This window comes from Culicoides brevitarsis, chromosome 3 (assembly GCF_036172545.1).
Source record: "Culicoides brevitarsis isolate CSIRO-B50_1 chromosome 3, AGI_CSIRO_Cbre_v1, whole genome shotgun sequence".
Lineage (NCBI taxonomy): Eukaryota > Metazoa > Arthropoda > Insecta > Diptera > Ceratopogonidae > Culicoides > Culicoides brevitarsis.
In genome coordinates, this window is record NC_087087.1 from 32,015,652 (window position 1) to 32,083,316 (window position 67,665).

The 67,665-nt window shown below is 30.3% G+C and overlaps 11 protein-coding genes across 16 annotated transcripts; 5 read left to right on the top strand and 6 right to left on the bottom strand.

Moving 5' to 3' along the window:
- Positions 1 to 10,005: 10,005 nt before the first annotated feature.
- LOC134835517 (transcription factor btd) lies at positions 10,006 to 12,137 on the bottom strand. The gene is made up of 5 exons (XM_063850396.1): positions 12,028 to 12,137; positions 11,527 to 11,723; positions 11,096 to 11,436; positions 10,930 to 11,029; positions 10,006 to 10,861 (listed from the first exon to the last, which is right to left on the bottom strand). Exons 1-5 carry the CDS (start codon positions 12,073 to 12,075, stop codon positions 10,006 to 10,008), a joined length of 1,542 nt encoding a protein of 513 aa, XP_063706466.1. The 5' UTR covers positions 12,076 to 12,137.
- Positions 12,138 to 21,536: 9,399 nt separating this feature from the next.
- On the bottom strand, positions 21,537 to 24,398 carry LOC134834412 (fez family zinc finger protein erm-like). 3 transcript variants are annotated; one of them, XM_063849060.1, is made up of 4 exons: positions 24,243 to 24,398; positions 23,621 to 24,161; positions 22,572 to 23,560; positions 21,537 to 22,360 (listed from the first exon to the last, which is right to left on the bottom strand). In XM_063849060.1, exons 1-4 carry the CDS (start codon positions 24,279 to 24,281, stop codon positions 22,025 to 22,027), a joined length of 1,905 nt encoding a protein of 634 aa, XP_063705130.1. In that variant the 5' UTR covers positions 24,282 to 24,398; the 3' UTR covers positions 21,537 to 22,024. The 3 variants fall into 3 exon arrangements, with proteins under 3 accessions (XP_063705130.1, XP_063705129.1, XP_063705131.1); XM_063849059.1 differs by having other exon boundaries at positions 23,621 to 24,398; XM_063849061.1 differs by having other exon boundaries at positions 22,213 to 22,360; positions 22,577 to 23,560; positions 23,621 to 24,398.
- A 1,161-nt stretch (positions 24,399 to 25,559) lies between these two features.
- On the bottom strand, positions 25,560 to 27,689 carry LOC134833342 (endoplasmic reticulum resident protein 44). 2 transcript variants are annotated; one of them, XM_063847637.1, is made up of 6 exons: positions 27,549 to 27,689; positions 27,277 to 27,358; positions 26,732 to 27,220; positions 26,644 to 26,655; positions 26,311 to 26,577; positions 25,560 to 26,256 (listed from the first exon to the last, which is right to left on the bottom strand). In XM_063847637.1, the coding sequence occupies exons 1-6, from the start codon at positions 27,594 to 27,596 to the stop codon at positions 25,904 to 25,906; spliced, it is 1,251 nt and encodes a 416-aa protein (XP_063703707.1). In that variant the 5' UTR covers positions 27,597 to 27,689; the 3' UTR covers positions 25,560 to 25,903. The 2 variants fall into 2 exon arrangements, with proteins under 2 accessions (XP_063703707.1, XP_063703708.1); XM_063847638.1 differs by lacking the exon at positions 26,644 to 26,655.
- Positions 27,690 to 29,238: 1,549 nt separating this feature from the next.
- Positions 29,239 to 32,927, top strand: LOC134834095 (ATP-binding cassette sub-family D member 3). The gene is made up of 8 exons (XM_063848638.1): positions 29,239 to 29,632; positions 30,467 to 30,770; positions 30,831 to 30,928; positions 30,992 to 31,285; positions 31,348 to 31,517; positions 31,578 to 31,675; positions 31,734 to 32,472; positions 32,529 to 32,927. The coding sequence occupies exons 1-8, from the start codon at positions 29,520 to 29,522 to the stop codon at positions 32,687 to 32,689; spliced, it is 1,977 nt and encodes a 658-aa protein (XP_063704708.1). The 5' UTR covers positions 29,239 to 29,519; the 3' UTR covers positions 32,690 to 32,927.
- Positions 32,928 to 34,449: 1,522 nt separating this feature from the next.
- Positions 34,450 to 38,826, bottom strand: LOC134835050 (midnolin homolog). The gene is given in 4 exon segments (XM_063849902.1): positions 34,450 to 35,381; positions 36,581 to 37,153; positions 37,156 to 38,182; positions 38,436 to 38,826. Coding segments are annotated over 4 exon segments (2,343 nt in total). The 5' UTR covers positions 38,651 to 38,826; the 3' UTR covers positions 34,450 to 34,853.
- A 101-nt stretch (positions 38,827 to 38,927) lies between these two features.
- On the top strand, positions 38,928 to 41,992 carry LOC134834594 (integrator complex subunit 11). Its single transcript, XM_063849324.1, has 4 exons — positions 38,928 to 39,110; positions 39,171 to 40,310; positions 41,019 to 41,377; positions 41,430 to 41,992. Exons 1-4 carry the CDS (start codon positions 39,072 to 39,074, stop codon positions 41,683 to 41,685), a joined length of 1,794 nt encoding a protein of 597 aa, XP_063705394.1. The 5' UTR covers positions 38,928 to 39,071; the 3' UTR covers positions 41,686 to 41,992.
- Positions 41,993 to 44,074: 2,082 nt separating this feature from the next.
- LOC134834518 (forkhead box protein K2) lies at positions 44,075 to 49,838 on the bottom strand. 3 transcript variants are annotated; one of them, XM_063849233.1, is made up of 7 exons: positions 47,839 to 49,838; positions 47,576 to 47,775; positions 46,209 to 46,306; positions 45,931 to 46,148; positions 45,543 to 45,688; positions 45,282 to 45,377; positions 44,075 to 44,227 (listed from the first exon to the last, which is right to left on the bottom strand). In XM_063849233.1, exons 1-7 carry the CDS (start codon positions 48,540 to 48,542, stop codon positions 44,076 to 44,078), a joined length of 1,614 nt encoding a protein of 537 aa, XP_063705303.1. In that variant the 5' UTR covers positions 48,543 to 49,838; the 3' UTR covers position 44,075. The 3 variants fall into 3 exon arrangements, with proteins under 3 accessions (XP_063705303.1, XP_063705302.1, XP_063705301.1); XM_063849232.1 differs by having other exon boundaries at positions 45,504 to 45,688; XM_063849231.1 differs by having other exon boundaries at positions 45,504 to 45,688; positions 45,931 to 46,306.
- A 1,900-nt stretch (positions 49,839 to 51,738) lies between these two features.
- LOC134835897 (uncharacterized) lies at positions 51,739 to 53,873 on the top strand. The gene is made up of 2 exons (XM_063850898.1): positions 51,739 to 51,952; positions 52,025 to 53,873. Exons 1-2 carry the CDS (start codon positions 51,881 to 51,883, stop codon positions 53,624 to 53,626), a joined length of 1,674 nt encoding a protein of 557 aa, XP_063706968.1. The 5' UTR covers positions 51,739 to 51,880; the 3' UTR covers positions 53,627 to 53,873.
- LOC134835899 (small ribosomal subunit protein uS19) lies at positions 53,685 to 55,110 on the bottom strand. The gene is made up of 5 exons (XM_063850900.1): positions 55,054 to 55,110; positions 54,757 to 54,794; positions 54,596 to 54,687; positions 54,131 to 54,353; positions 53,685 to 53,897 (listed from the first exon to the last, which is right to left on the bottom strand). Exons 2-5 carry the CDS (start codon positions 54,763 to 54,765, stop codon positions 53,772 to 53,774), a joined length of 450 nt encoding a protein of 149 aa, XP_063706970.1. The 5' UTR covers positions 54,766 to 54,794; positions 55,054 to 55,110; the 3' UTR covers positions 53,685 to 53,771.
- A 3,800-nt stretch (positions 55,111 to 58,910) lies between these two features.
- Positions 58,911 to 60,144, top strand: LOC134833607 (uncharacterized). Its single transcript, XM_063847980.1, has 2 exons — positions 58,911 to 59,038; positions 59,097 to 60,144. The coding sequence occupies exons 1-2, from the start codon at positions 59,026 to 59,028 to the stop codon at positions 59,864 to 59,866; spliced, it is 783 nt and encodes a 260-aa protein (XP_063704050.1). The 5' UTR covers positions 58,911 to 59,025; the 3' UTR covers positions 59,867 to 60,144.
- Positions 60,145 to 61,372: 1,228 nt separating this feature from the next.
- LOC134835895 (uncharacterized) lies at positions 61,373 to 66,383 on the top strand. The gene is made up of 4 exons (XM_063850897.1): positions 61,373 to 61,993; positions 63,474 to 64,757; positions 65,656 to 65,877; positions 65,939 to 66,383. Exons 1-4 carry the CDS (start codon positions 61,955 to 61,957, stop codon positions 66,176 to 66,178), a joined length of 1,785 nt encoding a protein of 594 aa, XP_063706967.1. The 5' UTR covers positions 61,373 to 61,954; the 3' UTR covers positions 66,179 to 66,383.
- The last annotated feature ends 1,282 nt before the right edge of the window (positions 66,384 to 67,665 follow it).

The window sequence follows — 67,665 nt, forward strand, 5'->3', positions numbered from 1 at the left end:
TCTGTAATTTAACACAATTTTTCTGTCTTACTTATCTCGTTGCTTTTCGCATCGTTTTGTGGATTAAATTGAACGTCAATGGCATCAGATTTGCAGCAAATCGCTCGAAAAGTGAGCTTAGGAACGTGAAGTGCAATCCAATTAAGAAGTCAAGTCAGCAACTTTGCCTACTGCAGTAATTTCTGCTGCTAACCGTGTTGATTTGAACCTCTTTTCTAGATCATTGTCACTCACATCGAAGGTGTGTTAGAAATTATTCTATTAAACTTGGGTATGGTTTGTTTGTCTGTCTAATTGCGAAATAATTGTGATTAATAAGAATATAATTATGATGGAACAACTGACTACTGCGCGGTCCGAGTTCATTTTAATAATTTAATAATGTAGTTGTTATACTAATGGTCTCGTTATATGTCAATTGACTCACTTTTTTATGTCATTAGCACATTCCATGGTGACGAAACTCGTTACTAATTAATTAAAGTCATTTTGGTTCCTTTAAAAAAAATTTGTCGTGGGAAAAGTTTCTTTTTGTTTTGATCTTCAATGATGAAGACAACACCGCATAAAGTTTACAAAAATTAATTTACTGACGTTTTGTTGGGGATTTTCTGCGTGGCTTGGAGCGAAAATTAAAGCGCAACCAAAATAAAAATAACCACAAAGACAAAAGAAAATGTTAGAAACGATCAACAAAAATTATTAAATTTTTAATTAAAGTTGTGATTTCCTTTTTCGACTGCGTTTCGCATCAACATCGGTGAAAAATCAAGCAGGTCTCGTCGATCATGTATCCTGTCTCTCGCGCATCTAATGTTGTTTTGCTTTGTCAAGGGCGCCTTTCGGATCGTGAGAAAAAAGTTTTGCTCTTCGTTTGCAATGCGAGCATGAATTATGCATCACCAATCTCCATCCATGCCATTTATGTATATATATGAAACTTTTTTTTTATAATTTTGCACCTTGTAATTATAACGTTCATCCGTTTGTCTTTCTTTCATATTTTATTTTTATTTTATTTATAAATATTGCATTTTTTTTTTCTTATACGTTCTGATCAAGGTTCAAGGGAACAAAATTTATTTTGAGGATAAAATATGGTTCCTTTGTAGATTTCATAGATAAATGTTTCGTTATTAATTTGGTCACACGGTCCTTGTTTATTGATCTTTTTTGTTCTTCTCTTTTATTGGTGATCGAACGGCTTTTAAGAGAAATAATTATTTATTTATTTTTTTAAAGTATAAAAAAAACGGAGAAAGAGAAGAAGATCTTGATTGCTGCTGATCGCCATTAAAAGCTTTTTTTACAACACGAAAAATTAATAAATACGGAACGGAGTCGCTTTTCATTAAACTCTATATGTGTTTTGATTAAATCAATTAAAATATGTGAGCCATTAACGAAATGAGTTTTGTAATGAAATTGTACGACGCATCGTCGTCGTGTTCGTCATCAGAAGCTATTTCTTATTACACACAGGCTTTTTGATGTAATTAATATTGTATAGTTTGTTCAAGTTTAAATGGAAGCGCAATACATGTACATTAATGAAAGCAAAGAGAATTACAAAAAAAAAAAAACACAAAGTTTCATTAAAAGATCTGTATCATCATCGTGCGTCGTGTTCATGCTCGGCATAATGTTGTTCTAGATAAACATTTTATTGACATGACGTGGAAGAATGTAAACTCTTCAACTTCTGTAAACTCATTAATGGTGTTATGAAAGCTAAGCACGCCGCGGCAAAGTCACTCAAGCCACAAGATGTTTCTTCCTTTTTTGTCGTTCGAGCCAATAGCTCTTCTTCCTCGTTATGCCGTTCGAATGATATAAACGCAACGCCTGAATTAAATCATAATGGATATAATGACGATGATGCTTCATAGAAAACCTAACTGCTTGCTATATAATCAACCATCTGGTTCACTTTACTGAAAACATTTCTCTCTATATCGTCATGTTATTATTGTACAGGGAGTTCAATGTGTCTTTCGATCGAGAATTTTTTTGCTCGATTTTTTTTAAGTTGTCAATAATATTAATCCTCTTAACAATATTTTATTATTGAAAACATCTTAATTTCCGATATAAACTTATTTTTGAAACTTTTCTAAATTCTTAATTTCTTTTGAATTTTCTTATTTTACTTATTGACCAGATATCATGAAATTTTAAACTTCTTCTTGCGTTGATGATAATTTGAGAAATTACCATATAGTCTTCGACACATGTATTTTTTTATTCAAGGATGGCTCTTAGATCATCATAATAAGTGTTTCTTTTCTTTGGACTTGAGCTTTTCTTTCTTTATATTTACGCAGGGCGAATTCCCTCGAATGTCTTGAAGTAAAGGCGATAAAAGGCTCACCAAAAACTCACTGCAGCTGACCGGGTTTCGCGTAGGCAGACTATGTTATAAGCTTTTGATTGTTGCCTCCTATTATAAATTATATTGCCCAAATACTTTAAAAATTCAGTAAAAGTGCGTAAAATGCCGTAATAAAGCTTTGTTAAGATTGTTACAACTTTTGATCAACATCTTCCTTTAAGTTTGTGGTTTGTCATCTATCTGATTTGTCCTCGAACTAAAGTTCTGAAAAAAATATAGTATTATAATTATGATACCTGGTTAAATGCTTTCGATGATGCTATTAAATGCTTCGACTGAGCCTTCTTCCTTCATTTCTTACTTTCGATTTTTGAAAATCTATTCTCAATTCATTTAAAGGGACTTTGCTCTCTGTAACGAAAAAATTTCTTTGTTATATGATTTAAAAATTAATAAGTTCAGTTCATTTAGCTTAAGAGTTTTTTCTTATACAAAAAATATCTAAACTTAGGTAACTGAACACCATTGAAAAAATTCTTGAAACCCCCTGTAGAATTTGTATATAAATGAGCAGCACGTTAGTTGTTCTCAATCAATGCTTGACTCTACTGTATAATAATATAATGAACTGAATCCAAATAATGTTATCTGAACAGTAGCACAGAAAAAAAGCAATCGATACTTACCTACTATACTTTAACTTAACAGAACAGTAGTTGGAACGTTCCTCGAACAGTTGTGTTTTTAGCCAAACCATCAATTGAGTTTTTTTTTCAAAATCAATTATAGAGGTTTCTTTTTGCACATTAAATGAAAAAAAAAATGTATATTTAAATAAGATGGCAAATAGGTCGACTTCGGGGTCAATTACATTCGATATTTTAATTGGAATCACTTCTGACACTAAATAACTAACTAACCGTCTCCGTCAAATTTGTTCGTTGTTTTTGTTATTCATGAGTGTTTTGATTCTCCCCAAGGGTCTGCTCAATACCCTCCTCACTTTTATTTATGTGGATTAACATATAACACCAAATGGCATTAAACTGAGTATTTCATTTAGTTAGTATTCCAAAATGCTTTTATTTTATAACTTAACAATTTTTCTTGTTTTTCCATGCTTTTGGGTTTTGTTTGCTGCTGGTTCGATGTAGGGGTCTACATAAACATCTAAATAAAAAAAGAGAGAAGAAAATAAAGTGAATTGGGGTGATGTTTAATATTGTTGTGGCAAATAAAATCTAACCGAAAAAAAAAACATTACGACCGAGTGGAAATACAACGCACAGAGCATAGAGGAAATCTAGCAAGGTAATAAATTTCTCGAGTAGTGGGCGTTTTATTTTGATCTTATAATTCAGACAATATTATTTTTATTTACCATTAATGATAGTCAGTGGATTTATTTCCACTTTTCTTTTTCTGTCTTTCTCAATGGGGAATGGAACACGAGGAAATAGAGGGGAACTCTCATGAATGGACTTTAAAGAAATTTTAGAAAAAAAATTCCTTTCAATTTGCACATTTTTCTACAAGAAATAAATAAATTGAAATTCCTTTTTAACTTTTCTCTATTTTTTTTTTCATTAGCGATTGTAACATGTATAAAAAACAGGAACGCGATCTCGGCAGATAAGCAAATGTTTGGAACGTTGAAGAAAAGAAAAGAAAAAACGGAAATTTTCCTCTCTAAAAACCATACAAAACACAATAAATGGATACATCTATGACTAAATGTAGGCGTGTTTATCCTATAAATCACTTTACTTGAAGTGCACCACTCAAGCAAGCACCGTAGTCCCCGCAACTTGTATCATTTCGCATTCTATCTATAGGAAAATTTCGCACAACAACTGACGAAGTCTGTTTTCCATAAATCTAGCATCGTATGTTTTATTCATGCCTGTGTTTATTATTGTAAGTAGAGTTTATATTTATTTATATGCACAACTGATAGACTCGACATCGACATGTCAAATGCCAAACGCGAGTTGGAGAGAATGGCATTTTTGTTGAATTTGTAGAAAATTCATGTAAATGCAGATTTTTTTTTTGTTTTTTCATTCATCGCAAGTCATGGATGTATAATTGTTTGTCATTCATTAGATTTTTTTTTTCAATGAAAAAATAATTCCCACTGTCTTTGTTTGTTTATCTCTGTCAACAATTCTGCCTTTTTCCAATATCATCATAACAACTAATAAAAAATGTTTGAGTGACAGCTACAAGTCTCATTCGCCCCATTTTGAGTATTAAAAGGCGACAAACTATGAAAAAGAGACAATAAAGCCAAAAATAAATAAACAAATAAAAGAGTTATAGACACACACTAAATTTAAAAGTGTAAAGAGAGTTGACGCCCCCTTTTGAAATTGATTAGCATTCCTTTGATGATTTGTTGTGTTGTTTGAGATATTTGAGAAGAATTTGACTCTTTCCCTTCTCAATATCTCTTCATCTCTCTCGTTTATATCGTCGTCATCATGATGATGATTAAGATTTATCTTTTTCCATCTTCATTAACATAAAATTACATTTCGGCATGTTTGTTCGGGATAGCTTCATCGGAGAGGTTCATTGATGGAGCCGCAATTTTGACCATTAAATTACGTAACAATGAGCAGTAGTCGATTTTTATTTATTCGGGGTTATTAATCATCAGAAACAACATTTTCATTCATTGAAATTATTTCAAAAATTTAGTCATTCAGATTATCACATCGTTATAATGTGTGGATAAATAGAGGAAGCGACACGTGGCAATCGCATGTGTCTTTGAGTCAACATGGAAATACATCAATGGGATTTTCTTCTGTGTTACGGAGTTCATCAATGCCCATAAATTAGTCGTTAGTTATGTGAGGAATTCAAAGTATTGAAATGCTTTTCACCCCTCGCGCGATTTTTTAACGCGTGGTTATTGTGAAAAATTTCTGTATCGCATATTTTTTGAATTGCTTAAATTTTTGGATTTTATTAACATTTTATTTTTTTTTCAGGTTTTTAGCATTTTCGGGCTTCTTGAGATGTATAACTGAAATGAAGAAGGAAGGTAAGTTTTTTTTGTAAATATTTTTTCATATTTATCTAATTTGATTAATTTTAGGGTCCAAACAAACAGAGACTGAGATTTTGAGGTTAAATTTAATGATGCGAAATTACTTGACGTGAAGCAAAGAGTTTACTTTAACGCTCTGAAACTTATCGACAAAGCCAAGAATGATCTGCTCCCGGAATACTTGACAGAAAAATTGACAATGATGGGCGAATCACAACCTTACGACCTTTGAAGAAGAAACGATTTTAGATTGCCAAACTATCTGACGAAAGCAGACCTCAATTTTTACAGAGGATTGAATGAATACAACAAAATGAAGCGAGTAGTAACACCATCGACTGACTCAAAAGAATTTTTAGAGAACTTGAAAATGTATGTGAAATTCATTTTTCGTCGCCCTAAATGACAAAACAAAGATCATAGAACTCCATAACGAAAAAAAATCTGATTGGTCAACATCATCTGTAAATTATCGACCTATATACCCGTAAAATTCTTCGCATCGCACAGATCTTTTCAAATTTAACTTTGAATTAGCAAAGAGTGATTTTCAAATTTTTTAACGTTAACTTTCTAAATTGACATTTTCAAACTCTTTTTCAGATGATTTTTTCTCAATTTCAAGTTTTGTTTAAAAAATTTTTTTTTTTCAAGAAAATCTTATTTTTCAATTAATTAAATTTTTAACTATTTTTCACTGAATTTTTACATTGATAAAATTTTTTTCTTTATTAATAAAATTTTAAAATTTAGTTTTTTTTTTAAATTTAAAAAGAATTTTAATTTTTTTTTTAAATTTAAAAAAAAATTAAAATTTTTTGATTTTTTTTTACATCATCTGTAAATTTATGATATATACCGTAAAATTCATGATTTTTCAAAAAGTTTGAATTTTACTATCATTTCGCATAAGAAACGCTCCCCCTGCAAAACAAAAACTTTTCACACTACACGGATGGATGACTTCATTTGCCTTTGTAATCGCATAAAATCTGTGATCAATGAAGTTTGACGAACCGACGCAACAAAACGTCTCAATATCCAGCTAATTTTAATCAAAACTCACGATAATGATACAGTAACGACTTTCAAATTGAAAAAAAGAAGCGAAAGGATTATGACTTCATTAAAGTTTTCTTTCTTTGAGTTCGTATCTAAATAATTGAGCATTGGCCTTATATGGTTTGAAAAAAGGGGTGTCTTATAACAACTACGAAACAAAGCTCAAATTAGGCACTTATTGATTTGTGTAACGATCCAAACAATAGCGCCGTGATGATTGGTGAGAAAGTGTGTCTTCTACGAAAATATTTGCTTCGAGCATTTTTTTATTTGAGTCGAGTGATTACTACTTTTACGCGTGATAATACAACATTAATTTCAATATATTTCGATATAATTCAATTCAATTAAGTTGCATGAATTTTCAATATTTTGCCTTATTTCATTATTTAACGACCTGAATATTTCCATTCATCATTTATTCAAACATTAACGATGATGATGAGTTTATTATGTTTTCCCATCGCAGGACTAGACTTTTTTTTACAGGTGTGACGTCGTCGTCGCCGCCGCTGTTTAACCGTTAATTAGTTCCAGAAAATATTTTTTAATTTTTGTACAAATATCAGGATCATCGTGGTAGGCAAAGTAATAATTCAAAAATATTATTTATTTTTATGCACTTTTCCCTTTTTTTTAGAAGTTGGCAGGCGGCTTTTTTTATATTTTTTCTAATTCGTAATAAATTAGTATCAATATTGAAAGCTACTCAATATTGAAATTTATTGCTTTTGTTTTATTTTTTTTATTACTTTTTTTTAAAAAATAAAAAAAGAAAGCGCCCTTTAACAAAAAAAAAAGTAATAATCGGTTAATTTATTAAATATTTTTTCTCATGCGCCTTTATTTATTATTATTTAGCATTTCTTTTGCTACATCGGATGCGCTATTGTGCGTTCATCAACAACAAAAATCAACGAGACAACCGTAACGCAAGACAGTGGCGCCATAATTCGGTACACTTAGCCATCAAACCAAACCAGAGAACCATTAAGGTACGTGTCTGATATTGCCGATTCAAATGTGCTTTTGTGTTTTATTGTTCGACAAAAAAAAACACCTTACCTTCATTATAGGCATCGAATGTGTTAGAAGAAGTGATAAACAATAGAATTTCTTCTTTCCTAAACTAGGATGGGCCCGAAACGAGCAGATGTGAGAAGAAGATGAAACGAAAAGACGTAAAAATTGATGATCAGCCTAATCGAACACGACGTCAAGTGCACGGAGAAAAAAAAATAGATCAACATCAAGAAGAGGTAAAAATATTTACCGAAAAATAATTTTTTTGAACATTAACTCGTACTAATCGATACAAAGTCGATAATGACCTGGTTGTTCATCAACGTTGCTCGTCATGCTCTCGGTTGTCGGTACAAGTAAAAGCGTTTTTTTTTCTTCTTTTGCCACTAAATAATGATGATATAATTACAGTTACGATACAAAATTGTCAATTATTGATTTATATTAGTATCGTATCATCAGATTTAAGCATCCGCAGACGGCGACTTGGATGACGCTGCATTTTGTAAGGAGCTGCTTGCTACCTTAAATGAAACGCTGATCAATTTAAATATTTCTCCCCTTTTATACTTTATTTTTTTTTCATCGATTTGCGCCAGAGTTAAGTAGATTGCTGTCAAAAATACATTTAACCGATCAAAGTATTTGAATAGAAAATTACTTCACTTTGTTCGGAGCGGCAGAAAAAGGGACAACGAGGCGCCAGCGACGTCATTTCACTTGAACTGCAGATGATCATATTGATCATTCGGGATTTTCGGGGTATTGATGTTGTCATAAGTGTCGTATTCCGCAGCAGCAGTTGCTTGATCGATGAAGAGTTTTTTGCTTCGTAACTGATCTGTGAGACTTGCGATAACGGATAATTTGGATTCTCGGAGTTTGTGGTAGTAGAAAGAAGTGAAAATGATGATGGAAGTCAGGAAAATTGTTAAGAGGAGTTGGAGGTAAGAAGAAACTTCGAAGAGATCCATGTCGGAGAAATTACTTGGTTGAATTAAAAGGATGCGATGAGAAGCGTTTCAGGAGGAAACGGAAGTTTTTGATAAAAAAAAGTGTTTGAAGTGTTGAAATGACTAAAGTACTTTTTATTCTAATTTTCTATTTAAATTTTTAAAAAATTTTAGATTTTAGAAATTTTTTTAAAATTTTTCGAAACATTATAGTAATTAAAGTTGAAAATTTTTTAATAATTTTTTTTTCGAATCAATTTATAAAAAAAGCTTTTTCATATAAATAATTCAATTCATTCTATTAAATTATTTATTTTACTAAAATTTGCAAAAATTCTCAAAATAAGTAAAATTTTTTATCAAATTTAAGTTTGAATTAGCCATAAGCGATTTTCAAATTTTTAACAGCAATTTTTGAATTGAGATTTTTTTTGAAATTATTTTTTCCAAATTTTAATATTTTGTTCAAAAATAATTTTTTTTTCAAGAAAATCTAATTTTTCAACTTTTTTAATAAAATTATAAAATTATTTTTCAATTTTATGATATAATTTAAAAATATTCATTTTGCTTTTAATTTGTAAAAAAAATCAAAATAAATGAACTGACATTTAATGAATTGACATTTTAAAATTTTTATTCATATTATTTTTTGCAAATTTCGTTTATTTTAAACTAAAAAGTTTAAAAATAATTTGGTTTTTTTTTTCGAATGTCTTCTTATTCAACTAATTTCAATAAAATTTAACTATTTTTCACTGAATTTTAATATTGATTAATTTTTTTTCTTAATGATTAAAATTTTCAAATTAAACATAAAAAAAATAAATTTAAAAAAAAAATTTTTGAAAATTTAAAAAAAAATAAAATTTTATTTTTTTTTAATTTAAAAATTTAAATAAATTTTTTTTTAAAAAATTATTATTTATGACCTCTTAAAAATTTTTTCAAACAAATAAAAAAATAAAAAAAAAATTATACTTTAATAAATCCCTCTAAGTTCACAACAATGAATTTATTTCGCATATAAAAAAATTAAATGAATGTAATAAAATTCCAACGGAAACTGACTCACCTTTTTATCTCAAACCTATAACAAAACGCCTTGAACTGAATCACGTGAATAATCAATTGAAAAATAAAAAAAATTAAATTAATAATCGAAACAACTTACTTGACCATATAGAATAGATTTTAATCTAACTTTATTGAATAATAATAATAATAATTTTTAATAGGATTCAATCTATTAATATAATTTCTTGACATAAAATGTTAAATTTAGACAAATTTTAAGTTTTTTTTGTACTTATTCGTTTACATTTTCTTACAATTTTCACTAAAATTTACAACTACTTTACACATAAATAATACACTTTCATACATTTATTAAAACATTTTACAATTGAAAATTTTTCGTTAAAATATTTTTTTTTCATTTTTATTATTGAGCATATTGAGGTTCAAATTTTTCGATTGCTTTGTGTGTCGTCTGTTTTGTAAGTTATAATGGCACATAATAATCTCTGAGTTTGTTAATTTAAGTTAAATTTGAGTGAAACGTAAAAATTTCCTTCCTACCTTGAGAGATGTAACGGCGCAGCGAAGGAGGTTGGATTCGTGCTATTGAGAGGTCGTGTCGCATTTGGGCTCGCCAACGGACTGAGTTGATTAATTGTGATATTTGTCATGTAATAAGAGTTGTTATTGAGAGTTTGATGATACGGACTTTTAGTTTGGTGATGCGCCGCATGATGATGCTGATAATGGGTTGCCGAGTACGGATTTGCGTCGTTAAAGTAACTGTGATAGCTGTTTTGAGGCGTCGTTGCTGCGGCGGATGTTGTCGTTGTTGCCGAAGCGGGCGAAAGGAAATGACTGTTATGACTTAAGCTGCTGTTTGTCGCATACGTGGATGGACTTAACGATGCCCGGGACTGATTATAGGTGTTGTTGAACGAAGATGTCGACATTGAAGCGGACGAATTGTATGAGGGAAACATATTTTTCGTGTCACTTTCGGTAAGAAGTGGCGAAAAATTGTTATTATTGTTGTGATTAGTTCCCAGATTATTTGAAGGGGAGGATGATGCTGCTTGGAAATTCGACGAATATGCGGCGGATGTGTACGGAGATGTGTAATTTGGTGCCAAAAATTGCTCTTGATTTTTCTTCTCTGCATTTATGTCACAAATTGACCTATCATTATTGTTATTATTCGCAATTGTACAGCTCGACATGTCCTCCTTTTCCTTCTTGATTACGATATCACTGGCACTAACGACCTGCTCGTCTTCTTTGACGTTCTTTTTGCTTTCTTTGGCGCCCGATTTGCTATTATTGCTACGTTTTACTTTGTTCTCGTGCGTTTTTATGTGCTTAGCCAAGTGATCGCTTCGCATAAATTTCTTACTGCACGTTTGACACGTGAATCTAATCATTCAAAAATTTTGAAAAAAATTAAAATCACACAAAAAAATTTAAAAAATTAAATTTTTTACCTTTTTTCTCCGGTATGAGTTCGAAAATGTCTCTGCAACTCATCACTACGAGTGAAGCGTTTTCCACAAAATAACCATTTGCAAGAAAAAGGACGTTCTCCTAAAAAAAAAAATTAAATAAAAAAATTAAATTTTATTTTTTTAAAAAATTCAATTAAAATTTTACCTGTATGCCATCTCAAATGCGCCTTCAAATGAGAAGTTTTGCCGTAAACCTTTTCGCATCCCGGGATATGACACAAATGTTGCCGCTTTCCCTTTTCATCGGGTCCGACAACCGGCGGGAGTCCCGAAAGCTCATTAATGCAATTCGGGCAGGTACAACGAGCACACCGACGTGCAACTTGCGGCGGTAAAGAATACTCCTCGAGCTTCAAGTTGTGATACGTGTCGTTGTGATGCCAACTTTGGTAAAAGGGATTTGCGGTTTCGGTTGGCGTGAACCACGAATTGTGATCGTAATAGCTGTTTCCGTGATATTGCGGGTAGGAAAAGTGCATTGATTGTCTGAAAATTTTTAATTTTTTTTTTGTTTAAAATTTTTCTTAAAAATTTTTAATTTTTTTTTTTTAAGGAAATACGAAATTTTTAACTAACCTTGATGAAATATCCAAAGAATGAGGAAATCCGGGATAACTATAAGTGGATGAAGTTGAGACATCAGGACTTGCATTTCCAGTTGAGGGAATAGATTGTGTTGGTGAGATGCTTGCGGAGCCTGTAGAACATCCGATTGAACCAACAGATGATGGCTGAGGAGGATATTGGTATGGCAGAATATTCAAGGTAGGCATCTGTTTAAATTTTTTCAAATAAAAAAAAAATAATTTTAGATTTTTAATTATGATTTTTCACTTTTTCACTAAAATTTATTTTATTTTTATAAAATAAATATTTTTTTTTGTTTTTTATTTATTTTATTTTAAATAAATATTTTTTTAAATTTTAATTTTAAATAATTTTTTATTTATTTAAATTTTTTTAAAATTTTTATTTAATTTTTTTAAATAAAATTTTTAAAAATTGTTTTTTAATTTTTTTTTTTTTTAATTATTTTAAAATATTTTTTTATTTTTATTTTTCTAAAATTTTATGTACCTTTGAAGTTTGATATTGCGGAAGTTGTAAATATCCAGCAGAACTCATTTATATTTTTTTTTAAATAATTTTTTCAACAGTTTTAATTTTTCATTTAGTTTTTTTTTTTTGTAAATTATATTTTTTTATTTTTTCACAAATTTAATAATTTCACTTTTTTTTCCAAAAAAAATTTAAAAAATATTTTTTTTTTAAGGAATGATATTTGTAACGAAAATCACGTTAATTATAGTTGCGAGACAGAAAAATTGTTGTCGAACGTTTTATTATAAAAACGCATCATTTAATCACAGATATTAACAAAGTAGTAATAATAAGTAAGTAATAAGTCTCGAATAATCTCTATAATTATTATTTTAAAATATATGTTATGTGGTGTAACGACATGTAGACTTTTTTTTCACTACAAAGCAGTATTTATCTATATAGCATTTACGACAGACAAAATCAAACTAAATCGATTTTGATTTTATTTTTGTTAAGACTGTCGTCCTCGTGTGTTATATTGTATATGAACGCACACACATACTCATACACACACGTACACGCAACGCCTCATACACACTGGGGAAAAAGAAAAGTATTTTATAATAGTATGGTGTGTAACATGTATTTAATACTATGGTGATACATATTTATTTTTACCACTACATCAACATCGGGCTAGAAGCGATCCTTTCATTATGCTGTACACTACATATACGGAATTTCGGGCATCTCTGACATGCGTTGTGATTATAGAGAAGAGTAGAAGCGACTTTTAATAGAAATTTCAAAGTAAAGAAGAGATGACGATGATCGGAGTGTGTGTGTGTGTGAGGAATCGGTACTGTGCGCGCAATTGATGTGAAAGTGTGTGCAAGATGGTCCAATGAAAATTAATGCTAGGCGTGGCATAATTATTACTCTCGATAATCTCTTGTAGGTATTTAATTTTCATTTGATTCACACACAAACACAAACACATACAATTGCGCAAAAATATGCAATGTTGATAAACTTATCCAGAACAGAGCTCAGGGTTAATTTACTTAAATCCATAACATTACAATCTCACACATTACCGTTTATTTACTTGCTCAACAACAAAAAATAATAATATAAAAAAAGCATCAGAGACCCTATTATTATAAAGTAGCAAATGAAGATTCGTCAGCAAGAAAAGCGTGCTCTTAGTTTTTTTTGCTCTTTGCTTCTTTCTCTTTTATTTATATCATTATCTCTTGAAAATACTATACTTAAAACCGTTTTTGATGATTATTTTTTTCCTCTTTTATTTTGTACATTATTATTATCATTTTATTTTAACTGAAAGACGATAATGGTTGAACTTACATTTTCTGGTTTACTTATGTTCGCATATGTGGCACGGAGTATGAAAAATTTTACTGTTTAAGGAATGTTTGGAATTTCACGGTATATTTATGTAAAATTTTTGTAATGAAATATTTTCCTTAAGATGATTTTTTGCAGATTTCATCTGAATGAAATTAATTGCATTAAAATTTAAATCTTTGGATTATTCGATATGATTTTCATTAAGATTTTAGTCGATATTTATCGCATTTTGATTTTATCTTGATGTTTTTTTTTCTAATTATGTTTATTAAATTTCTTTATAAAGTGAAAAATTAACTTTTTTCAAAATAAGTAAGATATCTTTTTTATTTTATATAGGTTAGGTAGTTATGAATGGTTCAACCTCGGATTTCAAGATCCTAATGTAAGTATATGTAGGTTAAATTTTCAACTTATATTCATGATATTCAAGATATTTTGAATATAATTGACAATAACGGATTGTTAATTTGTTAAACAATTTTTTTTTTAACAATTTGAGTTTTCTTTTTTACAGAAATCAACTTCTTGAAAAAATCATCATTGATTGTAAAACAATCGATCGAATAACACAGAGGTCCAGTCAAAAAGAAAATTTAAACATAAAAATTAATTAGAGGTAATCCAACTGAACTTTCTGTCAAACTTGGAACTCGTCTCTAACATATAAAGATCGACATATTGGGTAGAGATCATTCAGATCAGATCAGATTTTGCGAATGAGCTTCTCATCCAAAAAGCTCAGCACTTATATGCAACGAACAGATCCATTGTGCAACCCATTTTATCATTTCTGTTAAGAGATTCAGAGGATTTTTAAAGATGTTGTTGATGTCAAGTCTTTCTTGCGATGCTTTGGGCAAGGTATACTTTTAAACATTCACATTTATTGCACTTTTAACATAATTCAAAGCGTTTCTTTTAAATTCTTGAATACTATCACAGTCTGTTTTATATTGCTTTGACATCTCTGTACCAAACTGATTGTTGTTCATTGTATGGTATTTCTTGTCATGGTTTTAAATTTGCATTGTTTCTTAAGTTTTGGCTCGTCAAAAAGTGTGATCTACTGGGACGAGACTTAGTTTCAAAGTCAAAGCTCTTACTTTAGATATTATTTTTCAATACATGGCTTTTTGATTTACATTTTTTGGATTAGTGATAGTGCGTATTTTCCGCATTGGCAGCATTGTGTCAGCAGTGTCACTTCAGAATATGATATGATGTATAGAACCTAGAGTTTTCCCATCAAAGCAAACCAGATGATCCTCTTATTGAAGCTCCTATTTTAATATATTGAATCTTTGCTGTAAATTTTAAATACTTTAAATATTTTTTAGGAAAAAATTAACAAAACTTACCATATTTCAAACTTCCTTGATACTTGTCGCTCTTCAAATAAGAAAAATTCATCATCCTTCACAACTCCTCTACAGGTCAATCCTCCCAAATTAATAAATTGAATAAAAATTACTCGCACGCCGTTCCATTGTCTTCCAAATCGTGCCCAATATCCTTCAAAATAATGAATTCTTCGTCATCGTGCCTTATTGTAAAATCAAATCGAGCTGAAATAGCGTGTAACGTCCATCAAAAGAGAACCTATTAAGGAATTAGTTTCGGATCTTATAAAATTCATTTTTTTTGTGTGTACATATTTATTTAGTCAGTTTCGTCGAAAAAAGGAAAGATGTTTTTACTTATCCGAATTTCATGGTCTTTATCCAATCCTTTTGTGTCAGCATATAAAGGAATTATCTATTACCTAAATATTTCTCGAAACATATTTTTTTCTCTCTGTTTGTTATTATTATAAATATTTCTACACTTTTATTGACACCCATTGATAATGCAAAACAAAAAGGATTATTATGACTTTTCCCAAAAGTTAAAATATTTTATGCATAATTTTTTTTTGTGGTCAAAAAAGGAAAGAACCCCTTCAGAGAACAGCCATAAACTAATAATCTTTCATTATTATTAGTTTGTGGTTTTTTTTCTGTTTTAAAAAAAATAGCTGAAGGTCCTTTTTTCGAACATGGAGGTATTTTTTTTATGAAAATTAAACTTAATTATGATTAAAGAGTTACATGACTTCGGTAGTCTTCTGTCTATCCTTTTTTTATAACGAAGTAATTACCATTGAGATAATAAATCTTTCGAAAGGATCGAAAAATGATTTATATTTTTCGAGTTTTTTACAATCCTGTCGGGGAAAGGCGACATACATGAAATAAAAAACATGTGTCGTCGTGCGATTTCTCGTAATTATGAGCAGAAGCAGTCGCCTTCAGGAATCATATTTCACGTAAAATTCAAATTTTTCGAAAAAAAACTGGCACGCATAACACAAAACAAATATTATCTAGTTAACTGTTGTTTACGCGCAGCAGGAGCTTTTCTATTCAATGCGACGATAGAAGAAAAGTTGGTAATAATCGCACAACAGAGAATATACTGTTTGGTTATCGATGATTTATGGTTCTTTTCTCTCTTTAGTCTCGTACTAAATACTTACTTTGCCTTTTGTATCCGAAGAATTAACTTATGGACTTTTCTGGTCAAAAGTTACCTCGACTGACGAAAACAATTCTTTTTATCTGTGAAAAAAAAAGTTTAAACAAGTAAAAGAGTTTTTTTATAAAATTGAACTTACTCCAAGCCTCCGAGGGAAAATTGATGATCGTTTCCTTTTGTTTCGGTCCAAAATTGTAGCTGTCAGAAAAAATTGAGTAACAAACATTTCAAGGTCTATTTGTTATTAAATTGGTATGTATTAATATAATTGTTATGAAAGATTGATTGACTCGTGGTGACGTAAGAAATGTAATAATAATTCGTTAACTCGGCGTTGAAGTTTAATTATAATTATTATTAATTATAATTGGGATTGGTAAATGTTTGATCAATATTTGTTCGATATTTTTTTTGCAAGACCTTTTTTTCAAGACAAAACGAACGAAGAAGAAGAAAATAACTGCAAGTGCTGACAAACCCCTGCTGTGTACCGACAAAGATCCTCAAGTCAGTGCAACATTCCGCAACACATTGAAGGATCAAAAGAGCGAACCGAATTTCGTCTGTAATTTCTATGGAAGGTTAAAAGTCTCAAATTCGTCCTTTTTCTGTCAATTTTTTTCATCTAGGTACGGGTGAACTTTTTTTCTAAAGACAAAAGACGTAAAAACTGACCTTTTTTCTCGTATTCCATGACCTCATATTACCACGCTCGGATCTCTGTGAAATAAAAAAAGACACTATAAAACATTAAAAAACAAAAAATTAATGATATCAAATTACCTTGGTGCTATTTTATCCTTTCACAAGTCTATAAAAGTTTCGAATATCTTTTTTTTTGCACTTTACCCAAAAATCAGGTAAGTTTTGTTATAAATTTTGTTAGAAACAAGGGACACCTGTTTTAGCGATCGTATCGCCAAGCTCCTTTTTTGTCAGGAGTTACGAGTGTGTGAACATTTTTTTGTCTTATCTTATCGTCCCATGGGTGTTCTTGTTTAAACGGTTTTATTTAAACTTCAGAGACAGAGAAAGTTATTAATGAAGTGTGTTTGAGTCCTCCTCATGATAAGCTACTGTTTGTTGATTTTTTCTTCTTTGATGGAATTTCAATATTTTGTTTTTTTTTAGACGGAAGCAGATTTTTCATTACGAGCTGAAGAATCATTGAAGGATGAAAAGATAGAGTAACAAAAAAATGTTTGTGATTTGATACTTGGCAGTGTTGTTATTCTGTTATTATATTATGTAATGTGTCATTTGAGATTTTTTTTATGGGAATTTCAATGTTTTATTGAACAATCGGAGACATTTTTTTGGACCGGATTTCCTTTTATTTTTTTTTATTTTGTATGAAATTGCAAATTTGTAACTTTTTGTAGGGCGGTTTGGGGGGATTTGTGACTTTGGAATCATAAAAATTGATAAGACAACAAAATTAGAGCCCTCTGACAAATTTTTAACCATTTGGAGCAAGATTTGACAAAAATTGCTTTGACACAGTTTTTGACACAGTTTTTTTGCTCTTGATTTAGTTTTTAAAACCAAAACTATGTCAAAGAAAAAATTTTTTTCAGTTTCAATTTTTTTGCAGTTTTGAGTTATAAAATGATTAAAAATGATAAATTAGAGCCCTCTGACAAATTTTTATCCATTTGGAGCAAGATTTGACAAAATTGCTTTGACACAGTTTTTGACACAGTTTTTTTGCTCTTGATTTAGTTTTTAAAACCAAAACTATGTCAAAGAAAAAATTTTTTTCAGTTTCAATTTTTTTGCAGTTTTGAGTTATAAAATGATTAAAAATGATAAATTAGAGCCCTTTGACAAATTTTTATCCATTTGGAGCAAGATTTGACAAAAATTGCTTTGACACAGTTTTTGACACAGTTTTTTTGCTCTTGATTTAGTTTTTAAAACAAAACTATGTCAAAGAAAAAATTTTTTTCAGTTTCAATTTTTTTGCAGTTTTGAGTTATAAAATGATTAAAAATGATAAATTAGAGCCCTCTGACAAATTTTTATCCATTTGGAGCAAGATTTGACAAAAATTGCTTTGACACAGTTTTTGACACAGTTTTTTTTTTTTGCTCTTGATTTAGTTTTTAAAACCAAAACTATGTCAAAGAAAAAATTTTTTTCAGTTTCAATTTTTTTGCAGTTTTGAGTTATAAAATAATTAAAAATGATAAATTAGAGCCCTCTGACAAATTTTTATCCATTTGGAGCAAGATTTGACAAAAATTGCTTTGACACAGTTTTTGACACAGTTTTTTTGCTCTTGATTTAGTTTTTAAAACCAAAACTATGTCAAAGAAAAAATTTTTTTCAGTTTCAATTTTTTTGCAGTTTTGAGTTATAAAATGATTAAAAATGATAAATTAGAGCCCTCTGACAAATTTTTATCCATTTGGAGCAAGATTTGACAAAAATTGCTTTGACACAGTTTTTGACACAGTTTTTGACACAGTTTTTTTGCTCTTGATTTAGTTTTTAAAACCAAAACTATGTCAAAGAAAAAATTTTTTTCAGTTTTAATTTTTTTGCAGTTTTGAGTTATAAAATGATTAAAAATGATAAATTAGAGCCCTTTGACAAATTTTTATCCATTTGGAGCAAGATTTGACAAAAATTGCTTTGACACAGTTTTTGACACAGTTTTTTTTTGCTCTTGATTTAGTTTTTAAAACCAAAACTATGTCAAAGAAAAAATTTTTTCAGTTTCAATTTTTTTGCAGTTTTCAGTTATAAAATGATTAAAAATGATAAATTAGAGCCCTCTGACAAATTTTTATCCATTTGGAGCAAGATTTGACAAAAATTGCTTTGACACAGTTTTTGACACAGTTTTTTTTTGCTCTTGATTTAGTTTTTAAAACAAAACTATGTCAAAGAAAAAATTTTTTTCAGTTTCAATTTTTTTGCAGTTTTGAGTTATAAAATGATTAAAAATGATAAATTAGAGCCCTCTGACAAATTTTTATCCATTTGGAGCAAGATTTGACAAAAATTGCTTTGACACAGTTTTTTTGCTCTTGATTTAGTTTTTAAAACCAAAACTATGTCAAAGAAAAAATTTTTTTCAGTTTCAATTTTTTTGCAGTTTTCAGTTATAAAATGATTAAAAATGATAAATTAGAGCCCTTTGACAAATTTTTATCCATTTGGAGCAAGATTTGACAAAAATTGCTTTGACACAGTTTTTGACACAGTTTTTTTGCTCTTGATTTAGTTTTTAAAACCAAAACTATGTCAAAGAAAAAATTTTTTTCAGTTTCAATTTTTTTGCAGTTTTGAGTTATAAAATGATTAAAAATGATAAATTAGAGCCCTCTGACAAATTTTTATCCATTTGGAGCAAGATTTGACAAAAATTGCTTTGACACAGTTTTTGACACAGTTTTTTTTTTTTGCTCTTGATTTAGTTTTTAAAACCAAAACTATGTCAAAGAAAAAATTTTTTTCAGTTTCAATTTTTTTGCAGTTTTGAGTTATAAAATGATTAAAAATGATAAATTAGAGCCCTCTGACAAATTTTTATCCATTTGGAGCAAGATTTAACAAAAATTGCTTTGACACAGTTTTTTTTTAGTTTTTTTGCTCTTGATTTAGTTTTCAAAACAAAACTATGTCAAAGAAAAAATTTTTTTCAGTTTCAATTTTTTTGAAGTTTTGAGTTATAAAATGATTAAAAATGATAAATTAGAGCCCTTTGACAAATTTTTATCCATTTGGAGCAAGATTTGACAAAAATTGCTTTGACACAGTTTTTGACACAGTTTTTTTGCTCTTGATTTAGTTTTTAAAACCAAAACTATGTCAAAGAAAAAAATTTTTTTCAGTTTCAATTTTTTTGCAGTTTTCAGTTATAAAATGATTAAAAATGATAAATTAGAGCCCTCTGACAAATTTTTATCCATTTGGAGCAAGATTTAACAAAAATTGCTTTGACACAGTTTTTTTGCTCTTGATTTAGTTTTTAAAACAAAACTATGTCAAAGAAAAAATTTTTTTTCAGTTTCAATTTTTTTGCAGTTTTCAGTTATAAAATGATTAAAAATGATAAATTAGAGCCCTTTGACAAATTTTTATCCATTTGGAGCAAGATTTGACAAAAATTGCTTTGACACAGTTTTTGACACAGTTTTTTTGCTCTTGATTTAGTTTTTAAAACCAAAACTATGTCAAAGAAAAAATTTTTTTCAGTTTCAATTTTTTTGCAGTTTTGAGTTATAAAATGATTAAAAATGATAAATTAAATCCCTCTGACAAATTTTTATCCATTTGGAGCAAGATTTGACAAAAATTGCTTTGACACAGTTTTTGACACAGTTTTTTTGCTCTTGATTTAGTTTTTAAAACCAAAACTATGTCAAAGAAAAAATTTTTTTCAGTTTCAATTTTTTTGCAGTTTTGAGTTATAAAATGATTAAAAATGATAAATTAGAGCCCTCTGACAAATTTTTATCCATTTGGAGCAAGATTTGACAAAAATTGCTTTGACACAGTTTTTGACACAGTTTTTTTTTTGACACAGTTTTTTTGCTCTTGATTTAGTTTTTAAAACCAAAACTATGTCAAAGAAAAAATTTTTTTCAGTTTCAATTTTTTTGCAGTTTTGAGTTATAAAATGATTAAAAATGATAAATTAGAGCCCTCTGACAAATTTTTATCCATTTGGAGCAAGATTTGACAAAAATTGGTTTGACACAGTTTTTTTGCTCTTGATTTAGTTTTTAAAACCAAAACTATGTCAAAGAAAAAATTTTTTTCAGTTTCAATTTTTTGGCAGTTTTGAGTTATAAAATGATTAAAAATGATAAATTAGAGCCCTCTGACAAATTTTTATCCATTTGGAGCAAGATTTGACAAAAATTGGACACAGTTTGACACAGTTTTTTTGCTCTTGATTTAGTTTTTAAAACCAAAACTATGTCAAAGAAAAAATTTTTTTCAGTTTCAATTTTTTGGCAATTTTGAGTTATAAAATGATTAAAAATGAGAAATTAGAGCCCTCTGACAAATTTTTATCCATTTGGAGCAAGATTTGACAAAAATTGGTTTGACACAGTTTTTGACACAGTTTTTTTGCTCTTGATTTAGTTTTTAAAACAAAACTATGTCAAAGGAAATTTTTTTTCAGTTTCTATTTTTTGGCAGTTTTGAGTTACCATTTTTTTTTCTAAAATTAAAATCATCAATGCATCAAAAAAGTAAAAATTATCAACTTTAGAAACTTACCTTTGGCTTTTTACCCAAATATTTGCTAAAAATATTAAATTTTTTTGTCAAAATTCATAAAAAAAATAAAATAAAAAAATTAATAAAAATTATTTAAATAAAAAATTAAAATTACTTACGTGATAAGTTATTCCAAAAAATTTACCAAATTTTTAATTTAAATTCTCCACAAATACTCAATATGAAAACTACACTAATTAACAAAATTTCAAGTCCAAAAAATTCTTTTTTTTAATTCAAATCAGATTCCAATAAGAAAATATTTATAAAAGTTCTTATTGGCTTAAAAAAAAAAATTCAAATCTGAATTCCTTCCATTATCCACTCGAAAAACCCAATTCCAATTTTGTTCCTTATAAAACGTGAACATTGACCTCTTTATTTATTTCTAATGTTTTTCTTTGACTGCTATTTAAATACAATATTCTCATTTTTTTTACTAAAATATTTCATAGTTGTGTATTATTTTTGCCTTACATTCTAATATTTCATATTTTTTGTTTTTCATAATATATTTTTTTATTATTTATTAGTTAATTTTGATATTTTTATTTTTTTTCTGTACGATTCAATTTTTTTTTTCAAAGGAACTTGTTTTTTTTTTCTAAATGATCTTCGGTTTTTTTTTCGAAACGGGGCTTTAAGCTGACTAAGAATAATTTTTTAATTTAATATTTAACAAGAGTTTTAATATTTGCACTTGTTTCACTTCAAGCATCCTTTTTTAACTTCAAATCGCTACACTCTCTAATGTTATTTTTTTGTGTAATATATGGCTATAGTATATTTGATTATTTTTATGTTTATCGATATTTTTTAACTGTGTTTGTGTTAAATAGTAATTTTTTTTTAATTATAAGTGAGTCTGTGTGTAATTTGTGAGTAATATGCGTAAAAATTGTTAAAAATTATTGAATTTTTGTCGGATGAAGGAGGAGGACGAAGTTTGTGGGTATCTCGATCCCATCGAGAGATCGAAGCCATTTCGGAAACTTAAGCTGTCTTTAGATTCGTCGTACGGGGCTTTCTTCTCCGGATTGTGCACGAGTTTGTGGTGACGCTGCAACGAGCTGTAACTAGCGATTTTCTTGTCACAAATTTCGCACTTGTACTTTTTCCGTTCGTCCAATTCGGTACGAAGGCGTTCTTCTCGGTTATATACATCGGGATGCTTTAATTTTTTATGGCGCTTAAGGGACATCGTGGTCGTCACCCATAAATTACACACGGTGCAGACCTGCGAGAAGAAAAGAACGTGCGAAAGGTGTTTTGAACAAATTACTTCGGAATTTGTTCTTTAAAAAAAATTTTTTTTTCATTTTTTGCCCAAATTTAATTTTGAATCTAACAGCAAAGGGTTTTTTTTTTTTAGTACAACATCGACCAATAATGAGACTTTTTTTTACTTATTTCAGACCTCCAAAGCTTAAACTTAACTTATTACCTACCTTACCTGCTGGATTTGATGCGGAGTGCGGCGAATTCGGGTGTGTCAACATGTGTCTCTCGTAGCTCCAACTGTTCTCGAAGCCCCTATCGCATGGCGGACAAGTGTTGTAAGTATTCACGGGCGCCGTATTTGACGACGTATTGTTGCTACTTTTGCCATCGGGGACCTCTTTGCTCTTGCGATGGTAGCTAAAGTGTCGCTGGAGCGAAATTTCGTTCATAAAACTGCGCTGACAGACGCTACAGGTGTACTGATAATCGGGATTCGATGCTGCGGATTGTCCTGGCTGATCGCCCACTTTGTTGTGCATAAGTCGCATGTGTCGCTGAATGGATCCGGAACAGCTAAGATGCATATTACAAACGGTACATTTGTACTTTTTCCGTTGCTGCTTCGAATTTTCCATTTGTTCGAATTTGCTGGCGTGTTTTGACTTCGTGTGACGCCGCAACGACGACGAATCGCGAAAACTGTGATTACAAATGCTACAAATGACGGCATTCGGGTTCGTGTTTGAGGCATTTGTGTTTGAGGAAGGTCCGCTGCCGCCGCTATTTGCCCCGGATTCGGAATTAGTACCGGCTGACACTTGACTAGGATGAATGTAACTTGCTTCGACGGCGCCTTCGATGCCCAAAAGTTGCGACAAGTCTTTGACAGCTTCGTTTTTGGCGCTTGCGGCATTCGCTGAGGTGCCTGCGGTACGTTGAGAATCAATTGCGGCGGCCGGATAAAAAGGATAGTTGGTTGGATAGAACGAATTGAGGGCAGCGTTACTTTCGGGACTGCCGAATGCCGAATGGGCGAACGCTGGATTCATCATGCCCGTCGATTTGGAATGACTGGATGCGCCGGCGGTATAATCTGTGGCAAAGGGCTTCTTGAATGGCACAAAGGGAGGTGCATAGGACATCCAGTCGTGTTTAAAATCCATCGGTGATGTGTTGTCGACCATTAAACGTGATAGCATCATTCCCGGATCGTATGCTGAAAAATTTTTTCAACTTGAATCTTGTTAAAAAATGAAAATTTCGGGGGAAAATTTACCTGCTGAGGGACTTTGATACGAATGCGAGCTCGAATTGTGTGACGAATTGCTGCTGGAGCTCGATGACTTTTTGCTGCCGCTACTATTGTGACTATACGGGTACGAATAATCCATGTCTTGACTGTCTTTGCTCGTAATTTTGATGGGTTCGGGTGCAATTTGACTCGAATCGGAATCCTTGAAAAATCCGTGCACTTTTTTCAAATGTCTCTTGTAGGAAAACGAACAACTAAGTACGCGCTCACAAATGGTACATTTGACTTTGGAATCGCGATGCTTAATTTTCATATGTTTTGCCAGCTGAAAGAAGCTCTTTAAGCACACGGGACACTCGCGTAACTTGAACTTTTTCTTTATTTTGAAATGCACAGCGTCTTTGTGGCGCTTTATGCTGCTGAACGCGGACACAGCTTGCCCACAGATATCACAAAAATATCGTTTCTTGCCAGCGGCACCTTTCGTGCTGCCATTCCAACTACTACTTTCATTATTCTGTCCATTAACACTTATTGAGTTCTTATTCGAGTTTTGGCTTGCCTGCTTTTTTGTATTTATAAAATTGATTATTTGTTGTTGTTGCGATTGCTGCTGTGGTAGAACGTTTTGCGCATTAAAACTTACAGAATTCACTATGTTTGATAATGTTTCATTAATCATCATACATCTGAGAGTCGCGTGTAAACCAAAATAAAGAAATTAAAAAGGAAAAAAGGGACTGCGGGGGCTTTATTTGCACTGCAAAAGCGATTTTAAGACCATTGAGTTCGAGGATTGTTGTGTATTTTTTCAATGTTTCACAATTTCTGACGCCTCAAAGGGGAACTTTTGAGAATTGTGTAACGGAATCACGCCCGAATGCCATAACACAACGCTAACATTTTCCTTCGAACACAAATCTCAACTTTTTTTCGATGAAATATCGGATTTACAGTTATTTTTTATAGAGAAATTTAATGAAATCTTGAATTTTTTGAATTTAAATTCAATTTCAGCATAAAATTTCTTTATATTTTTTAGTTATAGATTCATATTCAAAGTTAGAAGTTTTAGTACAGAAAATATATGAAAAATAATTGGAATATCAGAAGAAATATCAAAAAATGTCATGTAAAGTTCGTTGCATATCACAAGAGTCAAAATTTATTTTTTGTTAAATCAAATTAATTGCATATTTTAAGGGATATTTTTTTAAAAAATAATTTTTTCATAAAAATATTTATAAATTTACAAAAAAAATTAGAGAAATTTTAACGAAAAACTTCAAAATTTCTTATTTTTGTAACGCTTTGGTTCAACTTCAGGGTTAATTTTTTTTTAAATTTCTTTTGAAATTCATTAATATTGAATTTTAGAAGGTTTTAGTAGAAAAAATTTACGAAAACTCTTGCAAAATAAGAGAAATTTTCAAAAATGTAATGTAAAGTTAATTACATATCACAGAAGCAATTATAATTTTTTTTTTTAATTTTCAAAAAATTTTTTTTTAAAGTTTATTTTTCTATTAATTTGACATTCTATTGAAAAACTTTGAAGTCTATTAAGATAATAAACGAAAAACTTTTGTAAAATTAGGAAAAAACTCAAAAATTGTCATGAGAAGTTCATTGCATATCATAGAAATACTAAATTGAATTTTTTTTCTAAATTTAATATTAATTGCATACTTTCAGGAATATTTTTTTTTTTTAAGTTTATTTTTCATTAAATTTTGAATTTGAATGAAAATTTTCGAAAGTATTGAATCTCAAAAGATTTTAGTACAGAAAAATTTACGAAAAGCTCTTGAAAAACAGGAAAAATCTTCAAAAATGTAATGAAATGTTCATTGCATATCACAGAAGCAAAATTAAAACTTTTTTTAAAAAATGGATTCAACTGCATACTTTCAGAAGTCACTAAAATTTCTTTAAAAATATAATTTTCATAAAATTCTTTCGCTCTTTATTGACTCACATTGTATTTTTTTACAGATCTAAAACTAACATACTTTACAATTCAAGATGAAATACGACAAGAGAGGTAGAATAACTGACCAAAAACTTGAAAATGTGTGATATTCATCAAATATCATCAAGTAACTCGATAATAATAATTATAATTAATTTAATTAAACCGTCGAAAGAATCACGAAGAAGCACGTTAAACGAAAAAAGGCGTGCATCAAAAAAATTTCCTAAATAAAATCCGGTGTTTGTTCTAAATGCATTCGTCACCTCATTCAGCAACATTCATACTTTTTTATTTGTTTTTCCTACGAGATTGGCTTAGAATTGTGTGTTTTCTTATAATTCATCCTTCAGTAATGTGTAACGATTTTTGCTGGGTCCGAGTTTCTTAAAGGTTGATTCTGGCGGCGTCGTTGGTTTACGTGATCCATCGTCGTTACCGCCTTCGATGGCATTATTGTCACTTGGATCAGGCCCGTAATGGAATTCGCGATGCAATTTGCCGGAATATAAATCTTGGAGGAATTGTTTCAGTTTGCCGGGTTGGTAGATGTCCTTGAATCGGGGGAACAAGTACATGTGACGGAATGAATCGATCGCGATCAAAGGTAAGTCAGATTGACTTTTGCCGAGATGATGTAATGGGTGAGCGAATCGCTTGCCATCGGCAGTGAGGAAGTTGATGTTTTCTAAAAAAAAAAAATTTTAATTTTTTTCGATTTTTTTTAGGTTTCAGGACTTACGTTTCTCTCCAATGAGCTGCGTTTCAACAATCGCCTTGTAATCTTTGATCGACTCAAAGTCATCGGGAGCATGGAAGAGGATAAGGAATGGTAAACCTTCTTCCGTGAGCTCTTCGGCATTCTCAAAGGTAATTTCACGCACCAATGGGACACATTTGGTCTGTGTCCAAACCATCAACTCGTCAAAATTCGTCAATTTTCCGTCGAACGTTTCGTCGTTTTCGTGCGATATCGCTACATCTGGTCTAAAAACAACGATTGGGTGACCTTGAAATGATAAAAAAAATGTGATAAAAATTTTTTTTATTTTTTACAGAAAAAAAAATTATTTACTTTTACTCCATCCTGGATGTTAGTAAGCAATGTTCAAAAAAATTTATTAGTAAAAAGCATGCAATCGTAAAAAAATTGGATGACTCACCTGGAGGATGCATCGCAGAGACAACATCTCCGAATCCGACATGGAACTGACAATCATCTTTCAAATTAGTAGCTACTCGTCTAAAATTCGTGTATTCCGGATTTTGGTCCCGACGATCAAAATACCCGATAATGATGCGTTTTTTGTCGTCCAGGGTCTCCAAATCGCGTAAACTGTGAAATTCCTTAATTGGGTCCTCCAATTGTTTCTTCACGAATTCCACGAAGGACTCGACACTGCGTTGCCCGCGATATTCTCGCTTTGTGGGCTGTCCATTGACAATTACCTTCAACGTGGGGTACTTTGTGACATGAAAACGCGATGCGACAGCACTTTCCTTGTCACAATCAACTTTTCCCATCACAACACGCCCCGCCTCGGGGAAGGCTTCACGCACCTTATCCGCTGCCTCATCGAAAATCGGCTGCAATAAGTTGCTGAATCTGCACCATTCTGCGTAAAAGTTGATGAAAACGAGCTCGTGACTTGCTACAAAAAAAATTCAAATTAAAACAGAAACTACGAGAAAACAACTTTCGACTCACCTAATGTAAGATCAATATTTTGATTCGTCAATTGCGTTGCTCCCTTTGTCTCGCCATCCACGGAACAACTGAACAAGTACAACTAAAAAATCGAAAGAAATCGTTACAAAGGTCACTTGTTATCACAGCGTTTTCCAGTCACAGTTCGATGCGTTTATTTACAGGAGAAAAAGAGAATGTCGTGGCATTTTCACATTCATTCCGTCGCTAAATGCCGACAATTGTCATCGAAAAATGACAAAATCACGGAAATTTCGCAGCGAATATCTTACCAGCAATAATTGGCAAACAACTTTTTGTATCGATGATGCGATATGCATTGTTTGTTTTCTTTTTCTACACTATTTTATTAGGGGAAAACGGGAATTTTTCGTCTGCTGCAAAGATTTTAAGGAGCGACTACCGATTCGAGCTGTCAACTATCGTCATACGGGACTTTGACATTACGCTATCTATGGAAGGCGTGTGTATGGGTATGAAGCACAGTGTTCTGGAATTTTTCATTTTTTCTCTTAAAAATTTTTTTTTTAATTTTGTAAATTTTTTCTTCAAATTTTAGTGCAAATTTTTTCGAAAAAGTAAAAATGAGTGAAATTCACAAAAAAAAAATTAAATTGTAAAAATAACTCTGATCACAAAATCTTTTGGATAAAAAAAAAACAAATGTAGAGAAGAAATTTTCAAGAAAAAAATTTTTTTTTCTCCAATTTTTTTTTAATACTTTTCATACTAATTCTACATTAACATGATATTAAATTTATATTAATTAGATATTAAATTTTAATTTTACATTCAAAATTCAATATCAAATAGATATAAATTTTTTTTCAAAAATCGAAAATCCAAGCAAATATCATGTAAATTTTGACACAAATTGTTAAAGGTACTTTTGAGTATAATTTTTGAATTTTTTTATCTGTAGTTATGAATTTGATATAAGTTTCATATTTAGAATGAAAATTTCATATTTAATTAATATCATTTTTTGATGTCAATTTAATAAGAAAAAGTAATTCTTAATAGAAAATTGCGTTCAAAATCGTAAAGAGTTTCCTAAAATCTTAATTGACATGAAAAACGTCGTCGATGAACATGTTGGAAAGTCGCCATTCGATAAAACTTTTATCAAACTAACCAGAGAAAATTTCTCCGTATTCAAAAATATATCGTATTCAAACAATTCACAAAACTAGAGATACAATAGCGAAGAAAATTGAGACTGTGGTATACTTAAAACGACGACGAAAAGCTATACAAACTATACAACCGGAATTGACATTAAACAAAAACACAAAATCGACTAAATAGTTTACACCTTCAACCCCATCATGAAAAAAGAAGTAGCTTTTAAAGTATATTAATTATGAACCCAATGAATAATGGAACAACAGCATCTACCTTGATAAACTGTCTTCAAAGCTCTGGATTTGATATGATGAATTTTTGATATAATCCATATCGCAGCTAATATTTAAAAAAAATTGTCAAGGCACAGGAGCAATCATTGCAATATGATCGGAACGACTTCTTGTTTGTCGTGTTCATAAAGAACTGTCCTTTGTTATTTGAAAACAACTATAAAAATTTTATTCATATTAACTTCAATAATGACGAATTGAACTATTTATATCTTAATTCAAAAGAAATCTGAAAAAAAATATTGATTTTTTATTTTGATATTTTGAAAATATATTTTTAAAAAAAAGTTATTAAATTAACTATAAAATTAACTAAATTTTATGAATATAATTTAAAGTCATTTCTGTAAATATTTTTTAAGAAATTTTAATTTTGAATTCATCAAAAGATTTCTTATAAACTTTGTAATTTTTTCATAAATTACCATAAATTTTCAATTTTCAAATTTTTTTCAATTTCTTATGAAAAAAATTTGCAAAATTTTTATAAAATTTCCATTTCGGAACACTGTGCGAACAGGTGTACGAACTCTGTGGCAACATACTGACCATTCCAAGTGTTCAAGTTCATGAAAGCGGATGGAAAATCGTCGCTCCTCCGATATTTTTAATTAATATTTTACAATCCGCGAGATTATTAGGTGTTAAGTTGTGCAAATTGTCCTCTCGGCACAGATAATATGGAATAAATTAACGACTCCAGCGAAAACACAAAAAATTAGGAGGAGACGAAAAAAAAAGGTTGCAAAAGAAAGAAATAAATAAACAAGAGAGAGACAGATTTGCATAAATAACAAAAAAAAAAGGAAAAAAAAACAAAGGAAGATGGCTCCCAACATCAGCAAATTCGTGAGCCAAAACCAAAATTCCGTGCTGTGTGCGGCAGGCATCGTGGCAAGCGCCTGGATCCTCATTTACGGCAGACAAACTCACAAAAGGTGAGGCGATCAAAGTACAATTAAAGCACTATCTATCGCGTTTTGCCGTAGCCACGGTGCGATTGTGTAATAACTATTATTATACTTTATTTATTTAACTCTATGCCGCGTTGTGTAAGACGCGTATATGGGTAAAAAAAAAACGCCAAACAACCGTATAATCATCGCTTTCATACACAACTTATTGCAAGCTTTTTGGTACTTTCACTTCGACATTGTTGACTTCATCGAAAATTGCCCGAAAAAAAAAACTTGTTCAGAACCAGCTCGAGTTACCTTGACTTTTTCCGTTCTTCAGTTACAAGACAAAACTGGAATAATGACGCTGCAATTAATTCCAACTTAATTTTTTTCGTGCTTCAATGGACTTTACGCCTTTGGAACGCACGATTATAGGTCAAAATTTGTTTGAAAAATTTTGTAATTTGAATTTTTTGCGGCAATTAAGCTTTTGTTCACATGCTAATTATCTCTTTGTTCGAAAAATAGATCAAAGTTGAAGAGATGTGCTTCCTGATGATCGATTTAAGCCCTCCTTCTTATCATTTCATCACAAAATATTAAGTAATAAATCCATTTTTTTGTCTGATAACAACTTTAGACAAGAATTTCGATGACAAGTAATTACTTTTTGGTTCATTGTCGTCGCTTATCATTTTTTGTCTGATCAGATAATGCCGTAAAAGGGAACTAAACTATAAAAAAATGCTAAATTTACGAAAAATTGCAAAAATTATTTTATTTTTTTATGTAAAATCAGCGAAATTTTGAATTTTTCGCTTTGTCATACCTCATCAAGTCACCTAATATTGATGATTTTTTAATCGATTGCAGGAAACCATTACCTGAGGACCAAATTCAGTATTGTATCACAGAGAAAAAAGATAAGAAGACGATAAAAGCCCATGTGAATGCCGAATTTTTCCGTCAATTAAGGCTTTTACTCGGAATTTTGATCCCGCGAACATGGAGTGTCGAGAGCGGATTGCTAATTGCGGTTGCCGCTTCATTAATTGCTCGGTCCATCAGCGACGTTTGGATGATTTCGAATGCCACAAAGGTCGAAAGTACCATTATTACGATGCACAAGCCCGGTTTTCAGAAAGCTTTGCTGCGATATTTTGCCGCATTGCCACTGGTATGTAGAAAAATATAAATTTCCTGCTTGATTTACATAAATTACCGCGGTACGTTATAGATTGCTGTGGTTAATAACGTCTTGCGATGGAGCATAGGTGAATTGAAGCTTAGATTTAGAACGAATTTAACGAAGCATTTATACAATGAGTATCTAAAGTGAGTTTTTTTCTTTTTTTTATGAAAATTTTACCAATTTTTGATTTAAAATTGACTTTTCAGAGGGTACACTTACTATAAAATGAGTAATTTAGACACAAGAATTGCCAATCCGGATCAATTGCTGACGACAGACATTGAAAAATTCTCGGATAGCGTATGTGACTTGTACTCGAACATGTGCAAACCCTTCATGGATGTCATGATTTACGTTTATCGTGTCACAGCAGCGCTTGGATTTGAGACGCCGGCCGTTCTCATTAGTTATTTGATCGTTTCGGGTGTATTTTTGACACATTTGAGACGTCCTACGGGAAGATTGACAGTGCAAGAGCAGAAACTTGAGGGAGAATATCGGTAAAAATTATTTTTCTTTAAGTTTTTAGGCGATTTTTGATGAAAAATTAATTTTTTTGTAGTTATGTGAACAGTCGTTTGATAACAAATGCTGAAGAAGTGGCTTTTTATCAAGGAAATAACCGGGAAAAGTTGACTCTGTTGGCGAGTTTTAACAAATTAACGACGCACATTCGGAAATTCTTGGAATTCCGCGTTGGAATGGGAATTATTGACAATATGGTAGCGAAATGTAAGATTTTTTATGATTTTTTTGGTTGAGTTTTGTAATAATTTTTGTTTTTTTTTAAAGATATTGCTACAATTGTTGGATTTTGGGCAGTTTCTCGTCCATTCTTTATCAAAGATCATCCCGTTCTTGCCAGTAAAGTTGAGGGAGAGCGGTTAAAGGTAATTTTTTCCAATTTTTTTTTACCTGAAATCGATTAAAAATTCAATTTTCTTCCAGAATTACTACATTTTCGGTCGAATGTTAGTAAAAATGGCAGAAGCCATTGGGCGTTTAGTGTTAGCAGGTCGTGAAATGAGTCGTCTTGCTGGATTTACGGCTCGTATGACAGAACTCATCAAAGTTCTGAACGACATCAACAACGGGCGCTACGAACGCACGATGGTAAGCAACTCTGAATCTGCCGACAGCAAAATTGGACCGGGGCGAGGCGTCATGGCGTATCGCGATAACGTCATTCACTTCGAAAAAGTCCCGCTTGTGACGCCAAATGGCGATGTTTTGGTCAAAGAACTCACGTTCGAGGTGAAATCCGGCATGAATGTGCTCGTTTGTGGCCCGAATGGATGCGGAAAGTCTAGCTTGTTCCGCATTTTGGGCGAATTATGGCCCAGCTGGGGCGGCAAAGTCATAAAACCGCCACGCGGAAAACTCTTTTACATTCCACAAAGGCCGTACATGACACTTGGCACGTTGCGCGATCAAATTATTTATCCGCATACGCACGAGGAGATGTTACGAAGAGGCAAAACTGATGCCGATCTCGAGGGTTATTTGGAAATTGTGCAATTATCGTATCTAAAAGTGCGCGAAAATGGCTTGGATGCTATTGAAGATTGGATTGACGTGCTGAGTGGCGGCGAAAAACAACGAATTGCCATGGCGCGTCTCTTCTATCACAATCCGCAATTTGCGATTTTGGATGAATGTACATCTGCTGTCAGTGTCGATGTTGAAGGTAAGCTTTTTAAGCCTTAAAATTGAGAAAAAATTAATTTTTGATGAATTTTTTAGGTGAAATGTACCAATATTGCCGTAAAGTAGGCATAACTCTCTTCACCGTGTCACATCGCAAGAGTTTATGGACCTATCACGAATACTTTTTGCAATTTGATGGCAGGGGTGCCTTCGAATTTGGACCAATCGACGCAAGCAAAGCTGAATTCGGGTCATAGATCCACAGAAAAACGCAAAAAAATGTTTCTTACGAACAAAAACAGACCCATGGTGACGGTTTTCCGGTGATAATACGTAACGTTTAGTTGAATATTTGATGTTTCCATTATAATTTGTACAAAAAGTTAGTGTATTTGTTACGATAATTCATAAAAAATTGTTATTATTTGACCGCTGCTAATTATTTTAATTAATAAAAAAAATAATTCTTCAATTTCCGGACTTTTAATGAATTAAAAAAAATTTTTTTTTCATTTCATCTCCTATTTTATTATTTTTATGTCTAATATTTAGTCTTAGATTACCTATAGAAATACTATTCAATGCATTTTATACCAACAAAAAAAGTACGAAGCCAGAATAAAGTTAAATTTCAACGGAAAAAATCTACAAATTAAATATTTAACCTAACTATCTAGTAGTCATTAGATGTACAAATACTTCCCAACATTCACTTACAAACTAAAAAATTTATCCTATTTCTATTTTTTTTTGTGTTTACTGTTACTATTCCACTTATTGATCCCTTTTTGTAGCCGATTATTGATTTATTTCGCTAAAATTATTAATTTTTTTATTGAAACTCGTGAAAAAAAAATTTATTATTCAAGTCTGATTCTCACGAATTCTGTGATTTTCGGAAAAAGGGAAAATATTTTTTTAAGTTTTTTAATTTTTTTCACGTAAAACACTAAAATTGCACAATCGAAGTTGTAATAATAATTTAAATTTTTAATTATTTAATAAAAAGTCACAAACAACATTAAAAAAGTTTTTTTTTCTTGCAAACCACGAATTATTCTTTTTCTTCCTATCCTTAATGAGAAATAGTTAAGGAGGTTTTTAACCAAAAAAATAAAAATAAATAAGAAAAATATTTTTAAAAATTAAAATAAATATTTTAAATTAGGCTAGCTCAACTTATAAAATTGTTTCCGATTTTATAATTTTTTTTTTAATAATTTAAAAATTTTAAAAAATTAAAAAATTAATTTAAATTTTTCTAAAATGCTTCTAAAGAGATTTAAAAAAAAAATAAAAATGTTGATAATTTTTGAAAGTTTGTAGCTTTAAATATTCTCAAAAATTAATTGTTATTTTTTTAATTTTTAAAATTTACAAAATTTCAAAATTTTTTATATTGTAACTGAATAATTAATTAATTATTATTGATTAGTTAAATAAATAATATTTAAATTATTCAATTAAAAAAAAAACTAAGTTGATTTAATTAAATTTAATTTAAAAATAATTTAATATCTGCCATTTTGTTTACTAAAAAGTACAAAATAAGGAATTAAATTTTTCAAAAAAGCTTCAAAAGCGATTTTTTCAATTAAGCTTAATTATTAAATAATTTCAGAAAATTATTAAAAAATGAATTTTTGAAATTTAAGAAATTATTTTTTTTTTGTATTAATTTATAATTAAATAATTAATTAAATTGGAAATTATTTTACGAAAAATAATTGAATTAATCAAAAATTCTTATTAATTAAATATAATTAATTATTTTTCGTTAAATAATTCTTTGAAATTTAATTTTTTTCCTAAAAATTTAATAAGAAGAAATCAGAAACAATTTTTAAAAATTGTATTAGCCTAATTAAAAATATTTTTTTTAATTTTTTATGAAGAAAATATGGAAAAATTAAAAGATACATATTTTTTAAATAATAATTTGAACACACAAACACTCCAGAGATGAAGCCCAAAATAATAAATAAATTAAAAATAAAATAAAAACAAAAATAAAATGTAAGGAGAACATAAAAGTAACATATATTTAATATATTCATAAGGCAAAAGTGAGCAAATTAATCTAAATCATTAGTTTATCATTATTTCTAACAAATAACAAATAAAAAATTCATAATATTCACTACAAAAGAAAACTAATTAATTAATTCCTCCCCAAATTTTTTTATCATCCTTTGTCTCTAAACCTAAGTGTGTCTTAATACGGACTCCCGGGCCCTTATTTTTAAAAAATTCACGATATCTAAAAATAAACCAGGATTAAACGAGTCAAGTTTCCTCCGCGAATTGAGGAAAATCGCTCGACGAATCATCATCAATAATAAAGTAGTTAAAAAAAATTGTGAAAATTTGCGTAAATTAGTCTCTCGTGAGAGTCGTAACGTTAATAGGACGAGAAGTTTTTCACGCAACCGTGTCAACTTCCTCGATAATTGACTCGACATTCGCATTCGGACTGGATGCGGGCGGCTGCGTTGTACTGGGAGACGCGAGTGCGGTAATTGTTGTTGTTGTCGTTGGCGAAAGTGATGCCTGCGACACACCGACAGCACTCCGATTCATGTGGTACGGTAGATTTTTGAGTTTTCGCGCTTCGCGACGCGCCTTTTTCTCCTGCATCACTTGTCGCAACTGATCCAATTTGTACTTGGTTTTACTATTTTCTATTTCTAACGAGCTAGGTACTTTGTTTGCTGCGGGATGCGTGCATGCGGGATGATGCAATGGAACGTGTCCCGTTGGCAAGTGATTGTGATTGTGACACGTTGAAGATGACGTTGAGGAGGATGATGCACGTCTCCGATGATGTGTCGAGGATTTTATGGTACCCGAATAGTCTTCGTTGAAGCGCATCATTTTGCTGGAAGAGGAAGCGGATGGACATCGGTTGCATGCGTCGACAGATTGGATCGATGCACGGCGCTGCGGTGACTGAAAAAAGTAAGAAAAATTAAATTTTTGTTAGAAATTTGGTTGATTTTTATAAATTTTTGTGTTTAAAACATCATAATATAAAAAAAATAATTAAAAAAAAATATTTAAAATTTCCAATGATCTATTTTGACAAAAAGCAAACATTTTAATTATTTTTTAATTTTTATCCCCTGCCCCAAAATTTAATCCAATGGGCGAAATAACTTAAAAATTTTTTTTTTTTGGTCATTTTCCTTCTTTTTCAAAGTTTTTATGAGGGAAGAAAAATAATAAATATTTTAAATTTTTTGTTTGTTATTTTTTAACATTTTTTACAACAAACAATGAATTAATTTTAGTTAATATTATTTCGGATTTGCACTGAAAATTGAAGAAAATTTAAATTTAAATATTTTTTTAATGAAAATTTTAATTTTTTATGATATTTTTTTTAAAAAATGTAAAAAAATTTCCATTTCAATTTTTCTCTATTTTTTTACAATCGTAAAAATATTACAAAAAAAAATATGAAAATTTTAAATTTATTCAACTAATTAAATTAATTTATTTTTTTTTATGTGAGAATTAAAAAAAAATATTTTTGTCAAAAAAAAAAAAAAAAAAATTAAATAAAAAAATAAATAAATAAAAGAAAATAATAAAAAAATTCAATAACAAATTTTTTAAGCTTCAGGTGATAAAAAAATTTTTTTTTTAAATTTTTTAAATTTTCAAGAATTTTTTTAAAAATTTTTGGATTTTGAAAGATTTTTTTAAAAATTAAATATCATAAAAAATTAAAGTTTTAATTTAAAAAAAAAAAAAAAATTTTGGAAAATTTTAGTTTAATTTTTTCATTGATTTGTATAAATTTTTAAACAAATACTTTTGATAAAAATTTTCTTAAAAGTTTTTGGATTTTGAATTATTTTTTATTAATAAAATTTAAATTTTACGGATAATTTTCTTTAAAATAATTGAATTTATTAATAATTTTTGTAATAAATTTTTTTTTTGTATTTTTTTTTTAAATATTTTTTTTACTTGTGAAGTAAACAATGTTAACAAACAAACAAAAAATTTAATATTTAAAAAATATTTTTTTTTAAATGTCAATATTTTAAAAAAAATTAATTTTTTTAAAAATAAAATGTTTAAAAGAAATAAATTAAATAGAAATTGAAAATTTTTCATATAAAAAAAAATTAAAAACTTACACTTGACTTCGTAACAGGCGACGCAGGTGCTGATTGTGATCCAAGCGCCGACACACTTGTCGTCGGCTCAAAGTAAATTTTCGCTCCGGAACGCGTACATTGCGGCGCCGCACTCAACAAATCGTTCAAAATGTGAATTATCGTCGAAATATCGCGCTTTGGTCTTCCATGTTTGTCCTGAAGCGCCGGATTAAGTGTCCCCGAAAACGTTCCCGAATAAATCCCCTTCCCGTGATGCTTCATACTTTCAATTACGGCACCGGAAGTAATGCGACGCGACCCATCGCCACGCGGAAACACCTTTTTCGACAACTTCCGGAGCGTTTGTGTCAAATTTCGCGATGCCTCCGCCAACGCTGGATTGTCAATGGTACCCGCAATGGGCTCTAAAGTCTCATCGGCACTCGCAGGAGGCTCCGTCGGCGGTATCGGGGGCATTCGTGACGAGGAACTAGTCGATGCGGCATCAACAAAGGGTAAAATTGTATTCGTACTGTGATATTTTTTGAAGCTGCCATGACGCGATTTGGACTTTAGAATCGCATTATGCGACGTTTTGTGCAAAAATTGTTTTGTTTCGGGTCCGGATGCTGTTCGGCATATCGTGAGGGCTTCGAAGACGACGATCGCGACATGCTGTGACTGAAACACGGATTGAAATCAGGCGGGGAAGTACGAACACATCCACTGTTATTGCTATCGAGTCGTTTGCACAAACAGGAAGTAATCGAATGGAACAAATTCGGGTCGATTTGTTCGGCGCAATGATTGTTTGGTGGGTTGCTGCTTGTTGAAGCTGCCGCTGATGACGTACTTGGCGTCTGTGGTAATGAAGATTTTTGCTTTTGAGCTGATTTTGTGTTGGATTTTGGCTCCGTGATGGAATTCGAGACCAAATTACTCAACGACTTGATGGGACTTTGTTCCAAAATGGGATCCGACAAGCGAGCTTGCTTCGAATCTTCGTCCTCGTCGATGAAATTCGACAAACTCTTAACGATGCTCTCCAAATTATCGACATCTTTGATCAGATACGAGTTGAGATCATTATGCTCAAAGTTGTCGGTAGGCGATCGCGTCGTTTTTGTCGAATTTGTTGCCGCTGCAGACGAAGTACTGTGAAAAAGTTCGAATTTTTGCTGCTGCGATGCGTCAAAAACGACGCGCTGATTGCTTTCCAAGTCGATCAAGTTCTTTGTCGACGGCATTCTCGTGTGTCGTGTCGAAACGTGTTTCGAGGTGCTTGGCATTGCGACATTTTGTGACGAAGTCGATGTCGACGTTGATTGCTTAACTTGTTGTTGTGACGAAATTTGCGACGTTTGTGTGGCATTCGTCGCGATATTTTGCACGGTACTCGGATTGATTGTACTTAGCTGCAGTTGTATGAGCATCATGTGATCGCCCAAACGCACGCTCAAATTCAGCGGAGACTTCCCGCTGAGAAAGTCGTTCACTTGCGAGTCATTTAGCGATTCCAGGGCTTGCATTACCGTATTTTCGGCACGTTGCGTGAGTAATCCCGTCTCAACGTTCGGCGTAAGCACAACTTTTGACCCTTCAACGATGCCATTATCCTTCAAGGTGCCATCTTGCAGTTCTCTGTGGGAAGAAAAAGCGAAAAAAGAAATTAAAATGTCTGTCATACGCATCGCGACGCGTTTCGAAAGCATCAATTTAGCAGCAAAAATGCGTTTTTTACGACATTTTTCGTGAATAAATTTGCTTTTAATCTTTTTTTTATGTCTTCGCAGGCGGATATCGCTTGCATACCTACACAGAGACACACACGCGACGAAATTTGTGCGTGTACGTGTATAAATTTTTTTTTTGACGACGACGATTATGTACAAACCTTTCTTTGAACAGCAGCGAAATCTTGTCTTTGTTCACTTTTAGCTTCTTCGAAATGACCTTTTTGAGGTGCTCGATGGTGTTGAGACTCTCGCAACTGATGTCGAATTGCGTTCCCGTCGTCGTGGATATCAGAATATTTATCGTTTGCGAGTTATTCGACTCATTTGTGTTTGCTTCACCACCACGCCCAGTCAAATTTGAGCTTTGAGACATTTTTTGTGTGTTTTCCGTATGCGATTTTCCCCGAATTTTACGCGAATTTCAACTTTTGCCGCACTTTTGTGTCGTCTGCGACCTTTTTTGCAGCGCTTCGCGTCGATTTGGCGTCCCGAAGAGCACTTGCAGCCCTTTTAATGCGGTTTAATCGAGGAAAAATTAACTATTGATGCACCTCGCCACCGAAATGGAGGATGACTGTCATTATGGATTGCGTGCAAAAGTCGCCATGAGCCTCACTTGAATTAGCAAATGGCGATTTGTGAGTAAATTGTCATTTTTTTAGTAAATATTGCTATTTTACCACAAAATAAGCCTCTTTCAGCATTATTTTTAGTTGGAAATGCTTAAAAAAATATTAAAAAATTGAAAATTAACCCGTTTTGATCTTCTTGGAATTCAAAACACAAAAAAAATCATGCCAGATTTTAAAATTACTCCTTTAGGAGCGGGTCAGGTAAAAATTTCCCAAAAAAAAATCCTGTTTTTTTTTGTAATTTTTAATTTTTTCTCGTAGGATGTCGGTCGAAGTTGTATCCTACTGTCGATGGGCGGCAAAAACATCATGTTGGATTGCGGAATGCACATGGGCTTTAATGACGAGCGTCGTTTCCCGGATTTCAGTTATATCGTGCCCGAAGGTCCCATCACGTCACACATCGATTGCGTCATTATTTCGCATTTTCATCTGGATCATTGCGGCGCGTTGCCCTATATGACGGAAATGGTTGGTTACACGGGCCCCATTTACATGACACATCCCACGAAAGCCATTGCGCCCATCTTGCTCGAAGACATGCGAAAAGTAGCGGTCGAACGCAAGGGCGAATCGAACTTTTTCACGACACAAATGATCAAAGATTGCATGAAAAAAGTCATTGCCGTGACTTTGCATCAGAGCGTCATGGTTGATTCGGAGCTCGAGATCAAAGCTTATTACGCGGGGCATGTTTTGGGAGCGGCGATGTTTTGGATTCGCGTCGGAAGTCAAAGTGTTGTGTATACCGGCGATTATAACATGACGCCAGATCGACATTTGGGAGCAGCGTGGATCGATAAATGCAAGCCTGATTTGTTAATTACCGAAAGTACGTATGCGACGACGATTCGGGACTCGAAACGGTGTCGCGAACGGGATTTTTTGAAGAAAGTACATGAATGCGTTGCCAAAGGAGGTAAAGTTTTGATTCCGGTTTTCGCTTTGGGACGTGCCCAGGAGCTCTGTATCCTGCTGGAAACGTATTGGGAACGGATGAATTTGAAATATCCCGTTTATTTTGCCGTTGGATTGACGGAAAAGGCGAACAATTATTACAAAATGTTCATCACATGGACCAATCAGAAAATTCGAAAGACTTTTGTGCAACGTAACATGTTCGATTTTAAGCATATTAAGCCGTTTGACAAGGGATATATCGATAATCCGGGCAGTATGGTGGTTTTTGCGACGCCTGGCATGTTGCATGCGGGACTTTCCTTGCAAATTTTCAAGAAATGGGCACCGAATGAGAACAATATGGTAATTATGCCGGGATATTGCGTTCAAGGCACGGTTGGGCATAAAATATTGAATGGCGCGAAGAAGGTTGAATTCGAAAATCGTCAAGTAATCGACGTGAAAATGGCTGTCGAGTATATGAGTTTTAGCGCACATGCCGTAAGTATCACAAAAATATAAAAAATTCACCATTTTACGTCTTAAAATTCAGGATTTATTTTTAATTTTTGATTTTTCCTTGCTTTTTAATGCTTTTTTTTATTTAATAGTTTCTAATGTTTTTCAATTGAAAAAAAATTTTAAGCGAATTTTTTTTTTTTTAATTTAAAAAAATTTTGAGTGAATTTCTCTTTTTTTTAATTTAAAAAAATTTTAAGCAAATTTTTTTTTATTTAAAAAAATTTTAAGTGAAATTTTTTTTTTTAATTTAAAAAAAATTAAGCGAATTTTTTTTTTTAATTTAAAAAAATTTTAAGCGAATTTTTTTTTTAATTTAAAAAAATTTTAAGTGAAATTTTTTTTTTAATTTTAAAAATTTTCAGTGAATTTTTCTCTTTTTTTAATTTAAAAAAATTTTAAGCGAATTTTTTTTTTAATTTAAAAAAATTTTAAGTGATTTTTTTTTAATTTAAAAAAAAATTAAGCGAATTTTTTTTTCTAATTTAAAAAAATTTTAAGTAATTTTTTTTAATTTAAAAAAAATATTTTTTACTTAAATTTTTCAAAAAGGAAAAAATAGGTATTAAAAACTTTTATTTTTTTAATTTCACATTTTGAAACAAACATTTTTCAAAATTAAGATGATAAAATTTTATAAAAATTTGATAAAATAAAGGATTAACGTCTAAAATTCATTTTTTTTTATAGGACGCCAAAGGAATCATGCAGTTAATTCAGTACTGCGAACCACGTAACGTGATGTTAGTACATGGCGAAGCCGCAAAAATGGAATTTCTGAAAGAAAAGATCAAAGAAGAGTTCAATATCGAATGCTATACGCCCGCAAATGGCGAGACATGTGTCATTAACACTCCCGTAAAAATCCCAATTGACTGCTCAAGCTCCCTGCTGAAGGAAGAAGCGAAAAAATACAATTCACTCCCGCCGGATCCGAAGCGACGTCGTATTTTGCACGGCATTTTAGTCATAAAAGACAATAAAATTTCACTTCGACACATTGACGAGCACTTCAAAGAGGTCACCGGGATGAATCGACATGTCATTAAGTAAATTTTCCTCCTTAAAATTGATTTTTTTCTAAATTTTTCATGATTTTAGATTCACATCATCCATCAAACTCGATGACGCAAGCACCATTCCAGCCATCACGGAAAAACTTTATGCCTTAATTCGCGAGAAACTCTCCGAATGGACAGTCACAATGGGCGAAGACCTCACCATTAATGTCGAAACGGTGTCAGTTAAAGTTGAATTGGGTCCCACGGATTTGCAAAAAAATATTTTGCTGTCATGGACGAATCAAGATGAAGATTTGGGCAGTTATATCTTGAATATGTTACAAAGTTTAGGTTGAAAAATCGACTTTTTCTTGATAAAAATTACTTTTTTTCGTTATTTTCCTTTCACAAAAATAAAAAAATATTTTTAAATACAAAAAAAAAACTTGTTTTTCAGACAGATACTTTTTTATTGGGTTATTTTCTAGTTTTTTTTATACATTCGTGTGTTTGTGTTTTTGTTCTTTGTTGTATATTTGAAACTCATTCTCAATTGCTTTTTGATGCCTTTTTTATTAAAACGAAAATCTTAGCCGGAAATGCTTCGATAATAATTCAAAAATAAATAAAATTGTTTCAAACTTTTTTCTTTCGTGCAACATGACTGCATGCAGCTAATTATTATTAATTAATTATTTTACCAATAAAACGTATAAAAAAGTTAATTCCTTGTTTTTTTTTTGTTTGTTTTGTTTAGTTACGAATGAATTTAATAAAAATCGACGCTACTAAGGTACGAATTATATTCGTTTTTTTTTTTGAAGCTAGATGCCTGTGCCAATGTTAATTAAGAATATTTATTTAAAAAAAATATTTTAATTTATTAAAATTTAATTTAAAATATTTAATAATATAATTTAATTTAATTATTTTTATTTAAAAAAATTAGTAAAAATTTATTTTAATCAAAATTAAATAATTTAATTATTTTTTTTATTTTTTAACAAAAAAAAAAATTAAATTAATTTATTATTTTTTTTTTTTTAATTTTTTTTTAATTTTTCATTAATTAATTTTTTATTTTTGTTCAAAAATAAAAAAAAAATAATAATTAAATATTTTAATCAATTTTTAATTTTAATTTTTTTCAAAAATAAAAAATAATTAAATTTTTATTTAATTATGTATTAAATATTTATTCATTTATTTAAAATTTATTTTAATAAAAATTTAATTATTTTTTTTTTATTTTAAAAAAATAAAAAATTTTAAAATTTAATTTTATTAATTTTTAATTTTTTTTTTTTTTAAAAATTATTAAAATTTTTAATTAAATTAAAATTAATTAAATATAAAATTAATTTTAATAAAAAAAATATTTTTTTTAAACAAATATTCATCATGTAGAAAAATAAAAATAATAAAAAAATAAAAGCGCACAACGAATATATATTTAAATATTATTATTATTAATTAAAAAAAATACGACTGGATTTAAAAACAAATCAGCAACAATGAAAAAGAGTTATATTTATATAAGATGACCTACTTCCTTTCTTTTTTTACTTTTTTTTAATAGTATTTATTTTACATACAACTAGAATTAATAAAAAGGACTTAAATCTAGGATTTTCTTCATGTATATTCTTTGTTGTAGTTGTTTTCAATTTTTTTTGTAATAATATTTATTTATTATTTTTCTCATTTTTTAAATTTATTTCTAAAATCTTCTTTGTCTAGTTTTTTGTTTTCTTTTAAAGAATAATTTTTTTTATTAGTAATTAATTTTATTTAATAATAGTATAGTGCATTTATTACAACAATCCTATATATTGTTAAATTTGAATTTCTTTTTTTTTATTAATTTTATTTATTTTTAAAATTACTTTATTTAATATTAGATCCGATAACTAGAAGTCTAAGGTCTATATAAAATATTGTATATTCTAATAAATATATTTTTATGATGATTGGAACAAAGACGGACAATTCGCTTCGCTTTCTTTGTTTTTTTAGTTTTCTTATATATTTTTTTATTGTTTTATCGTTAACGCGTTTGATGCGATGCGAGAGAAGAATCATCACAAAAATGTTCACATTTATGAAGAATTTTCTTGTTTTCTTGTATATATAGTTGTAATAATAATCAGGTTCTTAAAAATTTACAATACAATAAGAATACACACTTAAAAACTAACTAACTTGTTTATTTCTTTTTTTTTTAATTTTATATTTATTTCCATTCACGATAATTTCTTGTATTGTTTCCAGGATCTATCTTTTTCCGCATCCGATCACAACATCCCATGAGAGGACTCCTTGTTCTAAATGGCTGCTTTTTTTGGTACAGTACTTTGTTTCTTTCGTTACTGAACTTAAAACGCATTTTCTTATCCATAAAGTTACATTTATTATTTTATTTTTTGTTTGAAAAAAGAGTAAAATATTGTAATTTATTTTTTTTTAAAGTTTCTTGTATATTCAATCTAATACACACTTATGATTTAAAGTAAATTCTCATTTTTTAATTTTTTTTTTCGTTACGAGTCTGTTGATGAGTGTGGAAATAAATATTCTCATGAATTGATTACTTTTTTGTAAGAAAGGGATTTTACTTCAAATTATTTTCATTTTTTTTAAATAATAATCACCGCGATTCCCACAAACCTTTATAAGTTACGGAGCCTGATTTCCTTTTTTATTTAATTATTTTTTTCTATATTTTTTTCTGTTTTTGTTTTGAGATTTAATTTTTCTGACGTTTAATACTTGGTTCATATTCATCACTTAAATACTCTATTTGCTCTTGATCTTCGTAAATGTCGTTCGTGTCGTTCTTTAAGCCTTGATCGTAGTTGTGATGGTGTTTGAATGTTGATGCAGAGCCAAAGTTGTGATCTGGAATGAAAAAAATTATCATTTATTATAATGATTTTTGTTATTTATTGGAAGTTTTAAAATTTTTCAAAAAAAATTTCCAATTTTTGTGTTCTCACATATACATGTCGAAATAAATTTTTAAAAATAAAATACGGAAAAATTACGTAAAAAATACGTAAAAAAATACGTAAAAAATACGGAAAAAATACGGATTAAATTTGTTGGTTGACCATGTAACACTATAATTTTCGGGACAATATTGATGATTTTTAGTAAAATTTTTGAAAATATTTAATTTTTTTTTACTTTTTTTTTATTTATTTTTTTTTTTAAATTATTTTTCTCAACATTATTAATCATAAAATTTGTCAAAAAAATATTTTTTATAAAAATTTTAATCAAAAGTTAATTAAAAAGTAAATGATTTTTATCAAAATATTTTAACAAATCACATCAGATTTTCAAACAAATCAAATTTTATCATAAGATTTAATCATATTTTATTTTTAAATAATTTTTTAATTTTAATTCAATAAATAAATTTAAAATTTAAAAAAAAAAAAAAATTAAATAAAATATATATATTTTTTTTTAAATAATATTTTTTTATTCTAATATTAAAAAAAAATTAAATTTAATTTTAATTTTAATTAATTAAAATTTTTTAATTTAATTTTTTTTTTAATTTTTTTAATTTTATTTAATTTTTTTAATTTAAATTTAATTTTTAAATTTAATTCAAGTTTATTAAATTAAACTTGAATAATTTCTACATGCAAAAATATTTCAAAAAAAATTATGAAATTTATTCTAATGATTTATTCTAAATAATGATTTTTTATAAAATAATTAAAAAATATTTAATTTTCAAAAATTCAAAAAATTTTTTTTTATTAAATAGTCAAAAATAAATTTTTATGAAAAATTTTATTTTTTGAACCAATTTCATGTCTTTAATTGATAAAAAATTCAAAAATTAATTTAATATCAATTTTTGATGATTTTTTTTTTCAAGTTCACTTAAAAAATTTTTTCCTCATAAAGTCGTATTTTTTAAATTTAAAAGACTCACCTTCACGATGATTGGAATTGTAATTGTTAGAACCCGGAGATCCTGGAGCAGATTGCATAAGGACATCATTCAAAGGTGAGTTTTCTCGAGAATTGTCTGAAAAAAAAAACAAAAAAATTAATTAAAATTCTTAAAAAAAATCGAAAAAAAAATTAAACAAAAAATATTTTAATAAAAAAGTCGAGAGTGTTCATTTTTTTTTTGTTTTTAAATAATTTTCACCTATATGACTTGGTGATACAGGTGCAGATCTAGGCATACCATATGGTGTGCGGAAACCCTGACTTCCACGTTGTCGTCGTTTCCGGTAGCTTTGGTCAACCAGCTTCAGCTCACTCAGCGGATCGATGCGCCAGAAGGAGCCTTTTCCCGGTTCGTCTTGCGAGCGTGGTACTTTGATAAAGTATCTGTGGAACAAAGCAAAATATTATTATTATTAGCATATCGTCGTCGTCGTCGTTGTCATTCGTTGTATATTGACACATACGAGTACGGATTTTTTTTTGTTGTGTAAACAAATAATATATTGCGCGTGACGTCATCTCGAGAATAATAAAAACATCTAATCAGTTGTTGTTGTACTCGAGTGTGTAACGTAAATTAAATTCATAATAATAAAATAATAATCGCGACACGACGATGCACTTACCTATTCAAGCTCAAGTTATGCCGAATCGAGTTCTGCCATCCTTTGTTGCCGCCCGTACGATAATAGGCATAATTTTTTGCAATGAACGAATATATGCCAGATAGCGTAAGTTGCTTGTCGGGCGATGCCGATATTGATTGTACTATTAGTTGAGCGTAGCTGTATGGTGGTTTCTCGTTTTCATTGTTGGATGATGTTGAGGGGACTCCTTGTGACTCCTGCAAAAATAATTTAATTAACAAAAATTTTAATTTTCGATGAGAAATGGGAAATCTTACAGATTGGTAGCTGTGATTAGAATTGTGACCATGATAGGGGAACTCGTGATAACCTTGGCGGGGACTTGTTGGACAACTATTTGCCGCACTTATGGTTCCTGAAAGAGAAAAAAGTAAAATTTAATTGATTTTTCATTACAAAAATTCATGAGAATCGAAAATATTTTGAATTTCCCGAAGTTTTGAAATATTTGGAAGACAGTCTATCGAATTTTAAGCATTAAAAGGTAAAATTTTTTAATAATTTCTTAATTTTTTAATGACTTTATACATAATTTTTGATAACTTCGTAAATATTGTTAAAAATTTGTGAAAATTGTAAAAAATTTTGTAAAAATAGTAAACATTTTATACGAAACTTTTTTGCTATTCTCGAAAAATACATAAAAAAATGAGAAACGCTTGATTTTTAAAACGATTTCAATAAAAATTTATAACTTTTCCATAAAATTTTATCAAAATTAACCAAATATTGAATATTTTCTGACTTTTCTTAACGAAATTGAAAAATTTGTTAAAACATTTTGAAGTAAAAGTGTATTTTAAACAAGATTTTTACATTTTTGAACCTCAAAATGCTTATAATTGATGATTTTGAAAAAAAAAGTTAAAATTTTTTTCATTTTTTAGAATAATTTTAAAGAATTTTTACATTCAAGATAATTTTTGAAATAAAATTTAAAAGGTTCTGAGAGAAATTTAAGATATTTCTAACAAAAAAATTTAAAAAATTTAATTTTTGGTAAACTTTTAGTCATTTTTTTTAACAAAAATTATTTTAAATAATTATCTAAAGATTTTTAACCTTAAATTTTTTTAAAATTCTTAAATTTTTTAATTTTTTAAAATTTTAATAAATAATTTTCAGTTTTTAATAATTTTTTAAATTTTATTTAATAATTAATTATTAATTTAATAAATAATTTAAAAATTACAAATTAAAAATTTATTTGAATAAAAATTGAAAAAAATTGAAATAATTTTTTTTAATATTATTAGAAATTAAAATTTTAACAAATTTTAATGTTTTAGGTAAACTTTTGTATATTTTTGAGCTCAAAAATTTTAAAAATATATTAAATTTTCTTATAAATATTAAAAATTAAATTATTTTTATTAAAATAAATTTTAAAAACATAACTTGTTAAAGGCTTTCAACACAAATTTTATAATTTTTAACAATTTCAAATATTTTTTTTCTCAAAAATGTACCAAAAAACAAAAAAAAACTTATTTTACTTTAATTTTTTAATGAAACTTTCAATAGAAGTAAATTTTAAATTGTAATTTATTATTTTTTTTTTTAATTAAATAGGATGAAATTCAAAACATATTCGAGAATTTTTTGACTTTAAACTTATACATACCAGTTGGCGATGGGAAGGGACTCTTCATTTTGTCTCCATCAGGTATACTAATCTTCAATGGCGAGTAGATCATGTTCGAATTTTCAACCGAGTTGATAGAATTCTTGTTGTGTCCCGTATTGTGTGCAACGTCAAACGGTTGATTGGCCAAATTCTCAAAGTTGATGCGAATGTTTGTACTTGGGAAGCGTAGCGCGCATCTAAATTTCACAAAAAAATGAATTTTTATCGAAGAATTTATTAAAAAATGTGGAAAAACTTACTGCTTCGGAAGTCTCAGTGGCTCGGCACCTTTCCTTGTGAACACGCCATCAACAAAAACGCCATTCTTACTCAGACACAGCATGTAGAAACCCTTGCTTTTGGGATCGAATTGCAAGACAATGTGCTTCCGCGACACAAAACTATTCTTGCCAACGTGAAAGTGCACACTGGACTTTGAGGAATTCCTGCCAATCTCGATTGTGTGATCGCTCACAAGGAGAATGTTGTCTTTCGACATGAGACGCGCGATAAAATTCCCAGATCCGGAGCCGGCGTTATGCAAGCCTCCTCCCTGCGTATGATGATTCGAGATGCCATCTGAGGTGTCGTCGTCCTCCAAACCGTCTTCGTCGTCCAAGTCGTCGTCGTCGTAGTGCACTTGTTGCGCCGGATTCAGCGGAATGTCGTCGAGCAAGTCCTCGTAATCGGGCTCCGTGTGTGTACTCGTGACAATTGTCGTGGATGCCGGCTCGAGAAAGACATGTTGTTGCGGCGCCGCCTGCTGTTGCTGCACCGCTTGATTATTGTTCTCGAGAATTTCGTAATGTTCCTCCTCGACGACACCTTCCTGGATGATTTGACTGTTTGAGATCCGTTTTTGCTGTTGTGTGGAGTTGTTGCTGCTCGATTTGCCGTTGTTCGTTACGACGGGCTGCGTCGTCGTCGTAATGTGAATCGTCGCCGTGCTATTGTTGTCCGTCATATTTTCGAATTTTTCTCTTCTTTACGCTTTTTTTTCTGCTTTTTCAGTATCCTGCCGTACGAAATGAGTTGTTTGTTCGTCTCCTCATGTAAATAACACACAGAAGCGTGCACGTATGTCTTCTCGTCGCACCGTATAGATATATATTGATTTTCGCTACAGCACCTATGTGTGCTTTATTTTGTTACAACGCGACTCTGAATGCGAGTGAGCGACAATAATATGTTGTTTTCGTGTTTTTATTAATATAGAATGTTTTGTTTTATTAATAAAAAACAACAACGAAGCTCTTGTGATGCAAGGGAACGATCGCAGAGCGCGAGAGAATCACTCGGGCGGCTCGTTATGTAAATAATTCGCCGATAAATCGCCGATAACTGAATGTGCAACAAGGCTTCTCGCGTAAATTTTCTCCAAATTTAGTCGCACACTTGTCACTTTTATTATTTTTCGCACAGAAAACAAGCACGCTGCCTCGCTAAATGTTTTTATTGCGGTGTGTGTGGAATATTTGTGTTGTATGAGTAACGTAGACACGCTGTATGTGCCCTCCTTTTTTCACTAAATAAAAATTTATTTGCTTTTTCTTCGTTCCTCGTTTTATTTACGAGTCGCTCGTTGCGTGTGCGAACGCTACGCCGCCAACAAAATGCCCGAAATGTCCTAAAATCCTCTCGAGTGTCAACGAAATTTCATCAAATCACATTTTACACAGAAGGTCATCACTTTTTTTCCTCTTCTTTTCGCTTCGATGTGTTGTTGTTTATGCGATGTGTGAGCCGAGAGCCTATTATTGACTTCGTACGTGTGTAGAAAGAAAAAAAAAGTTTTTTTCTCGGCTTTTGTTTGCGTTTTTTCTCGAGTTTTTCCGATTTTTCACTGTCGATACGCGATTTTTCAGCACTTTTCACGCACTTTTTCTCGCACTTTTAGTCCCGCAACTCGCAAACTAGCTCACCGAAATCCAATTTTTTTCTTTATTTATATAAACATTCGAGACTCGCTATGCGATGAGTCGTGTGTGTTTGTGTGTATGGGGTATACGTGAGGTTTTTTATTGGACGCGTTCGTCGTGTATTTAGTGTGAGCAAGCGAAACGCAATATTTTTGTATTGATGAAAACAATCCAAGATACTTGCGATTTTCACGTGGAAATAACAGATTTTCCGGCACAATTTTACTTGGGGATCCGCAACGACATCGTTCTGCGTCGACTAACACATTTTTTCTGCGATAAAACACGGTAAAATTGGGCAAAATGGGCTTTTTTAGTCTGCCTTTTAACTTGCACGTTGTTGTTTTGACGTCGGTAGTGAAGTTTCGAGTACGGGTTGTCAATTCGACTTGTACTTGGCTTTTGACATCACTAATTTTTGTTAGAGCCAAGATTGGGTCAAACGATTTCGGACAGTTTTTCGACCTGTGAGACGAATGAAGTTGATGAATTTTATAAAATATTTTCGAAATTTTCCAAAATTGTTTTTTTTTTCAATTAAATCAAATTTTATTCTCGAATTTCTATAAAGTTTCAACCAAAAGTTTTACGTTTTTTTTATTACTTTTTTATTGAAATTAAAATCAAAATATCATAAAAAAAAATTATATTAAAATTTTGAAATTCCTCAAAAAAAAATTTTTTTTTAATTTTTGTTTAAAAAAATGAAATTTCTAATTTGTTAAAAATTTTTAGTAAAACTTATTTTTGATTTAAAATTTTCTTTAAAACTTTTAAAATTTTGACATTTTTTTTTTTTTTTTGATAAATTTGCAGGTTTTTTTTTAAATTCGAATTCTAATAATTTGAGTATTCGTTTTTGACGGTATTGCCAATTATTGTAAAATTTTTGCGATTGGCAGCGTTTCCCACGGCATATTTAGAACAATAGTGACAATAGCGCGAAGATTTTGCATTCAGTTGCCTATAGAATGTCGTAGCTGTACGTGTACGAGTGTCATATTTGAAATTTTAATGAAAAAGACGTTGAATCGGTTGACAATCGGTTTTTCACATTGCTCATAAAGCTAAAAAAAATTAATTTAAAGCTAAAAATTTATAAAATTAATAATTTCTTAATGCATTAATAATTTTTTTTTATTTTATTTTTTCATTTTTTAATAAAAATCAATGCGAGGAATTTATTTTTCTCTAAATTGGATTCTTCGTACGCTGTATCTATAGAACTACATACCATTTTTAGCGTCGATAGATGTTAATTTAACATCTATGGGGGATTATTTTTGATCAATCTTGACTATTTTTCTCTTAAAGTATCAATTTAAGTAGTTTGAGAAGTTGATCAGTATTTTTAAAACTCAAAATTTAATAAAAGTGTGTTAATTTAGCATCTTAGAAGAAATAAATTTACACCCTTAAAGGATTAAATTAACATACAATGTGTCATTTTTAGCCTTGAGTTTCAATTTTCTTCCTTTTAAATTTCAAACTCAAAAAATTTAAAATTTTTGTAATGTGTTTTTGAGGTTACGTGAGTTAATTTAACCTCTTTTGATACAAAATTCTTTAAAAAGATGTTAAATTAACAACATGAGGGTTAATTTTGTGCCTTTTGGATAATATTTCAACATAAAAAATCTTTATTTGAGATTTCAAAGTTAATTTTTTCACGATTAAAGCAAAATTCTCTCATTGAAAATTTATTTTGAGGTTATGTTAATTCTTGAGATGCTAATTTAACACCTTTTAGAATTTCATTTTATTACATTTCTTAATTTTTTTGTTTAAAGCTTTACTTTTGGCTTTAATTTATTGACTTTAAAATAGAATTTTTTGAATTTATGAAAAAAGTAGTGTTAAATTAACACCTAAAGATGTTAAATATAATCCCTCAAAAAAATAATTTAAATTCTCAAGGTCATTTTAAGGTCAAATATTTAATTTTTCTACTTCTTAAATCTAAAAATTAACATAAAAATTATTTGGAAGTTAATTTAACATCCCAATGGTGCTAATTTAACATCTAAAATTTCACAAAGGCAGTAAATTAACCTCTCTTTATCTCACAGGGCATTTTTTTCATGAATTTCGAAAAACAAACAATCATCCAAAGCACATAAAACAACAAAAATAAGAGTTTTCCTTGTGTTGTCTCGCGAAAAAAGAGAAAATGATCGAGAATTACTCTCACGTGAGCGCATGCGTGCGGAGCAGAACAAAGATCAGCTGCCCCCGGTGTAAGTTTATTTTCGTTTTTCGACGCATTTTCATTCATTACTCACGCTTATCTAGTTCATTGGCACACGAATTTTTTCATTTTTCGCCAATTTCAAAACAATTTTTGTGAATTTTGTTGAATTTTCCAGCGAATTTCGCGCGAAAAATGTCTCTGGACGAAGATCAGGAGATCGTGTCGTCGTCAGAGTCACTTTCTTTGAGTGACTTTCCCATCGAGGTAAGATTTTTTTTTTGCATTGTCATTCTTCGTCTTAATTAATGATTTTTTTTTTACTAATTCCATGTGTAGGTCATTACCGAAATTTTCAAATTTTTGCATCGCACTGAACGGCGAGATGCGGCTCTCGTGTGTAAACAATGGCATTTGGCAGCGCGTCACCCCCGATTCTTCGATACGTTGCGTCTGCACCAAGAATTGTATCCGTGCAAGATTCGTTTGCCGGAATTTTATCACAAAATGTTGCCTTTCAAGAAGATTGTCTTCGAGTACGTCTATTCCGACGATGTTGTCGATGGATTTTCCGACTTTTGGGACTCTGTGGATCATTCGGGCATACAACATGTCGTCTTCGAGGGATGCATCTGCTTGACAAACGAAGTTTTCGAACGACTTATGGCGCATTTTTCGACCGTTCACGTCTTGGAGATCGAACGAAAGCAATCTTTGAGCGAAATTCCTTTAAATATCCGTTTGGAATACTTGCGACAACTCCGTTTGGAAAACGTTTTCATGAATTTCCGCCAAATAGAGAACATGATGAACGCTTGCCCGCGTCTCACATTCATCTCGGTGTCAGACAACATCAAAGATCGTTTCACCGAATATCCGTACCCCTCGATGCTGGGCTTCACAAAGACTTTATTGGAGAAAATTGACACCGTAGAGCTGCATATTCACAATTATTACGATTATGACATTGAATTCATGCAAAATGTGGATCCGCTGTTGCCTCGTCTCAAAATTGGCTTCTTCCGAATCCCCCGGGCGAACTTACCAAACGAAAAAATGTGGAAAGAAATTTTAAAATTCATGAAAAAAGTCAAAAAAGTCGATTTACTTGACATTTGTGTACTGGAGGAGTCAAAACAGCTCGAAGACATCCTCATGCAACTCGATTTAATCCCAAAATTGGAACTCGAAGTCGATCTCAGTGTAAATTTGACGATGCTGGCAAAGGCAACTCTCAACAAAAACATGGAAAAATTCGCCATTAAGACCATTGGAGCGTCATATTTCACGGATACCTTTGAATTTCCCTCTCTGGAGACGATTTTTTGGATTGGACCCTTGTATCCCATCACACTTGATGCTTTACTTGTGGCTTCGAGACGTTTGACTTCTTTGGATGTCTCTGGCTTGAGCGATATGAACGACGAGCGACTTCAAGTAATTTTCGCTACTTGTCTCCGTTTGAAATCCTTAAATATCTCTGAATGTCCCGGAATTACCGAAGAAGGTCTCACGGGATGGGTCACTGTGACGCCCACAGAAGAGAATGAGGAACGAAAATCAACTTATACCGGGCATTTGTTGAAAAATCTCGAAGAATTGGAGACTTTTAAGGCGAATAAGTGCGGAGATGCCATCACAGATCGCGTACTTGCCGTTTGTTTTCACTTTAAATACCTTACGGAGGTGCAAATTTACAGTGCGAATCGCGTTACGAACAATGGACTGAGTTTTTTGCTGCAAAATTGCCCGAATATCGAGAAATTGGGACTGATTGGCTGTGAAGGGGTGACTCCCGATTGTATTTCGTTGATAAATATCCATTTGAAGTACTTGAAAGCGTTGTTGTTGCCCAAAAATGATGGATTTCTGTTTACCGAACATTATTTCAACTCGTTGAAACACGTGAGGGAACTGAATTATACGGGACCGAGAGTTTGATGAAGCCTCTAACACATTTTTATACTGTATTTTGACTTAAAACTAATAAAAAATGGGATTTTAGGTTTTTTTAGATGTTTATTTCCCACATCAGTTGGATTGCTGTTGATGTTCGCGTGTGGAAGTTTGTACAAAACAAGCAAATTTACTTCAATGGAATAAATCTGGAGCTGTGAGTAGCACCAATACCGGGTCTACCGTGCTTAACAGGCTTGTATGTCAATGAGAATTCACCCAAATAGTGTCCGATCATCTCTGGCTTGACCTCAACCTGTGAAAAAAATAATTTTTTTATTAATTTTTGATCAAAAAAATTTTTTTAAGGGATTTTTTTGACTTTAAAGATCAGACTGCCATAAATAATCCTCTCACAAGAACTCCTAAAGCGACAAAATGACGGAAAAACTCTATCAAGTTGTCAAAAGCGGCGTTTTTGTGTAAGTCTCGTCATCGTGTCATCATTTCATTCGAAAAAATTTTTTTAAAATTTCAAAATTTCCTTACTTGATTGAAGGTTTTTCCATTGTAAACACCGATGATGGAGCCAACCATTTCGGGAACGATGATCATGTTGCGCAAATGTGTCTTGACGATGGCAGGCTTCTCGAGTGGAGGAGCTTCCTTCTTGGCTTTGCGCAATTTTTGGATCAAAGCTTGTGGTTTGCGCTTCAAGCCATGCGACATGCGACGTCTGGCACGGCAACCCAACAAATCGGACAATTGTTCTCTGTGGAAAAATGAAAATTTTATTAATAATTTTTCTTTTTTCAAGAAATTTTGAGACAAAAATTTATTTTTTGTTAAAAAAAAGGTCAGACTGCCATAAATAATCTTGTCACAAAAACTCCTGTAATGACGATTTGATAGAAAAACTCTATCAAAAAGTCTGTGGCGGAGTTTTTGTTTCATTCTCGTCATCGTCTCATCATTCCAAAACACAAAAAATACACGGAAATCGAAGAAACTTACTTCTTCATGTCCAAAAGTTGGTCCAAATCAACACCGCGGTAGGTGAATTTACGGAAAGTACGCTTCTTTCTGAGAAGTTCAGCATCTTGTTGCTAAAAAAGAGAAATTTCCGTGAATATCGTTGAGGTTAAAAAATTTATTTAAAAAAATATTAAACTTACTTCAGCCATTTTGTTAGATTTTGATCAATTAGATGAATCTAAAACACAGAAAAAATATTGTTAATATAAAAACTTTTTGGATTCTCACACATGAGACCCGAAAAATGTGAAATATGTGTCGCCATGTTTCCATTTGAGTTGATGAACAATTTTATTTTGGATTTTTTATGCACTTTTACTAACTATCCAGGTGAAATTTTGTCTTTGCAGGAAACTTTTGACACAAATTTTGCATTTTTCAGTAGTTTTGGGTCTCGAAATGCGTGGAAATCGGCGAAATATGGGAAAAAGTATTACCAAAACGTGTTCACGCGTCAAAAATCTGACTAAAAAGAACTGTCAATGTCACGTCATTGCGGAGGATAATTTTCGTAAATGGATTTTGTAAGGAAATCCAAGTTACTTGTTCGAAATTGTCGTTACGGGTGAAAATAATGATTTTCAACCAACTTTTGATGGGTTTCAAAGCTAAAATTTAATAAATATGCATTCTAAAGTTGATTTCCATTGATATCTGATCGATTTTTGATAAAATAAAAAAAAAACGATTTTTTCATATGAGGAGCAAAAATCGTTGTTTTTTCTCAAGTCAAGTTTCAACCAATTTTTGATGGGTTTCAAAGCTAAAAGTTAATAAATATGCATTCTAAAGTTGATTTCCATTGATATCTGATCGATTTTTGATAAAATAAAAAAAAAACGATTTTTTCATATGAGGAGCAAAAATCGTTGTTTTTTCTCAAGTCAAGTTTCAACCAATTTTTGATGGGTTTCAAAGCTAAAAGTTAATAAATATGCATTCTAAAGTTGATTTCCATTGCTATCTGATCGATTTTTGATCAAATAAAAAAAAAAACGATTTTTTCATATGAGGAGCAAAAATCGTTGTTTTTTCTCAAGTCAAGTTTCAACCAATTTTTGATGGGTTTCAAAGCTAAAAGTTAATAAATATGCATTCTAAAGTTGATTTCCATTGATATCTGATCGATTTTTGATAAAATAAAAAAAAAAAACGATTTTTTCATATGAGGAGCAAAAATCGTTGTTTTTTCTCAAGTCAAGTTTCAACCAATTTTTGATGGGTTTCAAAGCTAAAAGTTAATAAATATGCATTCTAAAGTTGATTTCCATTGATATCTGATCGATTTTTGATAAAATAAAAAAAAAACGATTTTTTCATATGAGGAGCAAAAATCGTTGTTTTTTCTCAAGTCAAGTTTCAACCAATTTTTGATGGGTTTCAAAGCTAAAAGTTAATAAATATGCATTCTAAAGTTGATTTCCATTGATATCTGATCGATTTTTGATAAAATAAAAAAAAAACGATTTTTTCATATGAGGAGCAAAAATCGTTGTTTTTTCTCAAGTCAAGTTTCAACCAATTTTTGATGGGTTTCAAAGCTAAAAGTTAATAAATATGCATTCTAAAGTTGATTTCCATTGATATCTGATCGATTTTTGATAAAATAAAAAAAAAACGATTTTTTCATATGAGGAGCAAAAATCGTTGTTTTTTCTCAAGTCAAGTTTCAACCAATTTTTGATGGGTTTCAAAGCTAAAAGTTAATAAATATGCATTCTAAAGTTGATTTCCATTGATATCTGATCGATTTTTGATAAAATAAAAAAAAAACGATTTTTTCATATGAGGAGCAAAAATCGTTGTTTTTTCTCAAGTCAAGTTTCAACCAATTTTTGATGGGTTTCAAAGCTAAAAGTTAATAAATATGCATTCTAAAGTTGATTTCCATTGATATCTGATCGATTTTTGATAAAATAAAAAAAAAACGATTTTTTCATATGAGGAGCAAAAATCGTTGTTTTTTCTCAAGTCAAGTTTCAACCAATTTTTGATGGGTTTCAAAGCTAAAAGTTAATAAATATGCATTCTAAAGTTGATTTCCATTGATATCTGATCGATTTTTGATAAAATAAAAAAAAAACGATTTTTTCATATGAGGAGCAAAAATCGTTGTTTTTTCTCAAGTCAAGTTTCAACCAATTTTTGATGGGTTTCAAAGCTAAAAGTTAATAAATATGCATTCTAAAGTTGATTTCCATTGATATCTGATCGATTTTTGATAAAATAAAAAAAAAACGATTTTTTCATATGAGGAGCAAAAATCGTTGTTTTTTCTCAAGTCAAGTTTCAACCAATTTTTGATGGGTTTCAAAGCTAAAAGTTAATAAATATGCATTCTAAAGTTGATTTCCATTGATATCTGATCGATTTTTGATAAAATAAAAAAAAAACGATTTTTTCATATGAGGAGCAAAAATCGTTGTTTTTTCTCAAGTCAAGTTTCAACCAATTTTTGATGGGTTTCAAAGCTAAAAGTTAATAAATATGCATTCTAAAGTTGATTTCCATTGATATCTGATCGATTTTTGATAAAATAAAAAAAAAACGATTTTTTCATATGAGGAGCAAAAATCGTTGTTTTTTCTCAAGTCAAGTTTCAACCAATTTTTGAGGGGTTTCAAAGCTAAAAGTTAATAAATATGCATTCTAAAGTTGATTTCCATTGATATCTGATCGATTTTTGATAAAATAAAAAAAAAACGATTTTTTCATATGAGGAGCAAAAATCGTTGTTTTTTCTCAAGTCAAGTTTCAACCAATTTTTGATGGGTTTCAAAGCTAAAAGTTAATAAATATGCATTCTAAAGTTGATTTCCATTGATATCTGATCGATTTTTGATAAAATAAAAAAAAAACGATTTTTTCATATGAGGAGCAAAAATCGTTGTTTTTTCTCAAGTCAAGTTTCAACCAATTTTTGATGGGTTTCAAAGCTAAAAGTTAATAAATATGCATTCTAAAGTTGATTTCCATTGATATCTGATCGATTTTTGATAAAATAAAAAAAAAACGATTTTTTCATATGAGGAGCAAAAATCGTTGTTTTTTCTCAAGTCAAGTTTCAACCAATTTTTGATGGGTTTCAAAGCTAAAAGTTAATAAATATGCATTCTAAAGTTGATTTCCATTGATATCTGATCGATTTTTGATAAAATAAAAAAAAAACGATTTTTTCATATGAGGAGCAAAAATCGTTGTTTTTTCTCAAGTCAAGTTTCAACCAATTTTTGATGGGTTTCAAAGCTAAAAGTTAATAAATATGCATTCTAAAGTTGATTTCCATTGATATCTGATCGATTTTTGATAAAATAAAAAAAAAACGATTTTTTCATATGAGGAGCAAAAATCGTTGTTTTTTCTCAAGTCAAGTTTCAACCAATTTTTGATGGGTTTCAAAGCTAAAAGTTAATAAATATGCATTCTAAAGTTGATTTCCATTGATATCTGATCGATTTTTGATAAAATAAAAAAAAACGATTTTTTCATATGAGGAGCAAAAATCGTTGTTTTTTCTCAAGTCAAGTTTCAACCAATTTTTGATGGGTTTCAAAGCTAAAAGTTAATAAATATGCATTCTAAAGTTGATTTCCATTGATATCTGATCGATTTTTGATAAAATAAAAAAAAAACGATTTTTTTCATATGAGGAGCAAAAATCGTTGTTTTTTCTCAAGTCAAGTTTCAACCAATTTTTGATGGGTTTCAAAGCTAAAAGTTAATAAATATGCATTCTAAAGTTGATTTCCATTGATATCTGATCGATTTTTGATAAAATAAAAAAAAAACGATTTTTTCATATGAGGAGCAAAAATCGTTGTTTTTTCTCAAGTCAAGTTTCAACCAATTTTTGATGGGTTTCAAAGCTAAAAGTTAATAAATATGCATTCTAAAGTTGATTTCCATTGATATCTGATCGATTTTTGATAAAATAAAAAAAAAACGATTTTTTCATATGAGGAGCAAAAATCGTTGTTTTTTCTCAAGTCAAGTTTCAACCAATTTTTGATGGGTTTCAAAGCTAAAAGTTAATAAATATGCATTCTAAAGTTGATTTCCATTGATATCTGATCGATTTTTGATAAAATAAAAAAAAACGATTTTATCATATGAGGAGCAAAAACCGTTTTTGAAACCCTTCCCTGAAATTCAATTTCATTCGTCTCACCCACAACAGCTGATCTGCACCAGCATGCAAAAAAAAATTCCTGCCCATGTGCTCTGGGGTGGGCAGGATTTTTTTTTTGCATGCTGGTGCAGATCAGCTGTTGTATTATTGAATTAGCATTTGCGATTTGTGTTATCACTTTCTTTCGTCTCAAATCGCATTTCACAATAAATAGCGGGAAACAAAAGAGTCCTTTAAAATCCTGATTTTCCCTAAAAATTACTGAAAAACAATCAATAAAATGAACGATAGTTGTAAGTTTAACTCTTCTTAACCCCGTGCATCTTGTTAATTTCTCTTAATTTCTTGCAGTTGGCGGCGGCGGTTTCAATCCAAATACCACAGCATCTGGCGCCGGAGGAGAGACGCAAAAAGATGGAATCCTTCCCGTGTGCGTTCGACAACTACTTCTCGTCGACGATGAAGTCAAGATGTTCAATTTCTCCTACGCCATGGTCTCGTTAGTGGCTATTGTGCGAAAAATCGACTACACTTCGACGAAAATCACATACACGTTGGAAGACCATACGGGTCGCATCGAAGCTCATTACTGGCTCGACGACGAGAACAGCAAACATCCGAAAATGACGCAAAATGCCTACGCACATGTCGTTGGATCCCTTCGAAAGGTCTCCGATCAAAATGTCATAATTGTCTACAATGCCGAAGAAGTTGAGAAAATCAACGAAGTCACGACGCATTTGTTGGAAGTGCTCTTCACTCGTTTCAAGGCGGAAAAATTCTCGCAACCCGGCGGTGCGGTAACCAAAATTAACAGCGGAGGACTTGGCGCCTTCACAAATGGCGGCACAAATGGCGTGTCAACCCATCAACCAATGGAAACGAGTCAATCGGGCGGAGGGCAAGCTGCTCATGGCATGAGTGGCAAAAATGCTTTGATCCTGCAACATATTTCGATCAATAACGGAGCGAATGGCGGCGCTGGAATCACTCGCGATGAACTTTACGCCAAATTTCCGAAAATCCCCAAATCCGAGGTAGATGACGTTATTTCAGTATTGGTCGATGAGGGACACATTTACAGCACCGTCAGCAGTGATAACTTCCAAACCGTAGAATAAACTCCCTTTTTCCCAAAATTTCTTCAAAAATAAACCAGTTTTTTGTAAATCTGTCGTTTTCTCACGTTAACGCTAAAAAATTAGTTGAACTGTAATTTCCATAATTATCACCCAACAACTACGTGAGCTTTGTTACAGCAACAACAAAAAAAGGCACGACGACACTTTTTTTTATTATTCTGAAACGTTCCATTTAGTTTCTGATTCAGAACAATGCATTCACAAATACAAATAAAAAAATTTGCGATTCGGTATAGAAAGCTCGTAGATACTCGCCTACGTTCGTTTTTTCTCACAGCAAGCAATCGTGACAGTATAAAAAGTTGAATGAATCAAGGTAATTGCTCAATGACAAAAATCTTTCCTTAATTTTTTAAATTTTTTCCTGTGTAATTATTAATTTTTATTGATTTAAAAATTTTTTTTAGATGAAAAGTTGAATTTGGAGAAAATTAAAAGAAGAAAATTTCATAAAAAGTTCAAATTTTTTTTATCATTTTCAAGAGAAAAGAGCTTTGAGTATATTGTAAAGCAAACCTCATTGAAAAAATGCTCGATTTGTAAATTTTTCTATGCTTTAGAGCAAAATTCTTCAAAATATGCCCTGAAAATTTAAGAAACTGGCTCATTTACTGTTAATCAAAAATTTTTACTCAAAAATTTAAAAAAACATCAGAAAAAATCAACTATAGAACAAAATTTTTAAAAATTTAAAATTTTCAAGAAATATTTAACAATATTGGTCTAAAATATCAATTTATTTTCAATTTTGATTAAAATTTAAGAAAAAAATTAAAATTTAAAAAAGAAAATTTTTCACTTTAAACAATTTTTAAAATAAAATAAATATTTTTTAAATAAAAAATTAAAAATATAAAAAAAATAATTTAAAAAAAAATAAAACTAAAACTAAAATTAAACTTTTTTTTAAAAAATTATTTTTTTTGAATTTTTTATTTTTTTAAAATTAAAAATTTTTTTTTTATTTAAATTTAATTTTTTATTTGAATATTTTTTTTAATTTTTTAAAATTTTTTGTAATTTAAAATTTTTTTTAAATTTTAATCTTTTTTCTTAAATTTTTATTAAAAATAAAAAATATATATTTTAGATAATTATTGTTTTATTTTTTTTTTTAATTTCTGTAAAATTATTTTAAAAAAAAATAAAATTGACTTAAATTTCAATTTTTTTACCAAAAATTTCATAAAAAATAATTATTTATACATATTATAATTTTTCGATATTTCTTGAAAATTTCTGAAAAATGAACAGAAAATTATTCAAAAAAAAAAAATAAATTATTTAAATTTTGATTTTTTTGCAATAAATTTCACAAAAATTAAATATTTTGAAAAATTTTCAACTTCGAATGTAATTCCATATCTCTCATATTCGTTGCTTTACCCTTCAAAACAACACATCGACACACATACATATCATTATTGTGCCTACAGAAATGTGAATCAACGACTAGTTTTACTCCGCACTCTGTTTCGTTCGGACTTGTTTGTTTACTTGCGAGACAAAAAATAAAAAACATTTTAAAAAACGCAGCAATTATAAATAAAAAACTTCAAGTGTTAATGACACCATCAACAAATTCTTGCCGAAAAATCGAAAATCTCCCAAATCTTACTCAAAATTCAATCGTAAAAGCAAATTTTTCGTAAAAATAAAAAATTTCCTCATAAATCTCTTTTTAATAATAATAATTTGACTTACGTAAGTGCTTTTAACACGAAAAAAACTACAAAAAAGGCAGTGACACGAAGAAACAAAACAACAATAACACGAAAAAAAAACAGCTCGAATATTCGGAACGGAAAGAGAAACACAAAAAAATCGGAAGAAAGTGCGTCATTCATCCTCTTCTCGAGAGCAAAAAAGCAAAAAAATAAAGTTCTAATGCAGCGAACGAGTTCTTTGTCATGATTCTGCAACTGGTTGCCTTTCATGGTTTGATTCAATTCGTTTAGACTACATTCGACGGCGGTGTTTCGGTCCGTTAGTCGACGACGAGTTAATAAATAAATAAATTATTCTTGCAAAGCCTTATTAAAGCAACGACCTTCATCATTGACAATCATGCTGTCCGATTACAACATCACCCAGCTGCCGTTGGAGGTTTGTATGGTCAAGTCGCGAACACCTAATGCTGTAATTACGACGTGATCAATCTAGTTTTTTTTTGTTTGAGCTGCAAATTTAGCTGAAAGTAACAACGAACAATGGATTAAAAATTAAAATTTGTTTGGATGGTTCAAATTTTTTCTTAAATTTTTTGTTTCTTGTCCATTTATGAATTCATGAAAGTATAAAAAGGAATCTTGAAGTAAATTTTTATTTTTTTAAAAAAATATTTTTTTAAAGAAATTTATTTTAAAAAATTAAATAAAAAAAAAAAATTTTTTTTTTAATTTTTAAAAAAATTTAAAAATTAAAAAAAATAATAAATAAAAATTATTAAAAAAATAAATTTAAAAAAATAGCTATATTTTTTTTTAACTGAAATTAAAATTAAAAAAAAATACAAAATTAAATATTTTTTTAAATTTTTTATGAAATTTAAAAATTTTCAATAATTTTTAAATTTATTTTTAAAAAATTTTGAAATAAAAAAAAATATTTTTTTTTAATTTTGAATAAAAATAAATTTAAAGCATTTAAAAAAATAAAATTAAAATTAAACATGAATTTTCTCGTCAAAAAATATTTTTCGCAAAATTAAGTACTCAAATTATTTTTCAAAAATTTTTATTTTATTATTTTTTTATTTCTAAATTAAATTATTAAAATATTCAAATATTTAAATTAAATTATTTTCAAATTTTTATGTCCTTCTGTCAAAATTTCAATTAAATGTAAAAAAAAATTTAAATAAAAATTTCGGTAAAAATTTATTTTTTTAAAAAAATCGTTAAAAAAAATCTTCAATGGCGATTAACATTAAATATTAATAGAAAATTATTTTTGTTTTTAATTAAAAAAAAGTAAATAAATTTTTTATTGAATTGTGTTCAACATCTGGGTTCAAATTTCTTTAAAAAAATTTTTTGAAGCAACTTTTAATCAAATTTTTATTTTAATTTTTGATTAATTTAATTAAATCTTTAACTTTTTAAATGAGACGAAAGACAAAAATTTTAAAATAAATTTAAATTAATTATTTTTTCTTAAAAAATTCAAAAATTTCACCTCTTGACAACATCAAAGTAAAAAAAAATCAATAAATAGGAAAATTTTTATTTTTTTTTTTAAATTTTTATAAAATAAATTTAGAATTCAAAAGTTAAAAAAATCAATTAAAAATCACGATTTCAATTCATAAAAAAAAACCTCAAAGGCGTTTCTAAGTTCATTGAAAACCTTATTTTAACAAACTTTGAAGCATATGAGTTGCTGATATATCACAAAAGCAACACACATTTACAACGAATAACGTCTTGACCATGTTAGTTTTCATTATTTTTTTCCATTATTAATGTTCATTGACCGTACATTGTAAAAAAAATTGCAGCAACAGTTAAATTTTGTGCGAATGATATAATATTAATTTCACTTTGTAACAATTACATAAGGGACTTACCTTTTTTTTCTCTTCTAGATGCTCGTTGAGATCTTTACGTATCTCACGCCATCCGATCGGCGCGAAAGTTCTCTCGTTTGTCAACGATTCTTTGATGCGGCGCAACATCCGCGCTTCCTGAAGGACCGTCATCTGCACTTTACATACTGCGAATTGGCGGAAAAAGTTGCTCCCGTGTCAGTTTTCCTCAAAAGTGTTCGTCCATTCCACGCGCTGACACTTTCTTACTTCGATTGTGACAAACCGATCGATGCGTTTTGGGAGAAAATGGGAAAAACCGTCGAATATTTGGAATTTAATCAATTTTGTGATTTTGGAATGTACTTGCCGCAAGTGCTAAATCGCTTTACGGCACTAAAAACGCTCAAAATTGACACGGATTTCGAGTTTGGAAGACAATTTCCGTGCAAAATGCCGAATTGCGAACGTTTGATATTGTCCTTCAACATTCATGGGCCCTATGACGAAACAAATGCCGAGCCTTATGAAAACCTGATAAAAGCAATGCCCAAGTTGAGGTATATTGAGTTGGTTGTTTATACGGGCACCTATGACGCCCTCATACAATTTCTCGTGAAATATCCGGCGCAAATCAAGGCGATCACTTTTCAAATGTTGCCCGACGACGCAATCGCTCTCGTGAACACCCTCAAGTGCATCATGAAGCTCAAACGGATCCAACTCGAAAAACTTTGCATCACTTATTTCAACAATTGGACCATCTTGGATGAATTTTTAGAGAAGCAATCGACCCTGAAACACTTGGAATTAGGCACAAACATCTTCCCGTGTCACAAATACGAAAGTATTAAAAAGTTCGAAGTCAGTATTCACAAGGAAGTCAACTCTTTCGATGCCCTAAAGTTCCTTCCGAACATCGAAACTCTCATAATTCTCGGTTCCTATGGCGAATCCAACTGTTTTTTCGGTCATAGTCGCATCCCATGTCGTTCTTTGCGTGAATTGCAACTGCTTGATCTCAAGGATAGACTTTGTTTGGCATGTTTTGAGGCGATGCTCGGCAGTTATCCGAACCTAAATACCTTTTATTCGTACGGAACGCAGCTCGATAACGATCATGTACGGATTTTATTGACACAGGCACCGAAATTGACCCGTTTGAACATCCTCGAGCACACACAAGTCACGGAAGAGTTCATTTGCGGCACGAAATCCGTCTCGGATTTGAGACTTTTGGAAAAGTTGGATCTCTCGGGGGCGTTTTGCTTGCCAAATAAGGCACTTTTACAATGGCCCGCGATGAGAAATTTGAGGGATATTGGATTTGGGAAGATTTTTGATGTAAGTTAGGCCGTTACAAATTTTTTTTGAACTTTTTGTCTCATGTTCCATGTTGAAAGTTGAAAATCCAATGGGGAGAAATTTTTAAAAAAGTTGAAAATTTCATGAAAATTGATCATTTTTTGAACTTTTTTATATTTTTTCAAAGAAATTTTCAAAAATTTTTTTAAATATTTTTAATTTTCAAGAATTTTTGTATCAAAAAAATGAAATTTTTACATGAATTTTCTTCTCTAAAAATATTTTCAAAAAAATTATTTTTCAAAAATTTTTGACGGTAATTTTTTTTAAATTTTTTGTATAAATTTTTAACTTGAAATACTTGGAGGTCAATTAAAAGCAACTGAAAAATTCATTAAAGACCAAAAATTGTTTAATTTTTTTTTTTATGAAAAATTATTTCAAGACTTTTTTATAAATTGATCAAAAAGTATTTCAAATTAAAAATTTAAACAAAAAAAAATAAAAAAAGAACTGTCGAAAAATTTTAAAAAATAATTTTTTAAAAATTTTGAAAATAAATTTTTTAAAAATTTTGAAAATTAATTTTTTAAAAATTTTGAAAATTAATTTTTTAAAAATTTTGAAAAATAATTTATTTAAAAATATTTTTAGAGAAAAAAATCTTGTGAAATTTAATTTTTATTACAAAAATTTTTGAAAATTAAAAAAATTATTCAAAAATTTTTTGAAAATTCCTTGAAAAAATGTGAAAAAAGACCAAAAACCGGTTAATTTTGATAAAATTTTAAACTTTTTTTTTATTTTGCCCCATTTTTGACTTTTGGAGTTTTGAAATGGGGCATGAGACAAAAAGTTCAAAAAAAAAAAAATTGGAACAGCCTTAATCCAAAAAATAATTGTTTTCGTGATGCAAATTTAATGTTTTTTCTCGTAGGTCAACACCGATGGCATGCGAAAATTCCTCGCGCAATGCCCGTCAATTGAAACTTTTACGATTCACGAGACTTTCCGCCTGACAAACGACGTTTTACGGCTAATTTTTGCGAATTTGAGTCGTCTCAAGCACTTCCGGATCTACAATGAGTTTGAGGAACAAGCTGCTGACCGTAAAGATCGTCCCTGGTTGGAGCTTACGAAGGGTTGCAAAGAGCTACAGGTGAGTTTTGACACGTGAACGCGGCGAAAAATGTAAAATAATTCTCGCAAATCATTTCCAGTCTATCCGGATAATTGATCCAAACAATCGCGTTGATATCAAATATGAGATGTTCAAGCGGATACCGTCGCTGAAGGTCATTTATCATGCAAAACACGATCTGATGACACGCGCCAGCTGTTTTTCAATTGGAAATTACGTGCGGTTAATTGGTGTGCCGTACGCGAAGCTGGGAAAGTTGCAGGAAATCATTGAAAAGTACTCGGATGACGAGTTCGAGTTCGGTATTGTTCCTCTGTGATGTGCGAAAAGGTGATAATTTATTCTAAAAATAAGGATTGATGTTGAAATTTTCATTAAAAATTTTTTTTTATACATTTTTCGTTAATTTTCATCAAAAATTTGACTAAAAATTGTAAAAAAAATATTTTTAATGAAAATTTTTACACTTATGGACCTACCGCTAACGTAAATTGTATTAATTATTAATAAATTTTTATTCTAAATTTAATAAAATCCCTATTTTAACAGAAATTTGAAGATGTCATTACTATAAGGGATCGCCACTTTCATACTTTCGTGTCTCAAACGATCTTTTTCGGCATCATCCACGTCTGGCATGAAGACATCACGTGACCCAAGTTCACAATTCACCCTAAAACTGCTTTTTTCTCGCAAAAAATGCTCCGTTATCTTATGTGTCAAGCTATGTAAAAGTCCTTTTTTGACTTTTTTCACTACAAAATCCTGAAAAGCACTTTTTTGAAAGATTTTTTCCGATAATTCCGCGCTTGGGTTGTTCGGAGATGCCTTTAATGTCGAAGAAAGTCGCTCCAAAAGTTGATCTGAACTGCGCGACATGTAATGAGATTTTCCTATTTTGCCTTTTTCGATGGTTTTTGGGTCATTTTTGCACTGTAAGTCACATAAACTGCGTTTTGTTGCCACATATCGTTCTTTTTGACCTATTTTCAGCCAAAGTTTGCATATGAAACATGCGTCTTTAGCATCACACCACGGAAGGTAATGAATTATTTCGGTAATCAACTGTTAAAATTAAAAAAATTACTTGAAAAAAGTCACTTTTGGAAGCAAAAACGCACCTCGGGCGGCAAATCAAGCACATTAACGTGCCTTTTTACGAGATTTTTGACAATAAAATCCATGGATGACAAAACTGCACTGCGCTAAATTACGTTTTTGAACATTTCTCGCGTGCAAAGAGAGACAATGTTCTCTTAAAAGTGATTTATTTATAAAAAAACTAAAAGTTTGCTGTACAATACAACTCCCGCTTTCTCAGGGTTTTCCCTTTGAAATATTTGGACTTGTCGATGCCGTCGTCGTAGTCGTAAATGTAACGCAACGAAGGCATTTTCTCGTATAAAAGTTGTTTTTCGGCCTCATCAGGGTTCATTCCGGAGAGATCGATGAAGTGAAGTGGCGTGTTGAGCTCCAAAATGGCTTCAAATGAGATTTTTGGACATGAAAAGAGATCTAAGTGACGTAAATGGCGCAATTTTTCGGAAATAAGACGAATTGTGGAGTCATCAACTTCAGAACAACCATCGAGACTGAGGTATTTTACGTTCGGACATGAATTTAACAGGAAATCTACTAAAGTTGTGTCGATCTAAAAGTAAAAAAAATATTTTTATTTCAGACTTATTTTAGGCCAAAAAATGAACTTACCTTTGGAAAATAATTCAATTTCAGTTCAATTAAGTCAGAAAAGTGACTTTGAGGAAATTTTTTAAAGGCTTCTGAGGTAATTCCGTATCCGCCATC

What these genes read in the sequence shown, in the direction of transcription:
- LOC134835517 (XM_063850396.1), bottom strand. Translation starts at nt 12,075, where the DNA reads ATGAGTTCTGCTGGATATTTACAACTTCCGCAATATCAAACTTCAAAG. An exon ending in GCATTTGAGATGGCATACAG is followed by an intron (nt 11,030 to 11,095) that starts GTAAAATTTTAA and finishes TTTTTTTTTTAG; the next exon opens with GAGAACGTCCTTTTTCTTGC. An exon ending in ACTCATACCGGAGAAAAAAG is followed by an intron (nt 10,862 to 10,929) that starts GTAAAAAATTTA and finishes TTGAATGATTAG; the next exon opens with ATTCACGTGTCAAACGTGCA.
- LOC134834412 (XM_063849059.1), bottom strand. Translation starts at nt 24,281, where the DNA reads ATGATGATTAATGAAACATTATCAAACATAGTGAATTCTGTAAGTTTT. An exon ending in GTATCAAAGTCCCTCAGCAG is followed by an intron (nt 23,561 to 23,620) that starts GTAAATTTTCCC and finishes AAAATTTTTCAG; the next exon opens with CATACGATCCGGGAATGATG. An exon ending in CATCAAATCCAGCAGGTAAG is followed by an intron (nt 22,361 to 22,571) that starts GTAGGTAATAAG and finishes TTCTTCTCGCAG; the next exon opens with GTCTGCACCGTGTGTAATTT.
- LOC134833342 (XM_063847637.1), bottom strand. Translation starts at nt 27,596, where the DNA reads ATGCATATCGCATCATCGATACAAAAAGTTGTTTGCCAATTATTGCTG. An exon ending in TTGTTTGCCAATTATTGCTG is followed by an intron (nt 27,359 to 27,548) that starts GTAAGATATTCG and finishes TCGATTTTTTAG; the next exon opens with TTGTACTTGTTCAGTTGTTC. An exon ending in AAATATTGATCTTACATTAG is followed by an intron (nt 27,221 to 27,276) that starts GTGAGTCGAAAG and finishes TTTTTTTTGTAG; the next exon opens with CAAGTCACGAGCTCGTTTTC.
- LOC134834095 (XM_063848638.1), top strand. Translation starts at nt 29,520, where the DNA reads ATGGCTCCCAACATCAGCAAATTCGTGAGCCAAAACCAAAATTCCGTG. An exon ending in GGCAGACAAACTCACAAAAG is followed by an intron (nt 29,633 to 30,466) that starts GTGAGGCGATCA and finishes AATCGATTGCAG; the next exon opens with GAAACCATTACCTGAGGACC. An exon ending in ATTTTGCCGCATTGCCACTG is followed by an intron (nt 30,771 to 30,830) that starts GTATGTAGAAAA and finishes GGTACGTTATAG; the next exon opens with ATTGCTGTGGTTAATAACGT.
- LOC134834594 (XM_063849324.1), top strand. Translation starts at nt 39,072, where the DNA reads ATGCCAGATTTTAAAATTACTCCTTTAGGAGCGGGTCAG. An exon ending in CTCCTTTAGGAGCGGGTCAG is followed by an intron (nt 39,111 to 39,170) that starts GTAAAAATTTCC and finishes TTTTTCTCGTAG; the next exon opens with GATGTCGGTCGAAGTTGTAT. An exon ending in TGAGTTTTAGCGCACATGCC is followed by an intron (nt 40,311 to 41,018) that starts GTAAGTATCACA and finishes TTTTTTTTATAG; the next exon opens with GACGCCAAAGGAATCATGCA.
- LOC134834518 (XM_063849231.1), bottom strand. Translation starts at nt 48,542, where the DNA reads ATGACGGACAACAATAGCACGGCGACGATTCACATTACGACGACGACG. An exon ending in CCACTGAGACTTCCGAAGCA is followed by an intron (nt 47,776 to 47,838) that starts GTAAGTTTTTCC and finishes TGTGAAATTTAG; the next exon opens with ATGCGCGCTACGCTTCCCAA. An exon ending in TGTATCACCAAGTCATATAG is followed by an intron (nt 45,378 to 45,503) that starts GTGAAAATTATT and finishes TTTTTTTTTCAG; the next exon opens with ACAATTCTCGAGAAAACTCA.
- LOC134835897 (XM_063850898.1), top strand. Translation starts at nt 51,881, where the DNA reads ATGTCTCTGGACGAAGATCAGGAGATCGTGTCGTCGTCAGAGTCACTT. An exon ending in TGAGTGACTTTCCCATCGAG is followed by an intron (nt 51,953 to 52,024) that starts GTAAGATTTTTT and finishes TTCCATGTGTAG; the next exon opens with GTCATTACCGAAATTTTCAA.
- LOC134835899 (XM_063850900.1), bottom strand. An exon ending in CAACTTTTGGACATGAAGAA is followed by an intron (nt 54,354 to 54,595) that starts GTAAGTTTCTTC and finishes ATTTTTCCACAG; the next exon opens with AGAACAATTGTCCGATTTGT. An exon ending in ATGGAAAAACCTTCAATCAA is followed by an intron (nt 53,898 to 54,130) that starts GTAAGGAAATTT and finishes TTTTTTTCACAG; the next exon opens with GTTGAGGTCAAGCCAGAGAT.
- LOC134835895 (XM_063850897.1), top strand. Translation starts at nt 61,955, where the DNA reads ATGCTGTCCGATTACAACATCACCCAGCTGCCGTTGGAG. An exon ending in TCACCCAGCTGCCGTTGGAG is followed by an intron (nt 61,994 to 63,473) that starts GTTTGTATGGTC and finishes TTTCTCTTCTAG; the next exon opens with ATGCTCGTTGAGATCTTTAC. An exon ending in AGGGTTGCAAAGAGCTACAG is followed by an intron (nt 65,878 to 65,938) that starts GTGAGTTTTGAC and finishes AATCATTTCCAG; the next exon opens with TCTATCCGGATAATTGATCC.